General features: G+C 46.4%; 1 protein-coding gene across 1 annotated transcript; it reads left to right on the top strand.

Moving 5' to 3' along the window:
* Positions 1-44,197: 44,197 nt before the first annotated feature.
* On the top strand, positions 44,198-47,136 carry TCL1A (TCL1 family AKT coactivator A). The gene is made up of 3 exons (XM_030320242.1): positions 44,198-44,317; positions 46,495-46,665; positions 47,080-47,136. The coding sequence occupies exons 1-3, from the start codon at positions 44,198-44,200 to the stop codon at positions 47,134-47,136; spliced, it is 348 nt and encodes a 115-aa protein (XP_030176102.1).
* Positions 47,137-71,813: the final 24,677 nt, after the last annotated feature.

Genomic DNA, 71,813 nt, shown 5'->3' with positions numbered 1-71,813 from the left:
GAGGCAGCCACCATGTTAGGATTTGGAGGCCAATGACCTGGATTCTGGGCTTGACCTGGCTCCTTCCCGGCTGTGGGCTCTTGAACGAATCAATAACCCTGGGTCTGTGACTGTCAGCCCTACCCATAGAAGTGAGTGGCAGAGGGTTCAAGGTACTCCTGGCATGAAATGTTTGGCAAACTGTGACATGCCGCATGCACAGGAAGGGTGTTCATTACTGACACCAAGGTTCCTCTGGAAGTGGTTGTTTATTTCAGTTACACCCCAGGATCTGGACCCTCCTGTTGGGGCTGTAGGATCGCAGGTGTGGGACGGGTTTCTCCTGTGTCCACGCTTGCATAGAGAGAGGCTGTCCCACGTGGTGACGACTCCAGTGTGGCTTCCAGCATTTACAGAGCTGTAAGGACTTGGCTACTTCTGTTCTGATTCATATATTGCTTAATTAGGGTTTTTACCCTGTACCAGATGGCTGTCTTCATTAAATCATGATCCATTCACTCTGACTGGAAGCAGCTGGTTTGGGGGGTTGATGGCAATTTATTTCCTGCATGTCAAAATGAGCCACGAGGAAGGGAATTCAGATGGAAATAATGCAATTTGTTCCATTTAATTTTATCTGTAAAATTAGGGTTTTTCCCCCCTTGAGCCTTTTAAATGTCCCCACTATGATCCTTACAAACCTTAAGCAATTGGGGAGGCTGGAACAGGGTCACCTCTTGAGAAATTGGGAGGGAACTGGCAGGTGCAGCCACTGCCTGGGTTTTCCAGGGTCTGGGTGTGGGACAGTGCCAGCCAGCCAGCACCAGGATAGACCAGTGCTGTCACTTTGGGAGGCAAAGCCATCGCTCTTGGAAAGGAAATGTTTGCCCTTTTCTGTTTTAGTTTGTACTGTTTTATTTCACTGACGGGAGAGTAAGTCCCAGCAAGGGAAGGTCACTTGCCCAAGGACACTGAGTGGGCAGGTCAGGGCCAGTCCATGGTAGCCTGGATTCTCACTGATCATCATAGGGTCCCCAGACCAGCAGCATCAGCATCACCTGGTCGCTCATGAGAGATGTAGAGTCTACACCCCACCCAGACCTACTGAATCAGAATCAGCATTTTATTAAGATCCCTGGAGGATTTGTGTGCTTGTGAAGGTTTAAGCAGCCATGGTGACTCCAATCCTATCCAAAGGAGACATGGGTGACTTGGACACAACTTGCTTGAGGGTTGTCATGTGTGAAGTGTATGCCAGGGGCTAGGAGTTTTACAGCTTTTGCAAGACCCTTTTCTTGTGTTTTATCTCATTTAATTTTCATGGAAGTGTTGAACACAAAGCAGGTACTTTATTCCCATTTTGCTGATGGAGAAACTGAGGTCCTGAGAAGTCGAGTGTACTTGCCCAAAGCCACACAACTAGTAGATGCGATTCAAGCCCAAGTCTGGCTAATGGTCAAGCTGGAGCTTTCAACTGTTGTAGCCAACGTTATCTCTAGTGCCAGTGACTTTTTTTAAAATTTAAATTCAAGTTAGTTAACATACAGTGTAGTCTTGCCTTCAGGAGTCAAACTCTTCATCTCTTAACATATGACACCCAGTGGTCATCCTGAAAAGTGCCTTCCTTAATGCCCGTCACCCATCTAACCCATTGCACCACCCACCGCCCCTCCAACAACCCTCAGTTTGTTCTCAGTATTTAAGATCTCTAATGGTTGGCCTCCCTCTCTATTTTTGTCTTATTTTCCTTCCCTTTCCCCTATGTTCATCTGTTATGTTTCCCAAATTCCACATGAGTGAAGTCATATGATATCTGTCCTTCTCTGACTTGCTTCGCTTAGCATAATACACTTTAGTTCCATCCACACTGTTGCAAATGGCAAGATTTCATTCTTTTTTATCGCTGAATAGTATTCCATTGTGTGTGTATGTGTGTATATATGCATACCACATCTTCTTTATTCATTTGTCAGTCAATGATGCAAGTGACTTTTTAATCATTGTTAGAGCTAAAGATGTCTTCTACATCCTTCTAAAGGTGTTACATTCATCCCTGCCATCTGAAATTAAGTGGCTGAAAAATAATGTTATTTTTTCAAAATGATAAATTTCATAATGAATATCTAGTATTTCAGAATAAGGGTCTTGAGACCCATAGATCCTAATAAAGTATGCAGAGTTGTTTGTCCTTTCACTGAGAGAAACTGGTCCACTGTATTCTTTAAATAAGGTCTTAATTTTATTTTAGAAAAGTTTTAGATTTATAGAAAAACTGTGTGATAGTATAGGGAGTTCTCATACACCCCATGCCTGGTTTCCCCCGTCATTACCTTATTACATTACTATGATACATTTGTCGTCATTAATGAACAAAACTTTGTTCAGATTTCCTTAGTTTCCAACACAGCATTCTTCTTCTGTCCCAAGACCCCACCCAGGGCACCATATCCCATTCAGTCATCATGTCTCCTAAGGCTCCTCTGGGCTGTGATGGATCTCAGATTCTCCTTGATTCTGATGACCTTGACAGTTTTGGTGAGTCAGGTACTTTGTAGGATGTCCCTCAGTTGGGATTGGTCTGGTGTTTTTCTCATTATTAGGCTGGGCTTACGGGTTTGGGGCAGGAAGACCAGACAGATCATCATAAGATAGCAAGGAAGGGTACACACTAGCATCATGACTTCTCACTGCTGTCCTCAGTCCTGATCACCCGACTGAGGCCATGCTTCTTATGTTTATCCCCTGTAAAGTTACTCATTTCCCCTCATTTCCCCTCCCCACTTTCCCATACTTTACTCTTTGGAGGGGAAGAGCACAGTAGTGTCCCCTACTGTGTAGGCGAGGAGGACTTCTATCCATCTTAGGGTCATTGTCTGGATCTCTGTGACAGGCTGACAACAGACAGATTAGTATGAGAAAAACAAAGAAGAGCATTGACACATGCATTGTAGGTGGGAGCACTCGGTGATGAGTAACTCAAAAAAGTGGTTAAAACACAGGCTTAGAGAGCATCTGAACAAAACAAAATTACATACTGAACAGAAGTGACAAGACCGAGGCAAAGGACTTTGAGTTTCTGGGGAAGGCAAATATATGGGGGAATGGATAGAAGGTAAGAGCTAGTTAGTATAATCTGTCATGTAGATTCCTCAAATGCTATCTCTGGGCTAAGATTCCTACAGTTGTCTCATTGATTAACTCTGTCCTTCCTGGCAGAGAAGGACGGGGGAGACACCTTTATAAGTGTATGCATTTGCTTTTGGGAAGTAGAGGGAGGTGAGAGTCTTTTCCTTATATCTGCTTATTCTCAATTGCCTTCAGCTCAATATAATCTTTATGCCAAAATGGCATAGTTTGGGGTGGCCTATTCTGCCATCCTTCAGAAGTCACCATGCAGAGCCCACACTTGGAGAATGGGAAGTTGTGCTCCTCCTACTTGAGGGTGGTGGATTTACATAAATTATTTGGAATTCTTGTGCATGTGAGATTTGTCTATTCTCCCTCACTTATTTATTCTATCACGTATGTATGTCACTGTGGATGTGTGGGTATTTATTTTATACTTCAGGTTTTAATCTGGTACAACTCAATTTATTTTGTGATTCAAATTGTTGCAGCTCTGGTCATTGGGAGCCCCTTTGGTTGGCTCCTGTATCCCTTTGGCATACTCCCATCATTGTGGATTTTCTTGGTTGTACTTCCTGACTTTCCAGTGCTCCAAGACACTCCAGGTTCATCTTGTGTATTCCCTTCCCCAGCCCTAGAAAGAGCCATTTCCCCAAGGATCACTTTATGTTTTGAGTGCATATGCTTTGTGTAGTTCATTAGTTTCCCCCCTGACATCAGCCCAAGCATTACCACTCCTAGCATTACCACCAACTATTAGGCCAGCTCTTGGTGTCTTTTCTCCTTCCTGGTTTATTGCTTCTAATTGGCTGCTGGCTGGAAAACCAAGTCCCCATGTATCAGAACATGCCTAAAGTATCTTCCTATCTCAGCACCAGGAACAAGTTAAGTGTCTTCCTTGCTTCATAATGCCTATTCCAGACCATTTTCCCTCCTCAATTCTCGATGTTCATTCCACCCAGCTGTACCTCCCCTTATTCTGATCAGTTACTTATCTCTGTTATTCCTCTCATTCACTGCTAACTTGAACTCTCGGTTCACCATCTCTTCCATCCAAAACCTCATTCTCAATGACTACAACATATGTGTAGATAACTCAGCTCCTTGGCCCATCAGTCCCTGACCTTTCTACATCCAAAACCTTCTTCATCCCAACAAAATTACCTACTTGCATTGTCACACCCCAGACATTGTCACCACCAGTGATCATATCACCTTGCAAACCTCAGCTGCAAGAATTCCACAGGTCACTCACTCCAGCCCCCCTGCCATCATTCCTCCATCTGACCACATTCTCCATTCCAAGGGCTGACACTTTCCCAGTGCACAACCCCTTCTAACTTTAGATTCTTTGGTCCACCCTTAAAGTCAATTTTCTTGCAGAATGCACCACATTGTTGTCTCTCTCCTCCCATTTCTCTTACTTGGCCAGGTACCACCATGATTGAGCTCAATGACCCTCTTCAACTACCTTCTTTAGGTGCTGGCATTGCTGGAGAGAACATCACATGTGGGATAACTGGTTTCATATAAATATTTAGGACTGCAAGCCTCATGTGGACACAGCTGAAGTAGCTGCCATACCCATCCCTCCCTGTTCCCTTCCATCCTTTCTGAGACCCTCGCTTGTGCCTGGTGTGTGGTGAGGCACCAGAGACTCAGGGATGAGCAGGATGAACAGGATCACCTCCTGGTCCTGCCCTTCCAGGTGGCGCAGTCCAGCTGTCAGTTTCCTCTCCATCTTCAAGTCAGCAGAAGCTGGATTTCTGCATGAACCCCTTTAAGAACACTCTCTGGCCTTTCCTGCCTCACTTATAGTTTCATGTACCTGGCCTTGTGTATCACCATAGCAATGACTTTAGTGGTAGTAATACAATAACCAATGTTCAGAACCCTCTTTAAATCCCACCAACTGCGCCCTAACATCATCTCCTCTGGTCCCCATGGCAACCCTTGAGACAGGTAGATTGGGGTTACATATCTCCTTTACACAGTGCCATCCAGCACACAATGCCCAAAAAAAAGCCTACTGAATGAATGAATGAATTAACAAACAAGAAACACTGGCTCAGAGGGCTCAAGGTCTCTCAGCTGGTGCGTGTGGATCTGGGGCACATCCCAGTGCCAGACTTTTTGCTCCAAGCTTGTTTTCCTCTGTGGGGAGATGGGAAAGAAGGGCTTCCAGAACTCATGATCAAGCCATGGTTCTGATATCTCCATGAGAGCCCCTACAGTGTTGAATGGGAGAAAGTGGGGGAGAGAATGTCAGTGATTCTGAGTCTTCTACTATTTCAATATTATTGTTATTATTATTATTATTATTAGCAATAGTTGTCATTCATTGAGTGGCTTCTATGTTAAGTGGTTTACACACATCATCTGCCCAACAGATCTCGGACATAGGAAACGTTATCCCTCCTTCACAGGCATGGATGAGAAAGGAGAGGCGACCTGCCAGGCGAGTGAGGGTTGGAGCCAGTATTTGAGTCAATATCCACTTACTCCAAAACCTTCACACTTCTACTGACAAGTCATAGTACAAACTGGGGTGATCCCTCGGGGCTCTAAATCTGAGGGGTCCAAGAGGACCCAAAGAGAAGAAGAAGGGAAAATGAACGCTGAGTAGAGTCGTCAAGAGGTAAGGAGGAGCTGGGGCACCACTAGGCTGAGATGCCTATGTCTGCAGAGCACACGGTCTCCCCATCCTTCTGGTCCACCACTCAAACCACCTGTCACAACTTCTAGGTATCTCTTCCCCCTAGCTCTCCTTCCACAGAGTGCTAGAATTCTGGTTCTAGAAGACACCTGACAATCAACTCCCCTCCTTTGACAGGTGAGACAATCGAAGGTCAGAGAAAGCCTGCTCAAGGGTGAACAGCAATTTCATGTCAGAGCTGACACTTGGATCTGGGTTCTCTGATTCCTAAGCCATTGCCCCCCAAGGGTCTTATTCTAATCCTAGTGACCTGCTCCCACCTGGGGCCAGGGATGTGGGCGTTGCCATGGGGAAGGGCATAAGTCATCCCCCATTCCATCTCTCTTCTGTGTCCTGGGCCAGCAGAGCACTTCCTCTGAAGATGGGGAGAAAACTCCCTGCCATCCTCGCCTAAGGACTCTCTCTCACCCTCGCAATTAGGCAAAAGATTCTTTATTGAGATTCACTCTGAACCCTTCTCCTGCACTGCTCTTTCACACACCCCAAATCCCAGCCAGACCCCAGAGGGGTCTTGGCTCTGGAGCCTGAGTTCCAAATTACTGTTGGAGAAGACTCTCCAGTTCATCAGCGTCCGACACCCAGCATTCGGTGGCAACGGAACCTACAAGATGATGGGTAGTCCGGACGGATTTCTAGCCTGATGGCAGTGGAACCTTCCACCTTGCCATTAAGAGAGCCAGGCTTGGCAAGAGGGACGCAGGCAAACAGAGTTGGATATTTTCATGATCCAACTCTGAGTGAATTCACTAGAGGACCTGTTTAGCTTCAGGGCAAGCAGGAAGAGATTAAATAAGTTAATGGAGGCAATAGCACTTTTTAAACTGTAAAATGGTTGTGAAAGCACTTTCTCCCTGTAAAGTGTTATGTAAATGCAGGATGAGATGGGCGTGAGCTGCCCTGAGAGGATGTTAGGGGAGTGTGGGGAGCATCACCCCAGAGCTGAAGAAAGCAATGTTTCCAGCTACTTTCCAGCTCCAGGGTTTCCAGCTACTTTATGAATTTGGGATTATCAATTTTGCTATCGAGCAAATATTTTTCTCCCCTTTTGAGGGACTTTGCTTTGCATCAGACTGTGCTGTCCCTCATACATGGCTTCACTGTAAAAGTACATGCTGCGTGCAAAGGAAGTTTTTAATTGTTCCCTTCCTTAGTCAAAAATGTAATTCTATATGAAATTGGTTAGATGTGGTAAGTTCTAGAGAACAAAGAATGATCCCTTGAAGATTTATAAAAGGCATAAACTGCTGTATAAGGAATTAGGTATTTTTCTAACTAATAACTATTACCAGTGATTACATGGCTATTTACCTCTGTCAAAACCCGTAAAATTATATACTTAAAGCTGGCAAATTTTATAGTATGTAAACTATACCTCAATAAAACTGATTTCTTAAAAAAGCATAAACACCTGGGAACAGTATGGTATTTTTCAAACAATTATTATTAGTTAAATTTAACTGAATATATTCCTAGGCATAGAATGTTTCTTTCTACATTATTTAAAATTTTATCTCTGGGACACACATCTAAGGCTGAAATAGAGTTCTAATACTTTGGATAAGCTTTCCATCAAAACCCCTAAGAATTTTCTCATATTTTGTAGCTGTGTATTTCAAATTAAAATGCCATTATTTTTCATAATCATGCTAATTTCAGGTGTAGAGGCCAAGAAAAGGCCACCCCAAGGTAGGCCACTTTGGTTTGAAGATTATTTTGAGTTGAAAAGCAATCGGGGGTGCCTGGTGGCTCAGTTGGTGGAGCGTGCAACTCTTGATCTCAGGGTTGTGAGTTCAAGCCCCACATGGCATGTGAGGCCTACTTAAAAAAAATAATTTAGGGGCGCCTGGGTGGCGCAGTCGGTTAAGCATCCGACTTCAGCCAGGTCACGATCTCGCGGTCTGTGAGTTCGAGCCCCGCGTCGGGCTCTGGGCTGATGGCTCAGAGCCTGGAGCCTGTTTCCGATTCTGTGTCTCCCTCTCTCTCTGCCCCTCCCCCGTTCATGCTCTGTCTCTCTCTGTCCCCCCAAAAATAAATAAACGTTGAAAAAAAAATTTAAAAAAAAATAATAATTAAAAAAAAGAAAAAGCAATCAAAACCCAGAAAATTCAGGAAGCGCTCTTTACTTCCCCCCAAACTGCCTAAAAATAATTTAGATAGAGGACCTGCTCCAGGAAGAGAGCTATCTCCATAGATTACTACATTATGATATGAACTAGGGATGGTGGTGAGAGAGGAACCTAGCACGACCTGTTTGATTTTCAGCCCTCTATGCCTCATTGTTTCTGACTGGCCCAGCAAACATTTATTTACCAAACATCCATTTTCCCCCCATTTTCCTACGAAGTGTATTTCTTCCTTTTGAAGTTCCAGACCCCTAACCCCTTCTCCTTAGCTCAGGATGACATACATATCTCACTGTGCCTGACTGCCTTTGGAGTTTCCACGTCTGTGTGGATTCCCCATATGTACACTACTCAATTTGATTTTTTCTCCTGTTACTCTGTCTCATTTTGAGTCTTGGTCCAGCGAAAAGGACCTTGAAGGAGACAGGATATTCTTGCTCCAGGACACAGGAAGGCCTTTGTTTTAACTTTCTGACACGTTTAATCAGGTAGAAGACTTCACCTGACTGCCACATTCTTCACTGGCAAGATGCTCAGAAAAGAAACGTAAAGATTGTTCTCAACAGCACTGAAAGGAAAGCGTGTTCCTTTACCAGCTGTATTCTAATGAAATTTCCTAGCAAGGCATACCTTTCAAGTCAGGCATCACATACCTTTTCTTGACAACAATCTGGCATAGACAGTGGGTCCAGTATTTTCAGTGATTCTTCTTGTTACGAGGGGAAAGTTGTTTTCCTTCCTCTTGATATTTCCATTGTTAAGGAAGGAACATGATTAATGGAACTTGTTATGTTTCCTATCTCTTTCCACATGGAAGGAACTTTGTTAGTGGCCTCTCTCTACTCCCTTCCCTCAATTTCATCAGGGGCTGAAGTGACTTATCTATCTAATCGGCAAGTATGGAAAAATAAATCAGGCAGGTTACTTCCTCCAGTCTTCATCTTGAGAGTGAGTGTTCCCACCAAAGCATGAGTTCTCTGCTATTCCACATCCTAGGGCTAACCTCTGTGGACCTCTTCCCACATGGACAGTCCCACTCCAGCTGCTTGGACTAAGTGGGTAAGTCAGTTTAATACTAGGGTTTAATTTTGCTAAGCCCACTTACCCAAGGATATAAGCCATGTTCTCCAACCTTAATGTTCCATCCACTTTCTCTTTTGGACAGGGAAGGAGGAGTGTCATTAACGAACGATCCTCAAAGACCCCAACACTTATAAGACAAAGCAATGGACATGCACTGAATTTCCAAATCTATCACCAAGCTAGGATGTGACCATGCTTCCGTTACCTAACATTTTCTGAGCCCCGTCTGTAAAACAGTACCAGCATTGTAGGATAGGTGTGAGTAGCAAACGAGATATAACAGAGGAGAGCTTGGTAAACTGTGACAACCTCTGTACCTATGAGCTGTACCCAAAAAACATTTGCTATAGACTAAATATTTGTGTTCCCACCTAAGTTCCTGTGTTTGTTTGTTATTCTCATGTTAGCTAACATACTTGACTTCAAGAGTAGATTCCAGCGATTTATTACTTGTATAGAACACCCAGTGCTCATCCCAACAAGTGCTCTCCTTAATGCCCATCACCCATTTCCCCCATCCCCTCAACCCTCAGTTTGTTCTCTGTATTTAAGAGCCTCTTTGAATGGATTAAAAATATGTGGTATATATATACAATGGAATATTATTTGGTGACAAAAAAGAATGAATCTTGCTATTTGCAACAACATAGTTGGAATTGGAGGGTATTATGCTAAGCAAAATAAGTCAGTCAAAGGCAGATATCATATGATTTCACTCATATGTGGAATTTGAGAAACTTAGCAGATGATCACAGGGGAAGGGTAGGAAAAATAAGATAAAAACAAAGAGGGAGGCAAAACTAAGTTCCTATGTTGAAATGTAATCCCCAATATGATGGTATAAGAAGATGGGGTCCCTGGGAGGTGATTAGGTCATGAGAGTGGAGCCCTTCTGAATGGGATTAGTGTCCTTATGAAAAAGTCTCCAGAGAGCTCCCTTGTCTCTTCTGCCATGTGAGGACCCAGCAAGAAGATGGGAAGTAGGTCCTCACCAGGAACTGAATCTGCTGACATCTTGATCTTGGATGTTGTCCAGCCTTCGGAGAAGAAATACATTTTCATTGTTGATAAGCCACCCAGTCTATGGTATTCGGTTAGAGCAGCCCAAATGGAGTAAGAGAATGTCGTAACCAGCTTTGGTAAACACACGCACACATGCACAAAGAGATCCAAGCTATTTCCATGACATCTGTTCTCTTAGCATTGCATAGGTCATTGTCCGCTTTATAGTCTCGGCTCCGGAATTAGCCCTGAGCAAGACTTTGTAGCAGGTGAAGGCACCATTTGTTGGGTGTCATGTGAATGCAGTGAGGTGGCTGAGAGCATAAGCCCTGGGGCCCGACAGAAGGGGTTTTGCTCCCAGCTCCACCACTCACTAGCTGGGTCTCTGTGGGTGAATTACTTCACCCCTTTGTTTGCAAAATGAGAATGATGACAAATGAGGGTAATAGTGGGAACTGCTCTGTAGGGTTACCATGAGGAGTAAATGAAGTAAGGAATGGGACAAACTCAAGTCCTGTCACATCACAAGCATGCATTACATGTCAACAAAGCACTGTAATGTCTATCCACCACCTCTACATGGCACTCTTGATGTCCACAACTCCCAGGCTAGCCAGGGTCTTCACCAAAGCTCCCCATCTGGGCCTGGCCCCCTTCTCATCCTTTGTAGCCCACTCAGCTAAGCACCACTCATGCTCTCAACTGCCCTAACCAACCAACTCATACTCATTTGCCCCAAGCTCCTTGCAGATGAACGGGAGTTAGGCTCATTTGTTCATACAATCATTCATTCACCTAGTGCATACTGAGCCCCTACCCAATGGCAAACCCTGGGCTGGGAGTTGGGGCTACAGAGACAAATCAGTCTTCTTCTTCCATCCCTGAGGAGCTCACCCAAGTGGGTAGCAGACACAAATGGCTCCACTCCACAGCTGGCTTTGAAGAGCCATCTCCAGAGGGACGGGCAGTGTTTGGGGAGCACGGGACATGACTCCTTCCAAGGAGATCATGTTTAACTAAAATTCTGAAGGCAGGAAATGTTGAGGAAAAGCCCCTTGAGCTAAGAAAAGGGTGAGGAAAGGGTACAAGGTAAACAAAGGTAAAGAAGTAGGAAGCTTTGAGGACGGTGGCCAGAAAGGCTATAGAGATCTGGAGCCTAGAATCACCAAGAAGAACTCTGTAACCAGAGATGAGGTCAGGCAAGTGAACCCAAGTTCAGCTTTGTGGAGCCCTGAATTCCATGCCAAGGGCTTCTGGGTGGTATAGGAGTCTGGTACAGACTCCTGCTTGAACCAGGGCCATGCGGTAACGAGGGCAGCTCCTTGGAATGATGAATAGAACAAGTTGAAAATGACAGATCGTGACAGGGTAAAGGGGCCCAGATGCCTCCCGAAAACAAGTGGGCAGTTACTAGTGATCTTCAGGCCCTTTTCACTCATTCACCTGAGAAATGGTTATTGACTTTCCCATGTCAGGCAGCAGCTGTGCGTCTTTGAATGGGGCACTTGAACCTTCCTGGGCCTCAGCTTCTTCATCTATGAAATAAGGGTGTTAGCATCCAGGGGTGGAGGTTGTGCTATCTGGATCTGGGTCTTGGGCTTGAGTTGATTCTGTTGCTGTCTGCTTTCTTCTGTAGAATCTCCCTCTGCCCAACCAACAATACTGGACTGGAGGACTTAAGTAACTCATCAGCCTTTCCTGAGCTCCACTAGACTTTCACTGCCCTGAGAGTAAGGGGCAGATATTTCCATATCATCTGGGGCACACGTGGTTGGTCCTTGCTCAGAAACTGAATGTCGTATGAATGTCAACATCATCTGAAAGGGCATCTTCTACAGACAGATGAAAAATTACAGATGCAAAGGGGGGATTTTCATCACCTGACCCTTTGCATCATGCACGTATACTGTGGTGGGGAACTTTGATGGCCTTCACTTAACCCCTGAATATCCTGGGAAGAAGATATTTGTATTCTCATGTTCCCCAGGACCATGCTGAGGACCAAAGAGACAAAACAAGGCATTTGCCTGACGTGACAAAACAAGGACACAGCAGAGCTGGGACCTAGTGCAGCTGGGGCTGGCTCGACAGCCTGTGTTCTTTCTGCTACACCACCTTTTGGGATCATGCTGGCCTGCTCTCCTGTCCACCACCTCTCATCCTCTGGGATTTGGGGGTGACCCCTGCATATCTCAAGACCCCTGGCATGATGGCTGACCCCGCCTGGACATCACGCTGTAACGACAAGATCCGGGGAGGAAACACCACATTAATGCATCCCATCCATCACCCACTCCAGCAGGAAAGACAAATGATTAAACATGCCTTGTGTGCCCTTCCAAACCCTGGTGAGAACAACAATTAAAACTTCTCATTTCAGGAGCCGCCCGGGAGACAGATGAAAGGAAATTGAATGTGGAGTGGGGGGATCCCGTGGGGGATCCAAGTAACTTCGGGATTGTTCAGAGAGATGATCATTTTACATTTTACAGGCTTAGCTAGCAGTCTTTGGGTGGAAACTCTCAAGAGCAAGCCCAGAAAATTTCCAGAGAGGTCAGTGAAAAATAGCATGAGTCAATATGAATATGTTATACACGCACATTTACTGATAACAATGCTTTCTAACTTAAAAAAAAATGAAATGCTCATTACAATTTTTTTTGCAAGAAAGCAAAGCAGAAGGGGAGGAGAAATCCCGTTGGTCCTACACCCTTGCCCAAGAAATGGGTCCCCTTGGGAGTAGAGTCATGAGTAGCATGTGACTTCACTTGTTCTACTTCTGTTTGCACATATTCAAAGCTACAATTTGGAGGGAAGAGGAAGCTTTATTTAACATCTACAATCTGCCAGGCAAATGTTCATTGCTTTGCTTTTGTTGCCTCACTTAATTCTCACAGTGCTACCATGAGGTCAATTTCATTATCCCTGTTTTAGTGAGGAGGAACTTGAAGCTCAGAGAGGTTCAGAAACTTACCCAAGTCACACAGCGTTCAAGCAGAGACTGGACTCCCACTTGACTCTAATAGCCTCCAAAGTTCCACTTATGCACAGGTACCTTGGAGCGAAGAGCATGGAATATGATGAAGACTTGGCCCTTACTCCAACTGCTTACAGGGCAACAGGTTTGCTCAGGTATGCATGGCATCGACCAGAAACCCCCCAAAATGCAAACAGCGAGAGGTTTAATTCAAACATGCTACTTTCAGGTGAAGGGAAGCAAAGGGGGACCAGAGGAATGGAAGGGGTGACATTTGATCTGGTTCTTGAAAAGGGGGTGGGACTTTGAAACACCATATTGGGCAAGATGGAAAGCATCCCGGGCAGAGCGAACAGCCTGAAGAAAGAAAGAGAGGTAGAACACTCCAGAACCAAGGACAGGAGATCAATATGTTTGCCTGGAACTTAGAGATGTATGAGTAGAAGATACAGAAAATGATGCTGGAAATGAGGGTAGAGACAGACATCAAATGGCCTTTAGTGGTGCCTGAGTGGCTCAGTCATTTAGTGTCCAACTCTTGATTTCAGCTCCAATCACAATCTCACAGTCATGAGATGGAGCCCCATGTTGGGTTCCATGCTAGGTGTGGAGCCTGTTTAAGATTCTCTCTCTCTCTCTCTCTCTCTCTCTCTCTCTCTCTGCTCCTCCCCAACTCACACACTCTCTCTCTCAAAAATAAATAAATAAATAAACAAATAAATAAATAATAAATAAGTAAAAATTTGAAAAGGTGGGGCTTGAATACTAAGACTCTTGGTTAAGAGTATGAACTTTTGTTATTGAGGAGAGGAATGAGATACTCTGAGTAGCAGTTTAAGAAAATCATTCTAATAGGACCTCAAAGGCTAAATTAGAGCTGGAGGGATAATTGTAGGTAGGCTGCCATTCTTGTCAGAGAGAAAGGTTGTTGATAACAATAATGGGGAGGATGAGAGAAGGAAATTACTGGAATATGAGATATGTCAGAGAGATAAAGGTTTCTGGCCTGAGTTACTAGGTAGATGGTGGGGCCATCAGTTGAGAGAGGGAACTAAGGAAGAGAAAAGAGAAGACCATTTGGGGGGAAATCACAATGAGATTGGCTTTTGTGCAGTTGAGTCTGAGGTAGCTGTAGGGTACCCATCCAGGTGGGAAGTCCAATAGGCAGGTGGTTGTGTGTGTCAAACCTGGGAGATGTCGGTCTACCATGCTTTAACACATCCTACTGCAGATCCAGTGGAGGTCTATTCCAGCCTCAGCACCCCTGCCACAGACCCAGCAACACCTCAGCCTCCAATTCTTGACCCTCTTAATGCCACTGACTTTCTAACACCCCCCCCCCCTGCAGGGCCACTTCCTTGGGATCTTCCTCCTTTTGAAGTCATAACAGCTAGTGTTCCCCAGTGTGGTCTAACCTTCCCATTTCTCATGCCTTCAATTCCATATGGAGGCCTCATCGGCATGCTTCCTACCCCAGATGCTACATTTTCTCCTGGTCTTGGGCTCCCTCACACCCATTTTCCATCCCTACCCAGCCTTTATCCCATGGTGGATTGTCTAAGCCATTCTCCCATCAACATCCCTGAGTCCATCATACCTCCATGCCTGCACCACATGCTGGCAAAACTCCATCACTCCACCAATGCAGAACTCTGTCTCCCTCTCTGCCCCTGGGCTGGATCACTGAGCGGCCAAACAACCAGGCAGCTGCATTGATTAGCTCTGCTAAAAATTCACAGACCTTTCTTAAATCAGGCCATCCGTGTCATCGTTAAAACCTTTACGTGTCCTTTTTCAGTGTTCTTTCCCATTCCATGTTGTCTCTCCTTCCTCTACAAACGGTCCCCTCTTGTTCTGCACCTGTAACTTCCTCTTCTCAGCTGCATGCATGCTGACGTCTCCTCAGCTCTGCTATCATGCAACCTCTTGGCCTGGTTTTCTCTTCCCATTATATCAAAGGAGTTGTCTTTAAGGCCATTCATTGACTGTCTTTCATTTCTCAGCCCATTAAAACTGGCCTTTATCTCTACCACCCTTCTGGAACCACTCCCAAGAACCAATGGCAATATGGTTCTTCCATGCCTCATCTCACTGTGCCTGCCTCCTAGATTTGACTCTACTATCACTGGGTTTTTCTTGACTCTCCCATTTCCATGTCTTCCATGGCAATTCAGCTTCTGGTTTATCTCATATCACTTTTATTCTTTCCCAGGATTCCCCATGGGCCTCTCCTCCTCTTTCTATCACTTAAATGGGGGCTCTTGTTTAGTGCCATTTTTCAAATTACCAACAAAATACCCACAACTCCAAAGACTGTATCATCAACCAGAAACTTCTTCCAGTGAGCCAGACTCATACTTATCTGCATACAAGATCTTTCCACCTTGACACATCACTGGCTCCTCAAACTCAACATGTCCTAAAGTGTTCTCTGTCTCTTAGTTGGTAGCATGACCATCTGTCTGGTTAAACTTGAAAATCATCCTTGACTCCTTCTCCCCATTACCCATTACAACCAATAGATCTCCAGGTTATGGTTATTTTCCCTCCTCAATATCTCTTAAATCATTTCCTTTTTTTAATATCTCCCATTGTTTTATATTATAACCTTAACATCTCTCCCTAAATTCCCATAACCATCTCCTCACTAGTCTCCTACAGCTTTGTTTCCTTTAATTCAACCCTCCCCAGTTAAAGGTACATCCTACATGTTCTTGCAATCCACTTGGAATCCAATCCCAATCCAATTGGCTGATTTCTCACATCTGAGCATAGTTTTCACCTCCTCTAAGAAGCCTGGATCATGGAATATACACAACATGCGCATCGGGTCTGCAGAAGAGACACTTAACCAGCTAAAGGAGAATTGGGACCAAGTCACACCCAGTCCATCACAGAGGGGCCAAGAAAGCTTCCACTGAGTCACTTCCATGAACAGTCACAAGACTGCTCTGGGCCCCATCCAGGTTGGCTTGTCCCATGGGGAACAGGAGCAGGAGAGAAGATCCACTCTCTGTAGTCTACATGTGCCAAGAGAGAGAACCAAGAGAGTCCAAGAGAGCCAAGAGAGCCCAAGGGAGTCCATGCTCAGTCCCTTTACCCACCTTGTCAGTCCAATAAGCCCTTCTTCCTACTTCTAGGCGCAGTAAATTCAGAAGAGCTAACGGGTAGAAAGACTAATGGGTAGAAATTGCCAACATTTTCAAAAGAACAAAAGTTCCTAGTTTATGGACCAAGGTAGAAAACCTGGTCAAGAGAGAAAAAGAGTTCTCCTCTACATGAAACATTGCTCAGTCTTAATAGCACCAGGGAAACAGGCCATTTAAGTGCATCGAAAGAGTTACACAGAAGCTGTGGCCTGCTGATCTAATTAATGCAGTCCTGAATGCCCTCTGAAGTTCTCCTTGTGGTTCTGAGAAGAGGGACACAACGGAGCCTAGAAACAGAAAGTGAAGAAGGATCCAAATGGTCTCCTTTTCTGGGTGTTCCAAGGACCAGTTTCAAAAGTCTTTGATGAACTTTACCATGGTCTGAGCTACAAAAAGTCACGGCCCCTCCCCATTGGTCTCATTTTCTCTGAGATCCTTCTGGTTATTCTAGCGAGGAAGGTGCTTGGGCCAACATATTCAGCTTCTATTTCTTCTTCTCAAATGTATTCTGGCTGGCCACCATTCCACTCCCTGAGGGTCACTCCCTCCTTCCAACTGCCAGCTTCCTTTCCATGTTGCCTCCGCCCTTCCCTTATTTCCTGTCGATCCAATTAGTCTCCCCAACCTTGGAGTTCTCACAATGGGAGAAGTGCGAAATGTTGAATGCAAAACATTGTGAAGCTGTTTCCCCATTGAAAGTATCAGCAACCCGTCCCCCTCAGCAAACTCTCCTTTAGCCCAGACCCACTTGCCTCTCCTTTAGCCCAGACCCACTTGGTTCTGACAGAGGTTGAGACACAGCATCGTGTCCATAAAGCTCTTCCAGGAAACAGCTGCTTAAGTTTAAGCCACAGAACTAGTCTAGGCTCAATTTCCCCATCTGTCAAGTGGGGATAATAATATACAAGGCATACAATTTGTGATAATCAAATGAAAGGACCTCATGCACCAAAAACTCCGTAAATATATTAGTTCGGTGGAGACAGACTGAGGGACTCAGACCTTTCTGGAGAATGTTTCCTCATCATTAGGTTGTTGTGGGGGCTAAACAGGAATAAAAATTAAAAATGTGGGGATTAAACAGGAATAAAAATGAAGGCGATGCCAGTGGCTCGGTTCCAAGCTGGTAGGAGCTGCCTTCTAGCCCTCATTCTCCTGTGTCATCCCCACGTGCCAGTGTCCTGTCCCTCCTGAACTTCCGGGGCCACCTGACAGATGTGGGTGACCCCCCAGCCTCCCTTTGAACCGGACCCCCACCCTCCACGCCCTCCGTTTACCTTGTCATGTTCCCAGCTTCCTGAACCCTACTTGCCTGTCTCATTAAAATTTGCTAAACTAATGAATACTAATTACTTTGAAAAAAAAAAGGGAAAAAGCATCCTCTAAAGGACAGCATACTCCAACGCGTCTGAGATAATAGACGGGGGGCCGAACCACATAGCGGGGACTTGTCTTCTCTCCAGGATTAGTGAACTCTTCCCAGATTTTAATTACATTTCTCCAAAACAAAAACAAACCTATTCTGTGAGGGACTCACCCCCACTTATGGAGAGCCAGCTGTACTGAGTGGCAGAAAAACAAAACGGGCAAGGGACAATCGAGGCTCAGGGGAAGTGAGCATGACAGTCACAGGCCACTGTGCTGATGGCTCCGTGCATCGGCTTCACAAGCCTGATGGGCTTGTGACTATTATTGTTCTGCATGTGGGGAAACTGAGACTCACGCGGGGTTAAGGCATTTGCTGAAGCCTTGGTCCTGGTGGAGCCGGAATGTGAAAGTAGCCATCTGATTCCAGAGCCCAAGCCCCTACCCCCAGGGCGTCCTACCTAAGGAAGGGAGGGAGAAGGAGACGGATGCACGTCCTGTGTAAGCCTGTGTGCCCCGGAGCTCATCATGGCAAACTCCTTCCTAGCTTTGCCTTTGAAGCTGCAGCCACGCAAGAGGAGAAACGGCCCTCGATTCCAAACTCGATGGACCCTCCTTTGAGATTTGAATGATGTGAGGTTCGAGTCTTTGTTGGCAAAGTCGCTCGACCTCCCTCGGCCTCAGTTTCCTCATCTGTAAAGTGGGGCTAGGGCTCTTCCCTCCTCTACGGTTGTTGCAGACCTAAAACCAGAAAGGAGAAGCCAGATGTAAAGAGTCATGACACGGTCACTCCTGGACCGACTGTGTTCTTTCAGGTTGGGGAACCACACTGAGCAAAGCGCCCTTCGCTTCGAGTTAGGGCAGTGGGTGCAGAGAGCTGAGTGTGGCCCCTCCGGCAGCTGCTGTGACCGAGGCTTCTGGGCCTCCCGGTGCCGGGGGTTCTCTCTGTGAGCATCTGGAGCTGACCAAGGCCATTGGGAAAGCAACCCCCCCCCCCCCGCTGTGGACGCCCCCGCATGACACGTCATCTGGAACAATCTTGCCGGAACAGCCCCTTCGAGGCAGCCTGGGCCACGAGGCCCTTCCCTCCAGCCCCACCGTCTGCTGGGGGGAAAGGTGACTGCTCAGAGTTTGCAGCCCCATTTCCCTTAAACGTTACTGAGGTGTCTGCAGATCCTTGTCAGAAACAATAACACCCTGTGATTCGTGTACTGCTCCTTACACAGGGGGCAAGAGAAAACGAGGAGAGGGGGCCCTCACATCCACACTTTTCATCAGGAACTCTCTAGGTCTGTTGTCTCTCTCTCTTTTTCAAAAACTCGCACCAGGGGCATCTGGTTGGCTCAGTCAGTAGAGTAAGAGACTTTTTTTTTTTTTAGTACTTATTTATTCTTTGAGAGAGAGACAGAGACAGAGCACAAACAGGGGAGGGGCAGAGAGAGAGAGAGAGAGAGAGAGAGAAGGAGACACACAATCGGAAGCAGGCTCCAGGCTGAGCTGTCAGCACAGAGCCGGAACGTGGGGCTCGAACTCATGGACTGTGTGATCATGACGAGCCAAAGTCAGACGCTTAACCGACGGAGCCACCCAGACGCCCCTCTAGATCCGTTCTCAGCCTGAGTGACTTTTGTCCCCATTGCATTTGGCAATGTCTAGAGACATTTTAAGTTGTCACAGCTGGGGAAGGGGGGGTATGGGTGGAAGCCTGGGACGTTACCCAGTACCCCCCAGTGATGCCCAAGGCAGCCCCCACGACGAAGAACGACGCAGCCCCAGATGTCAGGAGTGCTGAGGAATCCTGGCATCATATTCCAGGGCTTCCTTTAACACCTGGCAGCTGCTGTTCTCCTCAGTAGCCCTCCCACCATCTTTCCTTAATGGCAAATGGCGGTTGGAGGGGGCAATGCTGGCCAACCACGTTCCCAATAGCGAGCGTCATTGACAAAGAAAACGCTGTCTCTTTTGCAGAGAATGATGATGTTTGCCACCCTGCTGTCCACTGGGTTTATGACACTCATGCGGGAGGAGCAGACAGGCTAGTTTGATGCATCCCGTGTACTGCCATCCCTCGAGTGACAGTGCTCAGGCTTGATTTAATGGCCGGGACAGGCAGGTTAGCAAGGCATAAAGGTTCTTCACATTCCAAGCATTGATTTTCTTTTCCAAACGAGAACTCCTCCTACACACGAGAAAGCATTGCATGTGCGGTGAGTTAGAACTCTTCATGTACACAGAATCATGGCGTGAGGTCAAAATTACGTTGAATTCAAATCAGATCTGACTCAAGTCCCCTTTTATGCGCTTATCAGTCTTCCAACAGAGACGTGCAGAGCCCCTCTTATGCCCAAGGCTTTCTGTTCCCTCATGAAGCCGCTTCACGCTCTGATGGGAACACATACCTGCAGAGGAACAGTTACAGGGAAACAAGGTGCATTGGGTGTGGAGACAACGTGGAGGACCAACCAGCTCCAAACCTGCGTCCTTCCCTCTTATCTACACAGCCAGACTCCATTTCCCAGCTTTCTCTGCAGCTGGGTGTCTCTGCATCCTGGGCTGTGAGCCCCAAGTGGGAAGAGTCGCTCACCCCACCCTGTAAGAACCTCTCAGGGTTGGCCTCTCTCCTTTCCCCCGCCTCCTAGCCGGAGACCGAGGATGGAGCGGAGGGCTCTGAGGTCCTAGGGGACAGCACAACGACACTATGAGGGGATGCAGGTCTCTGAACGGCCTGGGGCAAGATCACCCCTGAGCGAGAACGCCCACGCTGGATTAAGACAGCAATCTATACCGTGTTGCACCACTGAAATTTGGGGCGTTATTCCCTACAGCTAGTGTTGCCTGTCCTGACAAATATCAGATGTGAAAATCACCTCCAGGTCACTGGAAGACTGGTCAGAGGCGTCGTTTCCAACTGCAAAGGTGGGGTCGGCCCTACCATCCCCTCCGGAGAAGCCAATTCTTCCTTGCGTCCCCATTATGCTTTCTAAAGACCCTTATCCCAACACCTGCAGTAACATATTTACCTCTTTGTGTCTCTACAGCGGTTGCCACAGGCTTTCTGGATAGCGGGGGGCTTACGGGTAGCGATCTGATGGAAGGATGGGGTTAGGAGACTTGTCCTCAAGCTGAAATGGCACCGTTTGACTCCCGGTCTAAAACAAGAATCTCTAAAGGTGTGTCCAGACACGTCATAGGAGAGTGAGAAATGTCCACTGTCCATTTCAAAGGAAGGGTACGGTCTCAGCCAGCACTGCGGTGGTTTAAAGGCTCTAGAATACACACAGCTTGACCTCGGCTCTGCCATTTGCTGTTGGTGACATTAAACAATTAATCAAGCTCAGCCTGCTTCTTCCTCTATCAAATGGGGATACCACGAGCACCTGCCTCAGAGGATTAAATGGGATGATGCACGAAGGTCCTTATCCCAGGGCCTGGTACCTGATTTCGGCATCATCATCATTATCTGCAAACCCCCAGCATCCAGCACGGTGCCTAAAAGCACGGTGTTTGTTGAAAGAAGGAATACCCAAATTTAGAAAAAAGAACTATGCAAGTCAGAGGAACACAGGAGAAAGATATTGCTTATTCAACGTTGAGTCAGTGATCATAGTGAATTTGAGAGACACATTTTGTTGGCATTCTTTTTCAGGAAGGATTCTCCCCAGATTTAATTAAGTAGGCAAAAGTCAACCTCCTACCAGGGTACTTCTCCTTTTTTTATCGTCCTCTTAAAAAACAAACCAAAAAAGCCTGCGGCGCTATTCTGTCTGGCACGGCAAAATATATCACCCTGGGTCCTCACTGTGGCAATGCGTGTTGTATAGAAGAATCGGCTGGCTGTGCTACCTGCTTTTGGAAAAAGACCAGGGTCAGCCCCTGGGATCTAAAAGCCACTGGAAGGAAGAAGACAGTCTTTGGGCTCAGGGGCTATTAAGTAAGAAAGACCTTAGGGAGGATCTCAAGTTCTAGCTGGGGAAGCTGAAGCCCTGGAAGGGATAAAATTGCCCAAGGTCATCAGGAGGAAACAATAGGTGTGACCCTAAAAGCTTCATTCTTTAGTCGCTCTGAATCTAGGTGAAAAGCATTAAGATTCTTCCTAAGGATTCTCTCTACCCTCCGTCCCAGGATCTAATGCAAGCAGAGTAATTCATTCTGGCTCCTCCAGAGGCAGGTGTGGGTGTCTAGGGATTCTGACCCCAGTCTGAAGCCCTGATGTCATGGTAGGAGATGACTTGGCCAAGGAGCTGAGTAACTCTCATGACAGATGCTTCCAGGGAAAAATCACCTCCAGGTCACTGGAAGGCCCCTGAAAGACCAGTCAAAGGTGTCCCTTCCAACTACAAAGTGGGAGTGTGTGCAGAGCAAAGGGGTCAAACTGCCTGCAGAATAACTCGGGGGACGGGGTGGTGGGGGGGGGGGTCAGCACAAGAGAAGCCTTGCTCAGTGAGCTGGAGCTGGGCCTCTTGTCCGATTCATCCGTCTTCCATCCACATCCAGAGGTCGGAACCCTGACTCTGAGCCAGACTGCCAGCATCCCTGTGAGGCTGTGGGCAAGTCACTTAGCATCTGCTTGACTCAGTTTCCTTCTCCACAACATGGAGACCCTAATAGTACCCGCTTCATGGGGCTGCTGAGAGGATCACACGGAGCCTGAGAACACATGCACGTGTGTGTGTACACATGCACTACATATACTATGCCGTGTGTAGCAACACATATATTTCTACATATATATGAGTATATGTAAATGTACAGCATGAGAGTCCTATGCATGTATATGTGTATGTTTATGTATTTGTGTATTTACTTATCATTATTATTCCTTGGCCATGTCTGCTGGCCCTGACACTCATCTCAGGACCTCAGGGAACACAAACATGAATGGCACTTGGTCTCTGATCTCAAGGAGTTCCGCTGAGCTAAAAAACTACGATGAACATCAGAAGACCCCATAGCTAGGGTCCCCGGGGAGCTCACACTAAGCATGATGGTCAATGGAGGGCAGTGTACGTGGTGGTCAGGAGCCAGGACGGGGAGCTCATGCCTTGGCACCGGGAGAAGGATGGGTGGTGGCGAGTGTGGGAGGCCAAAGGAAGTGAGTGGAGATCCTGGGCAGTGGGGAGTACGGCTTACAGACCACTGCCAGAGTCTCTCTGGAGGGCAGGTTTAAAAAAAAAAAAAAAAAAAAAGTTTATTTATTTATTTTGAGAGAGCGAGAGAGAGAGAGAGAGACAGTGCGGGTGGGGCAGAGAGAATGGGAGAGAATCCCAAGCATGCTCGGTGCTCTCAGTGCAGAGCCTGATGCAGGGATCAATCCCGTGAACCATGAGATCATGACCTGAGTGGAAATCAAGAGTCCATCGGACACTTCACCGACTTGGCCACCCAGGCGGCCTTGGAGGGAAGGTTTTAAAGGAAGAAGGTGCCAGGCCCCTGCTCAGCACCTTGCCAGCGTTAACCCATCTAATCCCCCCAACTGCCCCTTTATCACGTCCTCTCAACAGACAAGTTGACTAAGCAAGGGGAGGGTAGATCATCTGCCTAAGCTCGCTCAGCTGGTCCAGAATTCATGCTCACGCAGAGCTAGCTCAATAATCCTTGCCCTCCACTGTTAAGCTGGTGGGAGCACTGCAGCTCAGAGCCGGGAGGTGGGTCCCCGGGGCTGTGCAGTGAGCAGGTGGAAGAGGCGGAACTAGCACACAGGTCCTCAGAGGCAGGTCAGCGGCCTCATCCCTACTGGCTCTGACGGTAAGAACTTCGCACTTGCCTGTTTCCTGGCCACCTGCCCTCAGAACACGCAGTATCCTGGCGCTGTTGTTTTTTTTTTTTTTAATCCAACCAAAGGGTGTGCAAATGTCCTCTGCTACCTGAAGTGTGGCTGCTGCCGTATGCTTCGTGGCCCACGGCCCGTGGCTGGATTTCTGGGAGAAAGACCCCAGAGATGTGGTCTGCAGAAGAATTTCCCTCTTCGTGCAGAATCAGCAGGCACTGTTACAGGTGACATTTGTTTTCAGCGTTGAGGAATCCATTCTTTTCTGTAGCCCAAATTCTTTATGGAGGGAGGAAATTACCACAGATAAAACTGAGTCTGTTTCGCGGTGCCTGACTCACTTGGGGACAGCCCTGGAACGGTGATGGACCCGGGTCGTGCTGGTCAGTCCCGTCCTGGAGCAGGGTCCCCACTCTCTGGGCAGAGGTGGCCCAAATCCTGCAGTGGCCCCACTGAGAATCCTCTGTGTGACCAGGGGAAAGACCACCCCCCCCAACTCGCCCCGTTGTCTCCTGTTTCCACTTGAGCAAAATGAAGATAATAATGGCAAATTCTGCCCTGCATCCCCACTACTGATTAGACCATGGATGTGAGCGCCTTTGCAAAACTACAAAGGGGAACTGTTCCCACCAGGTGATGGCAGATCTGTCCCCTCCTCCCCGTTGGACTCAGCACCTACTTCCTTTGAGACTTCCACGGGGGTTCAAAGGCTGGCCATCTTGGTTCTACCATTTCCCAGCTTATGACTTTGGACAACGCCTCACCATTTTCTTGTCTGTGGGAAGGGGATAGTAGGAGGATGCCGTGAGAGGTAAATGAGCAGATTCATGGGAAAGCACTTAATTTAGAGCAGCCAAGAGGCATCACCACCAACTAGCAGTAGGAGCACACTTGCTGTACGACTTGGCTGTTTGTTGCTCCCGTGAGACCGTGGGCTCCCAAGGACGGGGACGTGCCTTTCTTATTTTGCTATATTCACCTTGAACTGGGAATGAGTTCTTCCTGCGCACCTCCTCACGCCCTCATTCCTGCTCTCTGGCATTACATTTGTAGATGAACAACCCCACGACCAGCCTTTCTCTTGGGTTCTGTTTCTGCAGGGGGGAAGGGGGGCAGGCGAAGACGCCTGGCTCTTCTACCTGTGTTCCCCCTCATAGCGAATGGCAACCCCATCCACACCGGTCCCAGGAAAGAACCAGGGAAGGCACTCTCCACTCCTCCTTGCCCTTCTTCACTCTTCCCGCCTCACCCAGACACCCAACCAGATGGTTTTCTTTCTGTTGATTCTGCTTTATTATCTGATGGTTTGACTTGACTTCCTGTTGGCTCTACTTCCGGTTGCTTCTACCTTACTTCCTGTGGACTCTACTTCCTTAATAGCTTTTTCAACAGCTCGTGTCTCACCAGCCAGCTCCCTGTGCCCTGCCACCGTCACCACTGCCCCCCCCACCCGCCCCCCGCACACTCCATCATCCTTGTGGTCTCCCTGAAGGGTCTCCAGTGCTCAGCAAGGCCAGATCCAAGAATCGTGTACAGTCTGCTCTGAGCCTGACCCTCACCCCGACAGCAGGCATGAGGAGGAGAGTCTGGAGATCATTTAGGAGGCTGCCACGAGAGGCTCAGGCAAGAGGTGGTAAATCCCAAGAAGCAGCGGACTTGGCAATAGACATTTGAGTTCACCCTCCGTCTCTTGTTTCCCGGGAGTCCTGAAGCTCCTGACATGGCACCCCCAGGATTTCAGTGGGAGGGAGCAGCCTCGAAGCGTCTGACAAACCAAAGCACATTTGGCACCAGGGGACTTGAGAACCCACTGTGAGCTGGCTTCTTGTCCTCAGATGAAAGTGCTGCTTCATCTCCAGGCAGGGCATATGGAACAGCCAAAGGGAATTAAATTCATAAACTGCATAACGAGCCCAGACCCACTCCAGTCGTCTCTGTGAATCATCCTGGCACCAAGGCCCTCGGCCGCTCTGTGGGTTAACAGCAGTTCCAACCTGGGGGGCAGGAAGGCCGGAGTCCGCTGTTTATGTGTTTATCATTGTCACCCGCAGATACTTGGGGAGCATCTGGGGGAGGAGGTCCAGAAAAGGGTCAAACCCAAAATACAATACACTATCTAGAGACCAATAAAGGCCAAGTAAGGCTCATCTTTTTTTTTTTTTTTAAGCTAACATTTTTGTGCCAACCATCATATTTAACTCCCACAGTCCCCGGAGGGGGACATTATTTTCTCCATTCTACAGATGAAGAAACTGAGACTGAGAGAAGCAAAGTAACTTCAGTAGGATCTTATAGTTATGTCCGCCTTCCTCCATACCCACTACTCCATGCTAAAATTTGCAGTGAGTCTTTTCCTTCAAGAATTGTGCTAGGCCAGGGGCTCCTGGGTGGCCCAGTCAGTTAAGCATCTGACTCTTCATTTCGGCTCAGGTCATCTCACAGTTCGTGAGATAGAGCCCCATGTTGGGCTCTGTGCTTACAGCATGGAGCCTGCTTGGGATTCTCTCTCTCTCTCTCTCTCTCTCTCTCTCTGTTCCTCTCTGCTCTCTCTCTTTCTTTCTCTCTCTCTCTCAAAATAAATAAACATAAAAAAAAGAGAATTGTGCTAAGCTGGTCAGAAGGACTTCTCTGGATAGAAAAAATAAGCTATAATCATTGACCTACTTTTCAAAGGTATTTTATTTTATTTTATTTTATTTTATTTTACTTTACTTTACTTTATTTTATTTTATTTTACTTTACTTTACTTTACTTTACTTTACTTTATTTTATTTTATTTTATTTTATTTTTATATTTTGGTCTGGAGCCAAAGAACCTTTTCCTTTTTATCCAAATCCTGTCTGCTGCTTGAGACCACTCCAGCACCCCTTCCCCCAGGAAGACCCCCGGGGACTACTTCTTACCTCTGAGCTCTTACAGCACCTAAGCCTGTGCCAGTCCTTTGGTGCTTAATTGTCAGCATTTAATTAACTTCTCTTCCCTGATTATTTAACACTTGGTTTTAACAATAGAACCTTTCAACTCAAATATACATAGAGCAAAAGGCAAGTATTGGGAATGAGAGCATGTTGAATGTACACAAACTGAATACGCCTGTGCAAATAGCACCCACGTCAAAAAGGAGAACATGACCAGACCCCCAGGATCTCCCCAAATGCCCCCTTCCAGCCACCACCCCACCCCACCGAGGGTCACCACCCTCCTGACTTCTAAAACTGTAGAGTAGCTTTGCCTCTTTTTGTACCTTTCATAAATGCAATTGTAAGTTGCGTCGTGGGGTAGGTACCCCATTGCGTCTGACTTCTTTTGCCACATAATGTCTGTGAGTTCATTATGTGTTGATTTTTCCCCCTCAGCCCTACACTTGTGAGATTCACCCATTTCGTTATGTACAACAGAAGTTCACTTGTTCTCATCGCCGAGTTGCGTGGATCTTTGCCACCACTGGTGGGCTTTTGAGTCGTTTCCAGCTTGCGCTTGTTGTGAACAGTGCTGCAGTGAACATTCTAGTTCGTGTCTTCTGGTGGACGTATGTGCACATTTCTGTGGGGTAGGTATAAGAATGGAATCATTGGGTGAGGGGGTATACATGCTTTCAGTTTTAGTAGAATTGTCAGACAGCTTTCCAAAGTGAGTTTACTATTCTTCCAACAGGGTAGGAAGATACAGTTGTTCACAACCATACTAGCACGTGATATTTCCTGTCTTTTTCCTTTTATCCATTCTGGTAAGTATACAGTGATGGCTCATTTGCATTTCCCTGATGCCTCTTGAAGGCGAGTTTCTTTTCTTTTGTTTTAAGTTTTCTTTATTTTGAGAGAGAGAGAGAGACAGAGAGAGAGAGAGAGAGAGAGAACCAGCAGGGGAGGGACAGAGAAAGGGAGAGAGAGAGAGAGAGAGAGAGCGAGAGTGAGGCAGAGAGAGAGAGAGAATCCCAAGCAGGTTCCACGCTGTCAGCACAGAGTCTGGCGTGGGGCTTGAGCCCACGAACCATGAGATCATGACCTGAGTCAAGATCAAAGTCAGATGCTTAACCAACTGAGCCACCCAGGCACCCCAAAGATGAGCTTATTTCCATATGTCCACTGGCCATTTGGATAACTAGTTTTCAGTGAGGTCCCTGTTCCAGTATTTTGCCCGTTTATCTATTGGGTTACCTCTTTTTCATATTGATTTGTAGAAGTTCTTTATATACACTATATTAGAGTCCTTTTTCAGGTACTTGTACTGAAAATATCTGTTCCCACTTTGTGAGTTGTTTTTTTTTTAATTAAAATTTTTTTAATGTTTATTTATTTTTGAGACAGAGACAGAGAGACAGAGCATGAGTTGGGGAGGGGCAGAGAGAGATGGAGACATAGAATCTGAAGCAGGCTCCAGGCTCTGAGCTGTCAGCACAGAGCCTGAGGTGGGGCTCAAACTCATGAACCATGAGATCATGACCCAAGCTGAAGTCACATGTTTAACCGACTGAGCCACCCAGGCACCCCTGTGAGTTGCCTTTTTACTCTCTTGATAGTGTCTCATGATGAATACATGTCTTTAATTTTTATATAGTCAGATTTATTACTGTCTCCTTTATGATTAGTGATTTTATATTCCACTTAAGAAACTGCCTACTTCAGGTTCCCAAAGATGTTCTGTGACATTTTCCTCTAAAAGCTTTATTGTTCTACCTTTCTCATTTAAATCCGCGATCCATCTGGAAATAATTTTGTATACTGAATGAAGTAATAATTGAGATTCATATTGGCTCAACATGTCTATCCACTTCACCCAGCACCACCGGTTGAGAAGAACATTCTACTCCCCTTGGCTGAACTATCCTTTTTGTGGATAAGTTTCTGGACTATCTATGCTCATTCTTGAGTTTGTCAATCCTTGACTCTATCACTCTGTCTTAATTATTGTAGCTTTCTATCTGGCAACATAACAGGCGCCTGAGTGGCTCAGTCGGTTGAGCCACCGACTTTGGCTCAGGTCATGATCTCATGGTTTGTGAGTTCAAACCCCGCATCGGGGTCTGTGCTGACAGCTCGGAGCCCAGAGCCTGCTTCGGATTCTGTGTCTCCCTCTGCTCCGTTCTTCTTCAAGATGGCCTTGGCTGCTGTTGGTCTTTCTGGCTCCACATGAATTTTAAAATCCATTTGTCAATTTCTGCCAAAAAAAAAAAAAAAAAAGAAAAACTTGTTGGGATCTTGATTGGAATTGCTTTGAATGACACCTTCATGATGTCGAGTGTTCTCATCCATGATATACACTCGCATTCAATTTATTTAGGTGTTCTTTGATTTCTTTCTGTAATATTTTGCAGATTTAAATCTGAAGTGCTCAGAATACAAAGAAACTAGATTGAAATCTCTGCCCTTATGGAGCTTACATTCAAGTGGGGAAGTTTTAAAGAAAAGAATAAGTCTGAAATCTTCAATATGAGTAATGAAATAAGCCAACAAGATGGCTGAGTGCTGGGATCAGACATGATGAATGTATTAAATCAGAAAGATGCTATGACTTTCTCTAGCAGCACTAGAAGAGATAAAACCGACAGCAGAGGGCTGTAAATTAGAATGAGGGAAAAACAGTAACTCCTTGACTTGATATTCCAGAAATACATTCCAGTCTCCAAAGGTGATTGCCCTAACTGGTTTGCCTGGCTTTAACAAAACAGAGCAATGCCCAGATAATCCAGTGACCGCATTTTTGGCACAAACACCAGCCAGGAAATGAAAAAGATCTTAGTGAGGCCACTAAGCTTTAAGACAAATGGCTGTTACAAGCCGCTGCCATCCTTACCCAAATAACATCATGCAAAACGAGACAAAAGATTAGGAAAATGAATACATAGGGGCCATCAGGAAAAAGTGGCTCACAGGGAAAAAAAAAGCAAAAGCAAATAAATGCTTGGGAAGTAAATAGAACTAAAAAGGAACAGGGGTGAGGGGAATGCAGTGTTTAACTATTAGGGGAGGGGCGCCTGGGTGGCTCAGTCGGTTGAGCGGCCGACTTCAGCTCAGGTCATGATCTCACGGTTTGTGACTTCAAGCCCCGCATCAGGCTCTGTGCCGACAGCTCGGAGCCTGGAGTCTGCTTCGGGTTCTGTGTCTCCCTCTCCCTCTGCCCCTCCCCCACTCATGCTGTGTCTCTCTCTGTTTCAGAAATAAATAAACATTAAAAAAAATGTAAAACTATTAGGGGGGATCAGCCTGGGCACAAGACTCCTTGTGAGCATTTCCAAATGATGATAAGGTCAATCACGCAACCTGATAAAGTCAGTAAGAGGAGGTTTGTTTACATTTACTTTCTTTGCAAACACAAGAACAGATGTCATACTCCAGAGGGAGATATTTTTCCCCCAAAATGATTTTTCTAAGTTGTCATAGAGCAGAGGGAAAATATTAGCCATCAAAAAAAAAAAAATTAAATCACATTATTGGTAATTTTTAGAGCTTTGGACAGTCTCCCTAAAAGAAAGTCATGTATTCCCATATAAACACAACTTTGCATACAATTCCAGCACCCTGATGCCTAACTTTGAACTTTGGGTTGCAATCTTTGACTCATTTCCCAGCAATGCGAATAAATAATGTTGCTATTTTTGTTCCGCTTTGCCGAAGTTAATGAACCTTCCAGGAAGTCCTCTCTGCAGTTCTACTCTTTAATAATAACATGCTTAAAATCCATGTTTATGACTCTAGCGTCATCTTGGCTCACCTTCCCCAGCTCCATTTCATTGCAAAGTAATCTGCACAGAGCTCGTATTCACTCGTCTATTCAGTGCACCCCCGGGTGGCTTCACCTCCTGGAAACATCCGGCTCCGTCTCACCTTCCATCCTTGCAGGTTTGTGTTTCCAGATCCCAGCATGCCTGCTGCCCAGCTGCACCTGAGTGTTGAACCCTTGCCTCCCACTCCCACCTCACAGCATCGCTTCTGGGTTAGCCAAGGTTCCAGAGAGACAGAACCAATAGGAGATGATACATACATACATAGATGCATCGATAGATACATAGGTGCACGGATAGAGGCATAGAGGCGAAAAGACATAAGTCCATGGGCCGCAATTTGCAAGCTGGAGACCCAGGAAAGACAGTGACATAGTTTGAAGGTTTGAGAGCCAAAGAGCCAATGGTGTAGATTCTAGTCCCGCTCTGAGGACCTGAGAACTAGAAGTGCTGGGGGCAGCAGATCAGTGTCTCAGCTCGAGCTGTCAGGCAGAGAGCGAATTCAACCTCCATCCACCTTTTTGATCCTTTCACATCAGCACTGGGTTGAATGACACCCACCCACTGCTTTATGCATCTGACCAATTCAAATGCTAATCTCTCCAGGGAACATCCTCAAGACACCCTCAGAAATAATGTTTCAAGGGGCGCCTGGGTGGCTCATTCAGTTAAGCATCCGAGTTCAGGTCATGATCTTGCAGTTTGTGGGTTTGAGCCCCGCGTTGGGCTCTGTGCTGACACCTCGGAGCCTGGAGCCTGCTTCTGATTCTGTGTCTCCCTCCCCTGCTCATGCTCTGTCTCTCAAAAATGAAATAAATGTTAAAAAAAAATTTTTTTAAAGAAATAATGTTTCAATAGCTCTCTGGGCATCCCTTGTCCCAGGCAAGTTGACACATCAAATTAACCAACACACCAACCCGGCCCCACACTTAACTCTTTCCAGCATTCATCCCAGGTCCTGAGTAGAGTCAAAGGAGCACCAGGGGCCCCTGGCATTCCTTCCAGGTGACTGTCCGAGCTACTTTCTCTTAATTAATCTAAGACACAGCTGATTGGATAGGTCACCCTCCTATGGCTGGAAAGAAAGTTTTCCTAACTTGACCAAATGGTGTTTTGATGGGTTGAAGGACTCTTTTAGTTTGGTTTTTCTTTGTTTGCAATGGGTGGAGTGTTTGACTGGAAGCACAAGTGACAGAAGAAAGGCAAAATGGGAAAATAAAGTAAAAACAAAAACAAGAAGGTAGAAGAGGAATACAACCTGTACTACTCGTGAGGCAGTAAGCGTGGTTAGTACCCAAGTTCCCCTCTACCTATCCTGATTGCAGCTTCTTAATTAAATGTACAAATAATGTCCTTTTTTTTTTAATGGAGAGGGACTGTCACATCCCCCCCTGCCCAGGCTTACTTGAGCAGCAGCCTCAATTATCCAGAAGATTTCCCAGAACTGGAGAGTCCGTCGGTGGAAAGCATTCTGCACAGTTTCTGGATAATGTAATGCCTACATATGGCAGCTCATGTTTTTGCTCTTAGGGAAGCCTCTCAGGCCCTGCTCAGGGCCCATCAGCTTGCATATCACACACACAGAGCCCTAAGAAATTCACGACTCTCTGTTGACACAGATTAAAAGCAAACATTTGCGAAGAGCAATGAAGGAAACTGGCATATTTGTGGGGCAAGGGTGCCACTGCCTTCTGTGTGTGTGTGTGTGTGTGTGTGTGCGCACACACACATGCACCTGTGTATATTTAGTCTTTGAAATCCACTGTGTTTTTTACATCATAGCACATCTCGGTAAAGACTAGCCACACTTCAAGTGCTCCATAACCACATGTGAATAGTGGCTGCATCGTGGACAGCACATCCATGGAAAGCTTACCCTACCAAGGACTCCATAAAAGTGTTCTTAGAGGAATCGCTCCTACAAGGAAGTGAAACCAGGAAGGAGAAAAAGATATAAGAAGCAAGAGTAAATACATATTTGTGAAGTGTATTGCTGTCTAAGAAAAGTCCAAAAGTAAATGGAAAGCTCAAGGTTGCCAAGTTTTAGCATATGTCCCCAGGGTGAGAACTGCTTCGGTCGTCCATTACTTCTTCGGGTTTCTGCTCTCACTTGCTTTGGCCTCTGATTTATTATTTTCTTGTCAGCTCAGTGACACATTTAAGAAGACTTTTAAGACATTTTTTATCTAGAATTTTCATTGTTTTCAGCTAAAATATTATTCAGACTCTATATCTTACTTTTCCAAAAATCGATAGCTCTTCACATCCTGTGTTTAACTTTCTATTGGTTGCCCTTAACTTACATTTAAAGACATTATTTCATCTGAAGTTAATCAGTTTATTCATTCTCCCCTTAAAGAAGAGAACCTTGGGGGGCATCTAGCTGGCTTAGTTAGTGGAGCGTGCAACTGTTGATCTCAGGGTCGGGAGTTGGAGCTCCACGCTGGGGGCAGAGATTACTTAATATTTTTTTTAAGTTAAAAAAAAGAAGAAACAGAAAAGAATCTTGGGATTTACTTATATCTCCACTCCATGTTGGTGTCTGGCATTTTATTTCCATATTTTAAGAAAAATAATTTAAACTTACTTTTAGAAAATGTTGTTTTTGTTAATGACGATAATATTCCATTGTGGCTTGTATCTCATTTATTTCTTTTGGAGTTCTTTCTCTTCCTACTAAAGAGCTGTCTCTATGTGCTGGATAGGGTCTAGGGAGTGAGGGTTGCTCACATGTCATCTTTACATTTGAATGATAGTTTAGCTGGATATATAATTCTGGTCCAAATGTATTGTGGAGACTTTTATAATGCAGCCAGTGAGAAATCTGTGTGCATTTAATTCTCTGATCTGGTTTCTTTTCTCTTGTTGACAAGGGTTTTTAAAACTTTTATCCTTTCTATTTTATTATGGTGTGTTTAGACCTTTTCCCTTATTGATTCTGTTCTTATAACACCAATCTTCTTTAGTTCTGGGGATTTCTCAGTTTTTCATTCAAATATCTCTTCCCTTTTATTCTATTTTCTCTGATTCTTGAATTCTTATGACACAGATCCTGGTAGGTGTAGATGGGATGCTATCATCCCATCTCACAAACAGCACACAAGAGGTGACTGACTTGCCCAAGGTCACGGACCTGGGAAAAGGTCGTGGAACCGGGAAATGGTCACATACCTGGTAAATGGTCATGGACCTTGTAAATGGTTGTTGGAAGGTAGGCGCAGGCAACCTGTTTCCTACAGCACTGCATCTCCGGGAGATGATTATTTAAAAATAACCACCTATACTTGTGTCATTGCCATCAGACATTATCTTGCTTTCTGTGGGCATATCAGTTATGCTTGTTTTTTTTTTTTAACGTTTATTCATTTTTGAGAGACAAAGAGAGACAGAGCATGAGTGGGGAAGGGGCAGAGAGAGAGGCAGACACAGAATCAGAAGCAGGCTCCAGGCTCTGAGATATCAGCACAGAGCCCGATGTGGGGCTCGAACTCACAAACCGTGAGATCATGACCTGAGCCGAAGTCAGATGCCCAACTGACGGAGCCACCCGGGAGCCCCAGTTACGCGTGTTTTAAATTCTTGTTCTGGCTGCTCTGATAGCTCTATTCTCTCAAATTTAAGTCCTTCCAGTTGTTGCCTCTCTTTCGTGCTTTGTGTCTTCTTCCACCTTCCTGTGATTCCTTTCTGTGAGTTCATCTAGGCAGCAGAGCTCCCCTAAAACAGTGTCAGCTGTCCTGGCTTTGGAACTCTATCTAGGGGATGGGCAGAACTTCTATTAAGCGAATTTGTCCTCCTTTCCAGGGATAATTTTTCTCGGTGTCCAGTGGCTGGAAGTCCTCTGCTTATCCACGGACTCCCTGCTTCTCCCTCTACTGCTATCCCTCCAGGGCACTGCCCCCAACTCCTATCCTGATTACCATTCTCCCAGAGGTTAGATGTCACGCTTGCCTTACCCAGGGGTGGTGGGTCTTGGGATAGTGGGAAGCTCTTCACATCAGCTGGACTGAATCCTCATGCTATAAAACTCTGGCTAATTCTTTTGTTGGTGACCATTCCCACTCTCCTCTCCCACTAGGTATAACCATCTCTGGGCATGGGAATCCCCATCTTGTTACTCCCGTGTCATTTAGATGGTGCTGCCTTGCAAGCATGCTGCACTGCTCTTTGTACTTCGATTGAGAAAAAATAAAACATAAACACACACACACACACACACACACACACAAGCAAAGAAAATAAAGAGAATGAAAAACAATATTTGAAGAAATAATAGCTGAGAACTTTCTAGATCCAAAACTTAGACCTCATGTGCCACAGCTGAGGCATGTGGACACTCCAAATCAAGAACTGCCTTAGGGCCACCTGGGTGGCTCACTCGGTTAAGCTTCCGACTTTGGCTCAGGTCATGATCTCACGGTTCATGGGTTGGAGCCCTTCATTGGGTTGGAGCCCCTTGTTGGGCTCTGTGCTGACAGCTCAGAGCCTGGAGCCTGCTTCGGATTCTGTGTCTCCCTCCCTCTCTGCCCCTCCCCTGCTCTCTCTCTCTCTCTCTCTCTGAAAAATGAACATAAAAAAATTTTTAAAAAGCTTAAAAAAAATAACTGCCTTAGAGAAATCAAGATTTATCCATCAGCTGGGTCACCCTTATTCCCAGTTACATAATGAGGCTGGAGGTAGAGTCCCCCAAAAGTGAGGGTTCCACATCAAGGAAGAAGAGGGAGGTGAGTGCTGGTGGGCAACATAGAAGATGGGCTCCACCCAGGTGTAAATCATTTCAATAGAAATGACACCCAACACCATTCAACACAAATGGTCAAAAAATTTAAGAACCAAGAATGGTAGGACATTTTTTAACAGATAAAGTCTATCCACCAAAACTTTCATCTAACATCCTGCTTACTGGTTAAACTTTAGAAGGATTTTTATTAAAGACAGGAACAAGAAAAGAATGCCTGCCATCACCCATTCCTGTTGTTTAACATATTTTAACAAACGCTAAAAGCTAATGAGACAGAGAGAATGACAGAGAGAATGAGAGATAGAGGGACAGACACACAGAGGGAAGTATAAGTATTGTAAAGGAAGAGTGGAAAAAAAAAAACACCTATCATTTGCAGATAAACCAACCATTAAAACTAACAAGAAGGGTGCCTGGGTGGCTCAGCTGGTTAAGTGTCTGACTGTTGGTTTCAGCTCAGGTCATGATCTCACATGGTTTGTGAGTTCGAACCTCACATAGGCTTCCGTGCTAACAGTGCAGAGCCTGCTGAGGGTCTCTCTCCCTCTCTCTCTGCCCCTCCCTCGCACTCCCTTTCTCTGACTCTCTTTCAAAAATAAATACACTTTAAAAAATTTAAAAAATAAGAGAGTTTAGCAAGGATGCTACATACAAAGTCAACACCAAAATGTTATGCCAGAAAACGTAATTAAAACATACCATTCGCCAAAGCAACAAAGATATAAAATATCTAGAAGTGAGATAAGCAAAATATGTAACACTTTTATGGGGGATATTATGAAATGTTATTAAAGAATATAAGAGGCTTTCCTCAACTATACAAATGCAATGAAATGCCAATAAAAATCCCAAAAGTATTAAGAAAAAATACAGAGATGCAAAAGTACAACTTTGAAAAAGAACAAAGAGGGATGACCTATTCCACCAAGTATTTCGAGTTCAAATTCAAAACTTTTTGAAGTGTGGTTTTACCATAGCAACAGACGAATGAAACAGAACAGAGCCCAGAATGGGAAATTGGTATTCAATATTGCTAGTGTCAGAAATCTTGTGTGGAAGGATAAATTATTCAGTAGTGTTTGGCAAATTGGCTAAATATTTGGAAAATTTAACATAGAAGTAGATTATGACCTAGTATATAAAATATACATATTAGTATATGCTATGTAATATTTGCATACCTCAAAAAATTAGTTCCACATGACATTGACTAGAATCCCTTTTAAAATATCCTAAAATTGGGGCACCTTGGTGGCTCAGCCGGTTAGGTATCTAACTCTTTATTTCGGCCTAGGTCATGATCTCACAGTTGTGAGATCTAGTCCTGCATCGATCTCTGTGCTGAGCACGGAGCCTTCTCAAGAATCTCTCTCTCCCTCTTCCTCTGCCTCTCCTCCTTCTCTCAAATAAAGTAAAATATCCTAAAATAGATACTAGTAAACTGAATCCAACAACACATTAAAAAAAGCATTCACCAAGATCAAGTGGGATTTATTCCTGGGATACAAGAGTGGTTCAATATTCACAAATCAATTAACGTGCTACACCACATCAACAAGAGAAAGGATAAAACCCATATGATCATTCCAAAAGACGCAGAAAAAGTTTTTGACTAAGTACAACCTCCATTCATGATCAAAACCCTCTACAAAGTAGTTTGAGGGGGAACATACCTCAACATAATAAAGGACATATACAAAAACTGCACAGCTAACATCATACTCAATCAGGAAAAACTGAGAGCTTTTCTTTGAAGGTCAGGAAGAAGACAGGGATGTCCACTCTCACCACCAGTATTCAACATAGTACTGGAAGTCCTAGCCACAGCAATCAGACAACAAAAAGAAATAAAAACCATCCAAATCGGTAAGGAAGAAGTAGAACTTTCACTATTTCACGATTTCACTCAGATCACATGAGACTATATATAGACAAGTCTAAAGACGCTACCAAAAAACCTACTAGATAAATGAATTCAGTAAGGTCGCAGGATAAAAAGTCAATATATAGAAAACCATTGTGTTTCTGCACACGAATAAAGAAGTAGCAGAAAGAGAAATTAAGAAAACAGTCCCAACTTACAATTGCACCAAAAATAATAAAATACCTAGAAATAAACTAAACCAAGGAGGTGAAAGATCTCTACTCTGGAAACTATAAAATACTATGCAATAAATTGAAGATGACACAAACAAATGGGAACGTATTCCATGCTCATGGACTGAGAGAACAAATATTGTTAAAATATCCATACTACCCAAAGCAGTCTACACATTTAATGTAATCCCTATCAAAATACCAAAAGCATTTTTCACAGAACTAGAACAAACAATCCTAAAATTCATGTGGAACCACAGAAGACCAGCAATCCTGAAAAAGGAAAACAAAATTGGAGGTATCACAATCCCAGATTTCAAGATATCCTGCAAAGCTGCAGTAATTGAAACAGTATGGCACTGGCACAAAAATAAACATATGGATCAGTGGAACAGAATGGAGAGCCCAGAAATAAATTCACGATTACATGGTCAACTAATTTTCTATAAAGGAGGCAACAATATCCAATGGGAAAAAGTCTTTTCAATGAAAGGTGTTTATTTTTTGACAGCTACATGCAAAAAAAAAAAAAAAAAGAAACTGGACCACTTTCTTACACCATACACAAAAATAAACTCAAAATGGATTAAAGACCTAAATGTAATTTTTTTTAATGTTTATTTCTTTTTGAGAGAGACAGAGACAGAATGCAAGGGGGTTAGGGGCAGACAGAGAGGGAGACACAGAAGCAGAAGCAGGCTCCAGGCTCTGAGCTGTCAGCACAGAGCCCGACGCGGAGCTCAAACTAATGAGCTGTGAGATCATGACCTGAGCTGAAGTTGGACGTTCAACCAACTGAGCCACTCAGGTGCTCCTAAAGACCTAAATGTAAGACCAGAAACCATAGAAGTCCTAGAAGAGAGCACAGGCAGTAATTTCTCTGACATCAGCCATAGCAACATTTTCTAGATATGTCCCCTCAGGCAAGGGAAACCAAAGCGAAAATACACTCTTGGGATTACATCAAAATAAAAATCTTCTGCACAGCATAGGAAATAATCACTAAAAACCAAAGACAGCCTACTGAATGGGAGAAGAGATTTGCAAATGACATATCCAAATGAAGGGTTAATATCCAAAACATATAAAGAACTTGTACAACTAAACACACACACACACACACACACACAAATAATCCAATTAAAAAATGGGCACAACACATGGACAAACATTTCTCCAAAGACATCCAGATGGCCAACAGACACATGAAAAGATGCTCAACATCACTCATCAGGGAAATGCAAATCAAAACCACAATGAGATATCACCTCACACCTGTCAGAATGGCTAACATCAAAAACACAATGAACAAGTGCTGGCAAGCATGTGGAGAAAAAAGAACCTTCGCGCACTGTTGGTGGGAATGCAAACTGGGACAGCCACTGTGGAAAACAGTAGGGAAGTTCCTCAAAAAACTAAAAATAGAATTGCTTTCGACCCAGTAATTGCACTACTGGGTATTTACCCAAAGAATGGGAAAACACTAATTTGTAAAGATATGTGCACCCCTATGTTTACTGCAGCATTATTTACAATAGCCAAATTACGGAAGCAGCTCAAGTGTCCACCTGTCGATGAATGGATAAGGAATGTGTGGTGTATCATACGATGGATTATTACTCAGCCATAAAAAAGAATGAGATCTTGCCATTTGCAACAACATGGATGGATCTCGAGGGTATGATGCTAAAGGAAATACTCAGTTAGCGAAAGACAAGTACCATACGATTTCACGCCTATGTGGAATTTAAGAAACAAAACCAAGGAACCAAGGAAAAGAGAACCAAGGAAAAAGAAAAAAGCAGACTCTTAACTAGAGAGAACAAACTGATGGTTACCCGAGGGGAGGTGAATGGGGAGATGGGTGAAATAAGAGAAGGGGACCGGGGCGCCTGGGTGGCTTAGTCGGTTGAGCGTCTGACTTCGGCTCAGGTCATGATCTTGTGATTTGTGAGTTCGAGCCCCGCGTCGGGCTCTGTGCTGACAGCTCAGAGCCTGGAGCCTGTTTCAGATTCTGTGTCTCCCTCTCTCTCTGACCCTCCCCCACTCATGCTCTGTCTCTCTGTTAAAAATAAATAAACGTCAAAAAAATTTAAAAAAAAAAAGAGAAGAGGACCAATAGGACACTTATGGTGATGAGCACTGAGTCATGTATGGAAGTGTCGAATCACTCTATTGTCCACCTGAAACCACTATAACACTGTATGTTAACTATACGGAAATTAAAAATATATATAAATCTAAAAAATTAATTAAAAATAATAAAATAAACATTGAAAATACAACCAGCATATGATCCAGCAATCCTAATTGTGGGTATTCATCTGAAGGAAATAAAAATACTTTCTTGGAAAAAAATATATAAGATATCCTACAATTGAAGATCTGGGTCAAGAGATATTGGGTAAGTGGTACAGAGGGGATTTTCAGTGTGGAGGCTGAAAGCAATACGTAGTTAATATATTCCCTCAACTTATATATCTAAGAGGCATGAAGGTGATGAGCCAGTTTTCTGGAAAGAAATATGTGAATTATTTTGCCAAGAAAAAAAAAAAAGAAATCTTTTCCTGAGGTAAAATTAAATCAACCATATTGAAGAATTGGAAGTTGGCATCATGAGAAACAAGTTGATCCACAGCACCGACGATGTTGGGGGCATAATCCCTAGAGGGTGGAATCATCCCAGGGTTGAGAAATACCTCTGATACCGACTTAGGTCAACTCTAACTCACCGCGGCAAATCTAGCTCAAAGCCATCCATTGCAATTCTGCCACCTGCCGCTCCCTCCACCAACCTGTCAGGTTCAACTACTCAGTGCATTCTGAGTCGGGACCGTGGGTGTGTTTTGCATTTGTGTGGTGTGTGCACTGGGTTGGTACAGGGCCTTGCTCCTCAGAGGTGGTTCAGAGACCGTCAGCCTCAGGCTCACCCCGGACCTTGTTGGAAATGCCAAGTCTCCACCCAATCCTGGTGAATCGGAGCCATTTTCCCAACGTCCCCATACACACCTTACAGTTCGAAAAATGTTTAAAACGTAAAGAAAACTCTTAAGTTTGAAGACAGATCATAGCCACGCAGGGGGTAAGGCTATGATCGGTCCCTGAGCTCTACTGGGAATATCCTTGTCCCACGTTCTCCAATAATCTAAAGATGAAATTTCATCCCTTGTGGGTAAAGGCCGTAACATCCCTTTTTACTCTGGGCTCACTTGTTCATCAGCCTTAATTATCTAAAATGTGGCCCAGATGTCCGAACAAACAAACAAAATCCACTCCGGGTGACTTAGCATGGATGTCTCAACATCTACACATCAGGGAATAGGGAAGGAAGTCAAGTGCAGGCTGGGGGTGAGGTTTACAATGAGAATTGATGGTAGAAAGAATAGCTTTAACATTTTCCTCGTTATTTAGTTTTATAAATCTTGTTCACGCCTCAAAAGCAGGAGCTCAAATCTTAGATAAGTGGTTCTCAAGCCTCACCGCACATTAGAATCACCTGAAAAACCCTTTAAAAAAAAAAAAAGAACACCAAAGCCTCAGTCTCAGAGATTCTGGTCCAAACGGGCTCAGACACAGGTAGTTTATGAAAGCTTCTCAGGCGATTCTAATAAGCAGCCAGGGTTTCAATTCACCAGCTTAGTGGTTTGGGGGCCTTCATTGTAGGGCCCGGAGGCCTGGCCACCTAAGTAGCCCTACGTAGTTTCTTTATAGCTTGCTGGTCATTGCTGATGTTTAGGATGCCCTAACCTGATTACTTAATCCTGATTACCAGGATTTTAAGAGGAAAACACTTTATATATTAGAAGTGATTTTGAGGGGCGCCTGGATGGCTCAGTTGGATAAGCGTCTGACTTTGGCTCAAGGTCATGATCTCACAGCTTGTGAGTTCAGCCCCGCAATGGGCTCTGTGCTGACAGCTCAGAGCCAGGAGCCTGATCCGGGTTCTTTCTCTCCCCCTCTCTTTGCCCCTCCTCCGCTCATGCCCTCTCTTTCTCTCTCTCTCTCTCTCTCTCTCTCAGATAAATAAAACATTAAAAATCTTTTAAACAACAACAAAAAAAAGAAGTGATTTTGACAGAAACTCAGAGAGCCTAGGACTAAATGATACAGAGACACATATCCGAGGTTTTGTGTCACAGTTAAAGAAAATCTAGAGGGAAATGGTAGAATGAGGCAGACACCCACCATCTGTCCCTTTTAATCCTCCCCGTATAGACCAATGCTTAACGTGCGCCCAACAATCCTTGTTACAATGCAGTTTCTGACCCAGCTGGTCTGGGGAAGGCTTGAGGCATAGCTGGTCCAGGGGCCACACTTACCATAGCAAGGTGCTAGATCCTACTGATGGTCAGGACTCACTCTCAGGGCCCTTTTTTGGGACCCAAACAAGAAAATGGCTTCCTCACTCCTGCAGAATGAATTCCATTGTGGTCCTTCATATCCAGAACCACTCTGCTCAAAATCATTCTTTTTTTTTTTTTTTAAACAAACTTCCGTTGTTTAATGTTTATTTTGCAGACAGAGAGAGACAGAGCATGAACGGGGGAGGGTCAGAGAGAGAGGGAGACACAGCATCCGAAACAGGCTCCAGGCTCCGAGCTGTCAGCACAGAGCCCCACGCGGGGCTCGAACTCACGGACCGCGAGATCATGACCTGAGCCGAAGTCGGCCGCTTAACCGACTGAGCCACCCAGGCGCTCCTCAAAATCATTCTTAATCTCCCACTGGACAACTTTATCAGAGGATCAGGGACTATTGAGTTAGAATGGGCTTCAAGGGCACCTAGCTTGGCCCACTGATTACCCAAGTGTGGCAATGAAACCAAGATGCAAAGGATCTGCCAAATTCACAGGCGATAGAGGCTAAGTCAAAACTGGATCCAAAGCCAGACCATGAAAGCAGCAGTTAAGGATTCTACATAAAAAAAAAAAAAAAAAAAAAAAAAAAAAAAAAAAAAAAAAGTCAATTTTTTTTTAAGTTTATTTATTTTGAGAGAGAGAGACACACACAGCTTACTTATTTTGAGAGAGAGAGAGGGAGAGACACAGCACAGATTGGGGGAAGGGCAGAGAGAGAAGGAGAGAGAGAGAGTCCCAAGCAGGCTCCACACTGTCAGCACAGAGCCTGAATCGGGGCTCGAACTCATGAACCGAGAGATCATGGCCTGAGCCTGAAATCAAGAGGGGACGCTTAATCGAATGAGCCACTCAGGCGCCCCTCTTTGTGTTATTTTCTAAATGACACACCACTTGATTATACTCAGGGAGTTTGCAGACGAATAAAGCAAGGTCAGAAAGAAATATACAACCATAAAGCTGGACCCACTGGCCTTCCGGCCCTAAGATGGGGCAGATAACGTGCTGGAGAGGCTTGCCTGTCCCTGGGACCACACAGGAGCATTGTTTCCTTTCCGGTGGGATTTCCATAAAGAAGTCTCAAGACCCCCACAGAAGCTGCCCCATGTCACTTTCGTTTTCTGAAACCCCTTCTCAAATGATTTTCTAAGCCCCACAGAAGAATGACATCCACTTTTGGATATAATATCTTGTTCAATATTAAGAAACCCTCATGTGAAACTGAAGACCTACACTGTTCTTTCAAAGGGGATTGCGGGTGTAAGGATCATATTGCCAGAACGTTGAGAAACATACCCAGCCAAGTGAGTCTGATTCTTGGTCCATTATTTGTTCCTTTTGTGGCTCCTTCAAAAAAAACGGAACAAGTGCCAACGAAATCGGCAGACCCGGTGGCATTCTGAGTCCTGGGGCCATTGATGCCGCTGGGTCGGTGACCACACCGGCTCCTAGGTGTCCCCTTTTTTGCCACACTGTGTAAGCTGGACTCTATCATTTTTGCCCTCAAAGCTCAGGACTAGGATGAGACTGCCCCAGCAGACAGATTACCATATTATCACGCTCCCACTAGCTATCTGAGTCTGGAATTAAGAACCATCCACAGGGAAATCAGCCTGAATGCCACAAGTCTGAATGTTAAATACAAGCACCACAGGGGCTTCCCGGGGAGGGAGGTCTGCTGGGCTCGCGTCTGCCCTCTCCACTCCCAACTTCGCTTGGCTTTTGTCTTCTATTTCGTGTTCCTGGTAAATCCAATTCTGTCTCTATTACCATAGGCCACCTCAGCGCTTTCTTGGGAATTAGGTTGTCTGGACAGTCAGGGAAGCAAATACATACCTCTGGTGTCAAGGGATCAGGGTTAAGCTCATTTTCACTTTTGTGATATTTCAAAAGATCACAAATTGTTTTCTTAGGGCCTAGTCAGAGAGACAGGAAAGAGCTGGAGGGTGAGACACCAAACTGCGGCCAGTGGTGATGTTTGAGCAATGAGCCCGGAGCTGCTTTTACATGTTTCTCATTGTACTTTATTTTTCTTAATTGCCTTAATGGGCATGTGGTGCGCTGCAAAGCGAAGTGAAATTGTTTTCCTTAGTTGCTGTAATTTACAGAGAGACAGTTTGATCATATAACCCAGGGACTTTTCAATTCCATTGATCTTGGGGTAGAGGGAGAGGATTCTTTTTAAGTGAACGATGTGTTCACTAACGAATTCAAAGCCTATAAAGGGAAAAACCCATGTTTCTTCACCGCCCTGTTTCACAATAGCTATTAGATGACCACACCATCATCAAAGCGGTGGAAAATGTCCGTGGGAGGGGGACCGGGGCTTCAAGAGTTGCACTTGGCCAAGGCAATTGATTCCGACACCCCATCCACAGGCTGAAGGTGATGCCGTGAACCTGGGAAAGTCCAGGCCTGGTTCTGGCTGCCATGGGTCTGTTCCGATCCCAGAAGATGTGGAGGGGGTCCTGGCTCTGGGTTGCCTGGCGTCGACTGTGAGTTCCCAGCAGAAGCCTGGCGTCTCTGTCTGAGTATGACTTGACCAGCCACACACAGAGCCCGACTCGGACAGCAGGGTCTGGGCGTCCCGGGGAGCGGAGGACGCCCGCACCTCCTGACAGAGAAAAGGCCAAAGGCCACAGGCAGGGGTGCCTCCCCAGCAGTGGGGAGTGGGGGCTGGCTGGCTGGGGGCCTGGAGAAAGCCCCGCGTCCACCAAGCTGGGTCTGCCCTCCTAGACGGTGCCAGGGTCCCAGGGTGCAGGGCCAGCTTCCTAGCATTTCCTGCCAGTCGCCCCGCCTACCCCGCCTCGCGCTCCGCCCACGCCGCCTCGCCCTCCTCCCTTCCCGCTTCGCACCCTGCTCCGAGCTGCCCGCCCCCGCCCTCCTCCCGCCCCGCCGCTGGGGGGCGCCCGCGCGCCGCCCCCGCTATAAAGCGACGGGCCAGCGTCCCGCGCACCAGCGAGTGGGTTCCAGAGACGCCTAGGACGCCCTGGGAGCCATGGGCGAGCTCCCGTTCTTCAGGGCGCGCACGGCCTTGCACCCGGACCACCTGTGGATCTGGGAAAGGTCCGTGTACGTGGACGAGAACCAGCGTACCTGGCTGCCCATAATCATCGAGGTACAGCCGCCCTGGGGCAGGCGGGGCTGGGCGTGGGCGGCCGCGTCCACGCGGGTTTCCCCGCGGAGTGCGCTCGGCCACGTGGGGGGCCTGCCTTGGAGTTTGGGGTGTTTCCTGCCTCCTCTGTAGTGGCATTTATTTAGTTTTTTGCCTTTTTTAAAAAAAATGTACCTATATGTACTTTTATTTTAAAAAATTGGGGGGGGGGGACACCTGGGTGGCTCAGTCGGTTAAGTGTCAGACTTGGGCTCTGTGAGTTGGAGCCCCACATCGGACTCTGTGTTGACAGCTCAGAGCCTGGAGCCTGCTTTGGATTTTGCGTCCCTGTCTCTCTCTGCCCCTCCTCTGCTGGTGCTCTGTCTCTCTCTCTCTCTCTCTCTCTCTCAAAAATAAACATAAAAAAATTTTAAAAAATTTTTATGAATATATAGAACTTACCAAACTCAACACTCGAAAAACAAATAATCCAGTGAAGAAATGGGCAGAGGACATGAATAGACACCTATGTGTCCTTTAAAAAATCAAGTTAAATATTTACTTTTTTTAAAGTCAGGTATTTGTAGAATATCCTTTTTTTTTTCAGCCTCTGCTTGGGGAAGATCTTCTTAAACATACCGCCCAAACCACAAACCAGAGTTTTTCACATAATCATTGTAGGTTCTGCATGAAGCATAACCCACTAGCAAACCGTGGGGCAGGGTTTGCTTCCGTGTAATTGAGAGCATTCTTAATATGTAAAGATTTACTTAAATCAATAAGAAACAGATGAAGAAGGAAACTAAAAGTGGTTGAAGGATACAGAAAACTCTATACTAACACAGCAAGAATGGTGATTTCCACTTACATCTTGCAGGATGATCTGAATTATTTCTTAACAATTCTAATTTATTTCATAGATGGAAAATTGTTAAAAATATTTCCACTCTGGAGAGACAGTCATTGAATAAGCATAAGGGCCTGGTTTATATGCCAAGCACGATTCTAGACTGTTGAGGGTTTGCAGTGAATGTGATAAAATCCTACTACTTGTGAAGCTGACACTGGGCTCGGGTGAAGGACAAGGAAGTAATTGAGGCTGGTGGTAAGTTGTGTCGGATGAGAGGCAGTTAACTAGTGGTGTGGGGTCTTCAGGCAAGACCCCGCAAGAGTATTCACTCTCGTTTGCCTGTCATTTTAGTTGAAACCTTTGCAAACCACAGTTTTAGGCCTGCCTGCCTCGTGTGTATTTCAGAGAGTTGGAGTTCCCTGAAATTTGTCCCTCTAGACGTAACATTTGTGCAGAGAGCTATCTAAAAGAAAGAGGACGAGCCCTGTGTCCATCTAGCAGAGAATGTTCCAGGCAGAGGACAACAGGTACAAGAGATTACTGGGGATGTGGCATGTCCCCGAAATAGCGAGGAGGCCTTTGTGGCTGGAACAGGGTGGAGGGTGAGGGGCAAAATGGGAGAGGGGGGAGGCAGGGGCCCAGATAGTGAAGGTTTCAGGTGCTTCTGCCCACGATGTGAAGCCACTGGAGGGCATCGAGCAGGGGAGTGACGTTTTAGATGCACACCCTGGCTGTCGTGCGGGGATCTGGTTGTGGGGCACATGATCAACCAGGCAGCAAGTTAGATTTATTGCAATAGATGGGCAGTGGTGGCGGTGGGGAAAAGTGGTCTATCACCTGATTGTGGGGTCCGGGGATATTTGTCTCTCGATTTCCGCTCAGGTCGTTATCTCACTGTTCGTGAGTTGGAGCCCCGTGTTGGGCTCTGTGCTGACAACACGGATTCTGCTTGGGATTCTCTCTTCTCCCTCTCCCTCTCTCTGTCTCTCTCTCTCTGTGTCACTAACCGCCCACCCCCCCAAATAAATAAATATTAATAAAAAATAAAAGGAGCTCTATGACAAAATAAAAAAAAAACAAACAAAGAAAATCCCAGAGCAGCTGAACTAAGGAAGTTCAAGGACAAACTCTCAGTTTGTTGTGTGGCCCTGTCTCTGTCCAGACACACGTGACTGCTAGTCGGCCTGGCCTGGCCAGAGTCCGCGAGAGGAGCATGCGTGGCTCAAGGGAACAGCGGTCACAGGCAGTTCAGATGCCGGCAAGGCCGCGAGGGTGGCAGGAAGGACTCTGGTCATCTGTGGGCCCGGGAGCCTGGGCCCTGAAGGTGTGCCCGGCCTTCCCTCCTCTTCAGATGGAGAGTAGCCTCCAAGTACTCATGCGGCAGGAAGATGTGCTCCTGGGGGAGGCTGTGTGCCCCGGCCTGCTGGCCCCCGGCCTGCTGCCCTCCATGTGGCAGCTCTACCCTGGAAGACGATACCGAGGCTCAGACTCCAGTTTCTGGCGCATCGTGTACCACATCGAGGCAAGTGTGTCCCTTCTCCCGGGGACCACCGGGTGGCCTTGGGTGGCCCTGCGCCCCCTCCCCCCATGTCTGGCCTCCGCTCCCTCCGGCTCTGCACCAAAAACTAAAAATAACAAGGGCAGGAGCTTACAGCTGCAGCATTTTAAAGGACTGGATGAGAGAGACGTTAGAAGAAGATGAATGACTGGGGCCACCCGCTGAGGTCCAACAGAAGCCCCCTCGGCTGCAGGGGGTCGGGGAGCCTCTCCGGAGGGCAGTCGGGGTGAAGGCTGGTGGGAGGAGGAGCTCCTAGGATCCCCCGCCCCCAAGCAGGTTCCCGCCTCCCGCTCCAAACTGAAGGGAGGCCCGGAGCCAGGAAGAGAAGGATGGAAGGATGCCCAGGGCTCTGGCCATTGGTCCCCTTCTCTCATGCAGTTCAGTGGCACGGAGGAGATGCTCCTTGAGCAGCTGCCGGACCCGGAGTATGAGTGACGAGGTAAGTACCTTTGGGGCGCGAGACCTGTTAGTCTGGAGTGACCAGGTCGGGGAGAAGGAGCAGCCTTCTCACCACGAAGGCAGTGCTGACTTCCACCCCGACCGTACTGCCCTCCGAGGATCGCGGGGGCGGGGGTGGGGGGGGGCTCTCCCCTCTGCCACCTCGGAGACTAATAATTTTGGGGCAGCCCCCTTACTGCACATCTGTACCGCGCCTCACAGGTTACGGGCATTGTGGATTGTCACGCCAACTGCGCCGGGGATCGTTTGACTCGATAGGTCACCAGAATGAGCTTCGAGGAAGTACAGTAACTTCTTAGGTCCCAGAGCCAGGTTCCAAATCCAGGCGTTTGTCGCCAGGCCGCTCGCTGTGGTCAGAGTCTGCCCCTGCGAGGCCTCAGCTCCGGGGATCCGCGCTCACCTCCAGGCTCCCAGTCTAGACCTGCCCCCACCGGCTCTGCCTCTGCCCCCCCACAAAACCTCCCTCCACCCCACCTCCGGCCCGCCCCTCAACTCTACCAGGTCCTGTCCTTTGCCTTTGACTGTGTCTTCTCTCGTCCTTCTCTTGGTCCAGGCCCCACGGCTCCTGTCTCCTCCTGTCCCCAAGTGCTGCAGGCCTGCAGTGGGGACGTTCGTGCTTGCGCTCACCCTCGTGTGCCAGCCCTGTGTGTTCTGTTCTGTGCCCCCCACCCCCCCTCCCCGGCCCGGGAGAGAATGAGAGGCAGGAGATGAGCCTGCCTGCGGCCCCGTCCAGGTGCCCCGGCTGTCCTGCCCTCTGGCTTTCTCCTGGTGGGTTTTGGCCTCTCTCTTCATTCTGCCGCTCTCGGTAACTAGTGTCGTGGGGCTGCGTACCCCGGGCTGCTTCTCACTCTGTTCCCTCAGCTCCGTGTGCCTCTGGCTGCCAGGGAGCGGGGCCGACTCACTCGAGCCCGGGCCAGGCCGTGGGGCCCCTGGACCAGCTGTCTCACATGGTGCCCGTGACCATGCTACAGAAGCTCCCCCCCCCCCCACCGCCCAGCCCAAGCAGGCTGAGGTGCGGTTCCCAGGAAGGCCTGAGAGGAGCCCAGATCTGCACCCAGGACGTCAGCAATCCACATCTCGTGATGTAGCAGGAGGCCAAGCAAGCGAGCACCGTGGACGGGCCTTCAGGCTGCCCATCTGTCCAAGGACGGAGCTTGAAGTTGCCCCTTTTTAATGGTGTGCACACACCTGGGATGTCATGAAGTCGTATGTAGTGTGAACACTTTGTAACGTGGATTACGTGTGAAACAGTTCATCTGCCTCGGTGCTGAACCAGCTCCTATCCCTTCACCTCGATTCTAGGGGAGAGAAGCGAGAACAGGCAGTCACCAAGTAAGTTTTGGAAGGGAAAGAAGACTCATGAATTTAGTGTGTTTCTTTTACGTTGGTGACAAGGCTGGGTTGAACTATTGATTGGCATATACTCCAATTGCTCAAAACCCCAGTGTTCTCGGAGGCCCGCTTTGAGAACCGTTGGGGTAAGTGACCTCAGAAGGTCTTTGTTGGTGTTCCAGACCCCTCTGTCTGGTCCCCTAGCCAGTCATCTCCCCCCCGCCCCGGCTCTGGCACTCACCAGGCTCTGTCCTTACATGTGTACCTCCGGTGCCAGTAGGGGACCCTCCTCCCTGCCTCTAACTGTGCCCAGCCACCCAGGCCTCAGCCACAGTCCCCTCCCTGCCTCTCATGCTCCGTGCTCACAGCCCAGCCCACAGGGTCTCTGTCTCTTGTGATTTTAACCCCGTTGCCCTGCACGGTGCTTGGTGATGTGAGAGCTTGGTGTATTAGAGCTATTACTAGACAAGACTCTGGTCTGTAGGGACAGGGCATCAGGATATCAGGACAGGAGGAATGTCGGAGATCGGCCGGTTGTCTCACTTTTAGGAGCAGGCCCAGGAGGAGGAAAGGTCTCATCTGGGGTTGAATGTTTGTGCCTCCCTCCGTCGCCCAGATTCATGTCGATGCCTTAACCTCCAATGTGTGTATTCAGAGATGGGGCCTTTGGGAGGCAGTTAGGGTAAGATGAGGTCCTGAAGGTGTCGTCCCAGATGGAAATGGTGCCCTTCTAAGAAGAGGAGGACCGAGAAAGAGCTCTCTCCATGCACGCGCGCCAAGGAAAGGCCAAGTGTGGACACGGTGAGAAGACAGCAGTCTGCCAGCCGGGAAGAAGGTTCTCAATAGACAAGGAATCTGCCAGCACCTCTGTGTTGGACATCCCAGCCTACAGAACCTTGAGAAATAAACGTCTGTTATTGAAGCCACCCAGTCTCTGGTATTTTGTTACAATGGCCCAAGCAGACTGACAGTTCTTGTTCAAAATCCTTTTGTTTCTGAAAAGTGTGACCAGCCCTGTGAACTCTGCCGGGTGCTACAGATACAGCCGTGAACAGAACGAAGGCCCCGCTCTCACGCACTGCTCATTCCAGAAAAAGACGGACGAGAAGCTCGGGCTGTGCCCAGTCCTACAAAGAAAATAGAGTAGGATAACCTGACGGTGAGTTGGGTCAGATGGTGAAGAGATGGCCATCTCTGGGGGTGGCCTCTAAGATTGGACCTTGAAGACAAGAGCGAGCTAGGCTCTTAAGCCAGGGAAGAGAGTTCCAGGGAGAGGAAATGGCGAGTCCCATGCAGGTTTCATTTTCTGTGGACATTAGAAATGGCAAGAGGGTTGCTTCTCATTAAAAGAGATGCTGTTTTATAAGAATAAGTGGCCCCAGTGTGTTAACCGTAAACACGGCGCAGAATTGCAGTTATCCACAGCAAGAGTGACTTCGGGCTTTGGCTGAAACAGCTGAGTGGACCGTGGTACTACCACTTGAGGTGCAGATGTGGCCTGGAGATGTGGTTTGGCAAAGGGAGAAAGACCAGGAGAGCTGTCTTAGCCATGCTGAGTTTGAGATGTCTGGGATACCTCCAGTTGGAGTTGTTGCCCGGATCTAGAGCTTACTCGGGACTAACAGCATAAATTGAGGAGTCATTAAAAATATACAAATGACCATTAAAGCCGGGGCCTGACTGGGCTCACTTACGGAGACGTGGCGGCGCCTGTGGAAGCGGGAGAAGATTGTGTTTCAAGAAGGAGTCTACAAGGGGGCGCCTGGGTGGCTCAGTCGGTGAAGTTTCCAACTCTTGATTTCCCCTCAGGTCACGATCTCGTGGTTCGTGAGTTGGAGTCCCTTATCGGGCTCTGCGCTGACAGTGCAGAGCCTGCTTGGGATTCTCTCTCTGCCCCCCACCCCCTGCTCTAAATAAATAAGCTTAAAAAAAAAAAAAGGAGTCTGCAGAACCTGCTGCTTGGGGCTGAGTAGAGTGACCATTGGATTTGGTCACACGGAGTCTGATGGTGACATCAGGGAAGGTTTCAGTGCTGTGACGGGGGTATGGCCCTCTGGAGTGGGTGTGGAGGAAAGGGGAGGGGAGGAGGGTTGACCTTGCTATGAGCTCTGCTGGGGGGTCTTGGAGAAGGTAGCTCCGAGGGTGTGTTAAGCTGGAGCCCAGGAGTCTAGGCCTGTGCACTGACGGAAAGTTTCAGGAGAAGGGGACCGATTGATGAGGCAGAACGGGGAGGGTGCCGTCAAAGGAACAATATTCCAGAAGCTAACAGAGATGAACCCCGGGGAACAGAGGTGTGTCGGCATCTGATGGCAGCTTGCAGCTTCCGCAGTTTTCGAAGCCAGGCCGATCTCGTTTCCTTTCTCCCTCACACAAGATTGGGTTTTTTTTTTTCTTAAGTATTTTAAGGAGCTGATCATTTCACCCACAAGCATTTTATTACATATCCTCACAGACAAGACTTTTATTCCTGATAGCCAGCATACCGTTATCCCACCTAACAAAACCAACTGTAATTCCTTAATATCTTCTCCTGCCCAGTCTGTTTTCAAATGTCCTCCATGATCTCAAATGGCTTCCAACAGGTGGTATAATTCAAGATGCAGACAGCACGTGGCTGATGTGTCTCAAATGTCCTGTAATCTGTAACAGCCCTCTTCCTTCTTTAGAACAGAGCAGGTAGATTGTCCTGTAAGACTTTCTGGATTTGGTCGATGGCATCCCAGACTTGATGAGACTCTGGTTGAATTCTTTGGGCACGGATCCTCCATAGAGGTGGTGCCACGATTGGTGCTCGTTGCATCAGATCAGGAAGTGCGCAGTGTCAGGTGACCCCACTCTGAGTGGTGGTTTAAGATTGATCTGTGGGCTCCGGTGTCCTCCCATCCATCCTGGTGTCCCCTTCTGAACCCGTCCTCTCTGTACCTTTGGCATGTTTATGATGCGTAGTCATCCTATCCAAGATTATTGTCTTGCCTTTTATTTGAGTCTACATTGTCTTTCGGGAATGCTTTATAGTTTTAATCATGAGGGTTTCGCACATTCTCGTGGAAGCTATTCTCAGGCATTTTATTGATTCTTTTTGTTATTATAACGATGTCTTTCCTTTCATCATCTTTAACAGGATGTTGCCCGAAGGGTTGTGTGAGTACGCAAGTATGTGTAACATGAGCTATCGTTTCCTGTAAGCCAGTTTTATAGTCTTCTGTATTACTAAATTATCTCATTATTTATAGCAGTTTTAATTTACTTTTTGGGTATTCCAGATATATAATGATAGTATCTACAAATAGAGTTATTATCTCCTCTTTCTCTCTAATTCTATGGTTATAACTGTCTTCTCTTGTCTAATACCGCCACCGCTATTGTAAGTAACGGACATACTAGGCATTCTTTTATTTTCTTCATTTTATCAGGACAGCCTCTAGAGTTTTCCCCATTAAGTATGATCCTGGCTTAGGAGCTTGGATGTTTGTATTTTAGCATGTTAAAGAAGTGTCTTTCAGTTCCTTTTTTAGAATTTTAACTTGAATGGGTATTGAGTTTTGTTACACGCCTTTTTCATTTCTAAGGAGATGATCCTATGACACTTTTCTTACACTCTAATGATATTGTGTTAATATTAGGTTATGGACTCTTCCTTGCATTGCTGGAATGAACCCCACTTGGTCATGATGTAGAATGTGTTCATGTGCTGGTGGATCTCTTTGCTGATATTTAACATTTTTGCATCATAGCAAAAGAGGTCTAGAATTTTTCTCCACCCCCCTTCCTCTCTCTGTCAAGTTTTGGCATCTAAGTTATATTCACTTTATAAAAATAATTTGGAGACTTTTCTTGTGTTATATCCTATTATAGTATAAGTTACATTAGACTTTTTTTTAAGCTTGGTAGAACCCATTCACACCTGGTGCCTTTTTAGAAGGAGCACTTGTACGATTTTCTATTTCTTCTGTGAAAATTGGTCTAAGTTCTCTCTCTCTCTCTCTCTCTCTCTCTCTCTCTCTCTCTCTCTACTGGAGTTAAGTTAAATAAGTTTTCCTGGGAAAGCATCAATTTCACCTAGGTTTTATATTTTATCTTCACAGCTATTCAAATTAGTCTCAGGACTTTTAATATTCTCTCTGGAGGATTACTGCCCCTTGTCTTTTCCTATTTTGTCTTTTCTGTGTGTTATCCCACTTAGTAAAATTAGGTTTGTCTGTTTCCCAGAGAACCAACTTTTTGATTCATTCATTCTTTTTTGTTTGTTTTCTATCTCACTGGTGTCTGTTTTTATATTTCATTCTTTATTTCTGTACTCCTTTGTTCTCCTTCTCCCATTTTCTAGCTATTTCAATTGGGTGTTTATATCCTTTTTAAAATTTGTAGCCAGATATATAGCAGTTTTATTTAAATGTAATTGACATCCCATACAATTCACATATTCAAAGCGTATAATTCAGTTGTTTTTTTTCATATTCACATAGCTATACAAAAATCACCGTGACCAATTTTAGAACATTTTCATTACCTCAGAAAGACACTGCACAGCCGCTAGCATGGACTCCGTGATACTCCCAAACTTCTCAGCACCAGACAATCGCTGATCTCATTTCTGCCCTATAGATTCACCTATTTTGGAAATTTCATATAAATGGAATCCTACACTATGCGGTCTTCTGTGACTGGATTCTTTAGCATCATATTTTCAAAGGTCACACATGTTCTAGCAAGTTTCAGTATTTCATTCCTTTTTATGACCAAATACTGTTCCATCGTATGACTACTCCACATTTTATAAATTCATGGACATTTGGGTTATTTCCACTTTTTGCCTCTTATAAATAATGCTGCTACAGGTTTTCACATATAAGGTTTTGTGTGGACATATGTTTTTATTTCTCTTGGTTATATGCCTGGGAGTGGAGTTGCTGGGTCATACGGTAACTTGTTTTTGACTTTTTGAGGAATTGCCAGACTGTTTTCCACGGTGGCTGCACGTCCCCACCAGCAGTGTATGCGAGTTCCTATTTCCCCACACCCTTGTCAACACTTCGGATGTGGCTTTCTGATTATAGCCATCTAGTTGGTGTAAAATGGTATCTCATTGTGGTGTTGATTTGCGTTTTCCTGACGGCTGATGATGTTTATACATTTTCATGTGCTTATTGGCCATTTGCATATCTTCTTTGGAGAAATGCCTGTTAAGATCCATTGCCTGTTTTTTTAAGATCGAGGTATAATTGATGTACAGTGTATTAATTTCAGGTGTACGACCTAATGATCCAATATTTGTATGTATTGCCAGGTGATCACCACAGTAAGCCTAGTTAATATCCATCACCATATAGTTATGAAATTTTTCTGTGATGAGAACTTTATTTTATTTATTTATTTATTTATTTATTTAATGTTTATTTATTTTTGAGACAGAGAGAGACAGAGCATGAACGGGGGAGGGTCAGAGAGAGGGAGACACAGAATCTGAAACAGGCTCCAGTCTCTGAGCTGTCAGCATAGAGCCCGACGCAGGGCTCGAACTCACGGACCGCGGAGATCACGACCTGAGCCGAAGTCGGACGCTTAACCGACTGAGCCACCCAGGCGCCCCTGTGATGAGAACTTTAAAGATTACTTCCTTAGCAACTTTCAAATTTACAGTACAGTATTTTTTTTTAATTTTTTTTCCACGTTTATTTATTTTTGGGACAGAGAGAGACAGAGCATGAACGGGGGAGGGGCAGAGAGAGAGGGAGACACAGAATCGGAAACAGGCTCCAGGCTCTGAGCCATCAGCCCAGAGCCCGACGCGGGGCTCGAACTCACGGACCGTGAGATCGTGACCTGGCTGAAGTCGGACGCTTAACCGACTGCGCCACCCAGGCGCCCCTACAGTACAGTATTATTAACTGTAGTTACCATGCTGTATATTACATCTCCATAACTTGTTTATTGCTATTTTTTAAATGGGGTTATTTTCATTTTTGTTACTGAGGTGTAAGACTTCTTTATATATTTGGATTCAACTCCCTTATCAAATATAATTTACAAATATTTTCTCCTAACCTGCACGTTGTCGTGCCACTTGTTTGATGGTCCCCTTAAAAGCACAAAACTTCTTAATTTTGATGAATTCTAACTTATTTTTTCTTTTATTACTTGTGTTTTTATATTATATCTAAGAAAGCTTTGCCTAACTCAAGGTCATGAAGGTTTACTCTACCTTTTCTTCTAAAAGGTTTATGGTTTAAATTCTTACATTAAAGTATATGGTCCATTTTGAGTTAATTTTTATGTATAGTGTGAGGTAGGGATCCATGTGTATAGCTAGTTGCCTCAGTGTCATTTGTTGAAAAGACTATTTTTCCCCCATTGAACTGTCTTAACACGCTTGTCAAAAATCAATTGACTATAAAAGTAAGGGTTGATTTCTGGATTCTCAATTCTGTTCCCTTGATGTGTGTGTGTGTGTGTGTGTGTGTGTGTGTGTGTGTGTGTATACATATACACAGTCTGTTTTTATGTCGGTCCTTATGTCAGTACTACACTGCCTTGATTGCTCTATCTTTGTGATAAATTTTGAAATTGAGAAGTATGAGTCCTCCAGTCTTTTTCAAGATTGTTTTCGTTATTCTGGGGTCCCTGGAATTTCCATATGAATTTCAAGATCAGTTTGTCAATTTCTGCAATGAAGTCAGGGGAGATTTTGATAGAGATTGTGTTGAGTCTGTAGATCAACATGCAGAGAATTCCTATCTGTAATCTGCTCAGGCTGCCATAACCAAATGCCACAGATCAGATGTTTTGTTTCAACGGTTACCTTTATATTAATATCACAGGGTGGCATCCTTCCTCCTTTGTAACACTGTCCAAGGAACGTTCTGTAATGATGGACATGCTCTTTATTTGTGGTCTCCAATGTGGAAGCTACTAGCTGCATGTGGGGGCACGTGGGTGGCTCATTTGGTTAAGTGTCTGACTTCGGCTCAGGTCATGATCTCGCAGTCCACGAGTTCAAGCCCCACGTCGGGCTCTGTGCTGACAACTCAGAGCCTGGAACCGGCTTTGGATTCTGTGTTTCCCTCTCTCTCTTACCTTCTCCTGCTCACACTCTTCTCTCTCTCTCTCCCAAAAATAAATATTTAAAAATATTAAAACAAAAGAAATGAAGTGTGAATTGTGGCCAGTGTAATTGAGAAACTGAACTTAAGATTTTATTTTAATGCTAATGAATTTAAAATTTAAGTTGCCACATACAGTTGGTGGCTACCATGTTGGACAGTGCAGGTCTTTTGGTTCCTTACTATGAACAATATTGAAATTAGTAACCTCTTCTTTCCCCTCTTCTTCTTCTCCCCCAAAGTACTTAAAGTGGTATCTGTTTAGTGCTAAATGGTACCTTTCAGGGCACCAGCAAGCTTACTTTCTATGTAATTTTTCCCTTCTCTCCCCAGTTTTGATAGCTGAATTACATCTTTGTTATCAGAGGATATGACAAATACATAGTGTTCTTCACCCTATGCCTATTAGTCTTTATTCTACAGTTAAATATATTCAGTGCTCCCCAGTAGCTCTTAGGAAAATCTTCTCTAAACATTCCTTGGTTGTCTGAAGCATATTATTTAGTAGATTACTCAAGAAGGGCACACAGTCGCATTATTCCCTGATTCCCTCAACTTTATCACAATTTGTCTATAGCCTTCATACTTGAAGGGCATTTGGGCTGAATTTTTAAAAAATGGCTCAGAGTGCCTGGGTGGCTCAGTTGGTTAAGCATCTGACTTCAGCTCAGGTCATGATCTCATGATTTGTGAGTTTGAGCCCTGCATTGAGCTCTGTGCTGACAATGTGGAGCCTGCCTGGGACTCGCTCGCTCTCTCTCTCTCTCTCTCTCTCTCTCTCTCTCTCTCTCTGGCCCCCTCCCCAGTTGCACTCTATCTCTCTCTCAAAATAAGTAAATAAAAACCTTTTGAAGTAATGACTCACATTTTCTTTCTTGGGTATCTGTACTATGTTACTTAATTTTGTCCATTGTGTTTTAACTTAAAAGTATTGTGCGAAGGTGTAATACCTTGTAAATTACATGGTCATTTTACCTATGCCAAAAGGATTTCTATTCTGTAAATTCTAATAAAATTAACAGACAGTGCCTTGGAATTGACTATTCTGGTCCAAGCACAACACTGTCCTGTTTAAATATACAGGTTCAAGTCAGTTTCTTGGTTTGTTTTCAGGAAAGTTTTCTTTAATAGTGGCTTATATTTGTTCACTTGACTACCTTTTACCTTCTGTCCTTGTGTTGGGGGTGGGGCTGGGGAGGGGCCTATTATGCATATGTTGGATCTTCTTTGCCTCTCTTCTGTCCATCACTTTCTCTTGAATCCTTTGATCTTTTTCTTCGACTGATTTTCTTTTTGTGTTTCCACTTTATACACTGTTTCTTTTTTTCTATCCCCGTTACTCTACTTGTTTTTGTCATTTGAGGAGACTGGAAAACCATGCCACTCTCACCACCTTGCCCTGATCCTTGTTGTACTTTAAAGGTACTTTGTTACTCTTTTTTTTCCTCTCTCACCAAATAAGTTTATTTACAAAGTGGAAATACCTTTAGAAGCATACTAATTCTAAGAGATTCTTCCCCATCTGTCTATACCAGATGAGTCAACATGAACTGGTCCAGTGAAGTCATTGTCAGTGAGTGAATCCTCTTTGTGATAGCAAGTGAATTTCCAATGGCAAGCACCATTTATAAATCTAAGTGTGATATTTTCCAAGAAAATGTTCTTGCAAATACTTTACTATAATGAGCATTCATAGTTTTGAGGTGAAAAATCAACAGCACTTGGAACTATTAAAACTGAACATTTCAATAATATGGGAGAGCTCTTTGCACAAACTCAACTTTGGAACCTGGTCCCGATGATGATGTTGTACTTACACAACAGGTTGGGTTGATTGAGGTGCTGATGACCTGGGCCTCGGGGCTTGGAGGGCCAAAAAAAGCCAGAATCTAGGGAACTTGGCTGGTGTGCTCTGACCTAATGGTGCCTCCCTCCAACACTGGCCTCATCACCCACCAACCAAGGACACCAGGGAGCCGTGTCCACTGCCCTGCCTTTTTGGTTGGATTGTACTGGGTTAAATATCTGCGTGTCTCATTTCTACTGATCCGCTAACCTCGAGGATCATGGATATCCACAGTAAACTTTCGTCTTGGAAGGCACGCGCAAATTTAGCCTATCTTGTGGAAGAAAAATAGACTCTAGCCATAATTTGATAATTCCATCTGGCTCGTCATGAAATCTGCACTCGTTATAGTCTGTACACCAGTCAGGGTACACCGTCCTTGTAGACAAGATTTAATTTAGCCTGGAAGAGTCTAAAGGCAGGTATTCCCTTAAGAGAGCGATTCCAGTAATCCAGACAAAAAGGGAGGAGGGCTGCTGCTATGATCTTCCTACTATCACTTAAATCCCGTTGATGCTTAATTTCCAGCACAGTCCGAAGCACACTGTGATTGGGACAAAGCAAGTAATGATGCACTCGGGTTGATGAGATGAGAAGACTCAGGCCCAGATATTTTTGGTAACGCCTGAATCACACTGCCACAAGTGAGATCAGGTACTGAATGTTATGCCCAGAATTCTTGATCCCCAAAGACCACCAGGGAGCCGAGTCCAATGCAAAAGTAAAAAGCCTTTATTTGAGCTAGCTCAAGCTCAATCCCCTACCTGCACCGACGCAGCGGTGAGATACTGGAGAGAGGGAGCAAGTTTCAAAAGCACAAAGGTTTTATAGGGGTCTAGGGGCAGTTGGTGATGTAATGGCTGTGGCCTCAGCCAATTGGCTGGGGAAGGGTCGTGGCCTTGGCCGATTGGCTGGGGAAGGGTCGGAGTCCTGTTACACAGGTCGCCAGGTGTGTTTTGATTGGGAAGTTTGAACGCGTGAGCGGGAGGTTACTCAAGGGGAGGAGGCGTGGTCAAGGTGGAGGACACAGAACAAGATGGAGTCGGCTGGCATAGGTCTGCCCTTTCATTCCCCCCTTGTCATGTAGCTTGCAGACCCAATCATGGGACTGGCTGCATTTATGGTGATAAGGGGAACAGTTTGGAGGTCTACGCAAAGTTCTGGGAACCAAGTGTCCCTGGGGTGGCTCTGGGAGGTCTGATTAAGTATTCTCCCCGAGCTGGTGTCTGTGATCTGCCAGGTGATGTTTTGGGGGGCGTGGGGACTCCCAGCAGCATGAGCAATGACAAACAGAGTTAACAGAGTTACCAATATTAGGTGGGTCGAATGCGCTATAGCTTGAGCTTGAGCGGGTTGTGTTGGTCCCGAATTGACGGCCCATAGTGTGACGAAGTCCTTCCGGATCAAGGAGGGGTCTGCTGGCTGAATGTGGGTGTGATGGACCCAGGTCACGATGCTGTCTACTTTGAGAGTGGTGGGGGTTGTCAGCACCACGATGTAGGGTCCCTTCCAGTGCGGCTTGAGGGTCTCTCGGTGGTGCCTCTTGACGTAGACCCAGTCTCCCAGCCTGTACTGATGAGGTGTCGGGGTCAGGCCAGCCTCATAGATGGCACAGAGGCGCAGCCAAATGTCCTCGTGCACCCTCTGGAGCCCTCTCAAGGAAAGAAAAAGTTCTTGATCTTTAAACTTAGCAAGAAGTTCAGCTCGAAGGTTGGGAATAATAGGGGGTGGCCTGCCAAACATGATCTCATAGGGAGTAAAACCCAGGGTGTAAGGAGTGTTCCTAACCCAGTAAAGGGCATATGGTAGGAGAGTCACCCCGTCCCCGAAAGTCTCCATGGTTAATTTGGTAAGGGTCTCTTTTAGGGTTCTATTCATTCTTTCTACCTGTCCTGAGCTCTGGGGCCTATAAGCACAATGTAATTTCCAGTTTGCCCCCACCGCCTTGGCTACTGCCTGTGTTACCTGCGAGATAAAAGCTGGTCCATTGTCTGATCCTATCATGGCAGGAAAACCATACCTGGGTAAGATGTCTTCTAGTAGCTTCTTAGACACCATCTGAGCCGTTTCATGCTTGGTTGGGTATGCCTTCACCCAGCCAGAGAAGGTGTCTGTAAATACTAAAAGATACTTATAACCATACTTTCCTGGTTTGACTTCAGTGAAGTCGACTTCCCATTGGGCTCACGGTCTGGTGCCTCTGAGCCTGGTTCCTTTTTTATTTGATGTGGCCCTCGCGTTGGTGAGTTGGCAGGTCTTGCAGGCAGATACAACTTGCTCTATTTTGGTGTCCTGTGTGAATCTTAATTCCGGCATGTCGGATTAAGTCTTTTAATTTTCGGGCCCCCATGTGAGTAGACCGATGCATGTGCTCTAATATTGAGACTCCGAGCTGGTCTGGCAACACGAGCTCCTTGTTAGGTGTATACCACCATCCCTTTATCTCCTGGGCCATGGGGAGTTTCTTGATCTGCTGTACCTCTTCCTTGGGAGTATTTGGGCTGGTCTGGTAAAACCGGGTCTCCGGGTCCGGTAGTTGTATGGTCATGGTGGGGACTGAAGTAAGGGCTACTGCCTTGGCTGCCTGGTCAGCCTTTTGATTACCTCTAGCTACTGGGTTATCAGCTTTTTGGTGCCCTTGGCAGTGGATAATGGCTAGCTTGGCAGGAAGCCATAAGGCCGTAAGCAGGTTAAGTATCTCCTGCTTATTTTTTATAGTCCGTCCTTAAGCCACTGGGCGGTTCCAGGGGCCTAAGGCTTGAGTTAGAACCCCTTTTGCTATTCCCTTATGTTCGTCTACAAAGAGGTGGAAGGGCTTCATAATGTCTGGTAGGCCCAGGGCTGGGACACTTAGGAGGGCCTTTTGTAACTGATTCTTTTTCAGCCCATTTAAATGTTTTCCCCTCTTTGGTAGCTTCATATAGGGGCCTGGTGATCTCAGCAAAACCTGGAACCCAGAGGCGGCAGTAGCCGACTGATCCTAGGAATTCCCTCACTTCTCTTCGGGAGGTGGGAGTAGGGATCTTTAGGACAGTTTCTTTTCTGGCATCTGATAACCGCCGCTGTCTGCCCTCCAGGATATATCCCAGGTAACTTACCCTCTCCCTGCATATCTGAGCCTTCTTCGCGGATGCCTGGTACCCTAAGGCCACCAGGGTAGCCAGCAGGTCCTGGGTCCCTCGCTCACAGTCTTTGGCTGTGTCGGCAGCAATCAGGATGTCATCTACGTACTGTAGGAGGGTGAGGCCAGGGTGCTCCCTTCTGTACTCACCCAGGTCCTCGTGTAGTGCCTCGTCGAAGATGGTGGGCGAATTTTTGAATCCCTGAGGTAGCCGTGTCCAGGTGAGTTGCCCACTGTAGCCCTCCTCCGGATCATGCCACTCGAAGGCGAACAAGGGTTGGCTTTGGGGTGCCAGCGGCAGACGGAAGAAGGCGTCCTTTCAATCTAGTACAGTATACCAGACCTTGGAGGGCGCCAAGGAGCTCAAGAGAGTATATGGGTTGGGAACAGTTGGGTGTATATCCGTGACCCTCTTATTTACTTCCTGGAGGTCTTGTACCGGTCGGTAGTCATTTGTGTGAGGCTTTTTGACCGGCAGTAGGGGGGTGTTCCAGGGAGACTGGCAAGGAACTAGTACCCCTAGGCTTCGTAGTCTCCGGATGTGTGGCTGGATCCCCTTCCGGGCCTTCCTGAGACATGGGGTATTGTTTGACCCTTACCGGACTTTCTCCTGGCTTCAGCTCTACCAGGACCGGGGTCCTGTGAGTGGCTAGTCCTATCCCCCCTGTCTCTGCCCAAACCGAGGGGAATTCTTGTAGCCATCTGTCTATATTATCTTCTCTCGGGAGCGCCTCCTGGTGGAGGCGGTATTCATCCTCCAGTTTCATGGTCAGGACCTGGATGGGGTGGCCCTTGCCATCGGTGACCTGAGGCCCCTCTTGTCTGAAAGTTATCTGAGCTCCAATCTTGGTCAGTAAGTCCTGTCCTAACAGCGGGTAGGGGCATTCCGGTATTACCATAAAGGAGTGGGATACCCGGCCCGTCCCCAAATCTACCGTTCTTCAGGTAGTCCATGAATACTGGCTCATACCAGTTGCCCCTTGTACCCAGGACTTCTTGCTGGCTAGTTTTCCTTGTGGGGTGCGGAGGACCGAATGTTGTGCTCCGGTGTCGACAAGGAAGTCAACAGGGGTCCCCTCCACTTTAAGAGTTACCCTGGGTTCGGGGAGAGGGTCCGAACCCTGACTCCCCTAATCACTCAGTTCATCTAGCTCTAGGACTTTTACTCAATCAGTCTTGCTTCCCTTCCTGCCGGCCTTTTTCTGGACAATCTCAGGCCCAATGCCCTATCTCCTTGCAGTATGCGCACTGATCCTTCTGCGGCCTCTGCTTCCCCTCCTTGGTGGTTCCTTTACCTTTTCTTGCGGTGTCTGCCAGCTGCCGGAGACGGCGGTCTCGTTCCTCGGGGGAGTCAGCAGTGGCAGCTAGTAGTATTCTGGCCAGGTCTCGAGTCTGCTTACTGCTGGCAGCTGCCATGGCGCGAGCCTGCTTGTCCTCAGGAGGCTCCCGGTTATTATATACCTTTTCGGCTACCACCAGTAAGTCCTGCAGACTTTTTTCTCCTAGTCTATCTATTTTCTGTAATTTTCTCCTAATGTCTATGGCCGATTGGTTTACAAAGGCCATGATGACAGCTGCCTTGCTTTCCGGAGCCTCTGGATCCATGGGGGTATAGGTACGGAATGCCTCCATGATCCGTTCTAAAAAGGCAGCCGGAGATTCATCTTTTCCCTGTTGTACATTTCCTACCTTGGCCAAATTGGTTGGCTTTCTAGCAGCCATTCGGAGACCCCCCATTAGAGTCTGGCGGTAGACCCGGAGCCTCTCCTTACCTTCTGCCGTGTTGAAATCCCACTGGGGCCGAGTTAAGGGGAAGGAGGCATCTATCTGGGCCTGGTTGGTGGTGGGATTCCCATGTGCGCCCGAACTAGTTTTCGGGCCCCATTGAGGATTCTTTCTCTTTCCTGTTCAGTCGTGAACAGGACCTGCATAAGCTGCTGGCAATCGTCCCACATGGGCTGATGGGTAAAAAGAACAGAGTCTAATAAATCAATAAGCCCTGCCGGTTTCTCAGAAAACTTAGGATTCTGAGCTTTCCAATTGTAGAGGTCACTAGTGGCGAAAGGCCAATAGTGATGGGGCTGATTCCCCTCTGCCTCTGGGGGTCCGGTGGCTCGCAGGGGCAGAACAGTGGAGTCGGCGGTGGAGGCGGATTGCTCCCTCTGAGCCCTTTGTCTGGTAAAGGGCGGGCTTCCCACTGGAGGGTTTCCGCCTCCCGCTCTCGGAACAGCGTCTGCCTCCCCCGGAGGGGGAGGATGGTGTTCTTCCGGCATCCTAGGGGGGTTATACGGGGGAGGAAAAATTAATTCTTCTTCAGTCCCCCCTTGTAGGACAGGGTAGAGGGGTGCTGAAGGCTGAGTAAGGCTTTTCTTGTTTTCCTTCTTCTTGGTCCCCTGCAAAGCAAGAATGGGTTTTGGCTCCGGAGGGTGTGGGGCTAGGAAGGGCCTAAGCCAAGAGGGTGGGTAGAGGGGTAGTCTGAGTCTGTCTCATAACATCCGTCCAGTAAGTCCACAGAACAAAACAGAGAAACAGACAAACAGACAAGCAGAGGGCCCTTAGAAACAGTCTTCCAACTCCATGGAAGCAAAACTGAAAGCTAGCTCAGACCTTTGAGGGGCTTCCACGTCCCTCCAAAACCGATGAGGGGCTTCCACGTCCCTCCAAAACCGATGAGGGGCTTCCACGTCCCTCCAAAACCGATGAGGGGCTTCCACGTCCCTCCAAAACCGATGAGGGGCTTCCACGTCCCTCCAAAAGGGAGGATCGGAACGTCTTCCGAAACTCCTGGCCCGTGGTCCTCCAGTGCGTCCACTTAGACAGTGTCAGGCACTATCAGAATTTCAGAAATGAGCTCACACAGAAAAGACGGAACGAACAGACACTAACCGTGGCCAGTCAGGCTCTCTGGGTCGGGGGTCCCTTGGGGGTCTTGGGGATCCCGGACGAGCCCCCAAATGTTATGCCCAGAATTCTTGATCCCCAAAGACCACCAGGGAGCCGAGTCCGATGCAAAAGCAAAGAGCCTTTATTCAAGCTTGCTCGAGCTCAATCCCCTACCTGCACCGACGCAGCGGTGAGATACCGGAGGGAGGGAGCGAGTTTCAAAAGCACAAAGGTTTTATAGGGGTCTAGGGGCAGTTGGTGAGGTAATGGCTGTGGCCTCAGCCGATTGGCTAGGGAAGGGTCGGAGTCCTGTTACGCAGGTCGCTGGGCATGTTTTGATCGGGAAGTTTGAACGGGTGAGCGGGAGGTTACTCAAGGAGAGGAGGTGTGGTCAAGGTGGAGGACACAGAACAAGATGGAGTTGGCCGGTGTGGGTCCACCCTTTCATTGAATACACATCTGTTTTTACCCCCAAGGCCAAGCTTTGTCCACTCTACACACTGTGACGTAAATTAACATTTCTTGTGATATGGTTAAGATCTCAGCGGGGCAGGAGGGCGTGCACTTGGAGATGCTTGGCTCCTCCAACATAAAATGGCATACTTAAGAGGTCAAGATTAGGCCACCTCCAGGACCACCTGTCATGCTAGGTCAAAGCCCCCTATTATCCTGCTGAACTACCGTCAACACAATTGTATGATTCTGTAGACCGTAGAGTTTTTTCCTTGTGACTCACAAAACATCAACAGACCCGTTTTCTATAGTTAAAAAAAAAAAAAAAAGATTGAACTTAGCCTGACTCTGCCATCTCCATGTCACCCTTCACTGTCACTCCAGTAGGGCCTCACACTCCTCCCCATCATCACCCCTTACTTCAGAGCGCCAGCACCCGCTGATTTCGTCTGGCTTCTGGATGCTATGCCAGGCGTCTCGTTCTTGTTCCAGACACATCACTCCATCCCACACTGGGCACCGCTCGGATTCCTTCACCACTGTAGGTGACAGACTTTGGGGGCTTGTTTGGAGTTAAGTTTGAGGGTTTGGGGAGGTTTGTGGGTTAACATTCAGACGATACCTTACAGTGGGATATTAGACCCTTGTTTTGCAAAACTCTCTTAGCCACTGCTACATTATCACCCCTCCCCTCCCCTTCCCTCCCCTACCCCATTAAGCCCAACACTTCTTTTTGGGCTCCTCCCTCCCTCCCAGACCCTTCCTTCTATAGCTAATCCTTGAAAAGCTAACATTCTTACTTTAGTGTGCAGAACAACTCGTTCTGTTTGCCTCGGGGCTAGCTCATCAGTGATTCAATGCCCCATCACTGTGTTCTGGTAAATAAAAGACAATCCCAAAAAGAAACTATGTCTCTCTCTCCTAGGAGCCAGGGCTGCTGTGGCCAATTGTGGGTTCTTTATTTTCTTTCTCTTTCTGTCTCCTTTCTTGCTAGTGTACCTACTCAGAGTGTTTGAGCTGAGAAGGAAGAAGGGCGGGAGAGTTTGCAGGGACAGAACCCATGGAGGAACGCTTACTGGAAATCAGGTGGGAGGCGGTCCGCTGCAGGGAGTCCTTGGGTGCTCCTGGTGGGCAGAGGCCAGGAGAGGGGACTGAGCCAGGCCTAGGATTGAGAGCAGGCCCGCTGGGCTAAGAAAGTGCCATTCTAAGAACCTCCCCCTCGGGGAGGTATGGTTCTAATGATGCCTCTTTCATGCACATGAAAATAGGATCTTTGATTACCCACTTTGCTCAAAGTTAACAGAGTTGGTAAGTAGCAGGCTTGGAGTAAAGCGGGCTCCTGGCCCTGGGCCACGCTCTTGGTCATGGTGCTATTATTGTGCACTCTAGGAAGACAAGCACACTTAGATGGAATGCCAGTCAACCTCCTTACTCAGACCCCCGGTGAAGTGTTTGACCTCTCAGAGGCACCGTTTCCACACCTATAATAAGATAGGTGCGTTGAAACCTATCTCGTAATGTTAAGATCAAATCAATGTGAAGTCTACCGTCAAGTAGGTTCGATAAAAATCAGTATTCCTTCTTTATGACATTTTCTTTTTTTTTTTTTAATTTTTTTTTTCAACGTTTATTTATTTTTGGGACAGAGAGAGACAGAGCATGAACGGGGGAGGGGCAGAGAGAGAGGGAGACACAGAATCGGAAACAGGCTCCAGGCTCCGAGCCATCAGCCCAGAGCCCGACGCGGGGCTCGAACTCACGGACCGCGAGATCGTGACCTGGCTGAAGTCGGACGCTTAACCGACTGCGCCACCCAGGCGCCCCTCTTTATGACATTTTCTGTATTTTGTGAAAAGGATCATTAACAGCATCTTTAAGGTTGCTTTAAGGTTGATTGAAGCATCTTTAATCCGTTTCTAAGATTGTTTTACTTTGTAAAAAAGTCATAAGCATTGAGGGACAAACCCAGTGCCTGTTCCTTGATTTTAATACAATTTAAACAGGAGGGAACGAATGACTATTGGTTTGTAGCTAGAGATGAAAAAATGTTGCAAGAATGATCCAATTTGATCTGTAAAAAAAAAAAAAAAAAAATCACACAGTTGGCAGATTGAAGGGCTCGCCTTTAAAACTACTACACATAATCAGGTCGATTTTTGCTCTGTGTTACAACTGCCTTTTCCCCAACATTTCTGCTTTCCTTGGAGACTGTTTAACAGGGTGGCAAGTACCCTCAGCCCTGTTTCCTCCAGGCTGCCTAAAATGAATTTATCCAGGTGTTAATGCCACAGAAGGAGAAGGTAAACTTGAAATAACACTGTATTATTAGCTTTGTAGCTACTTAAAACAAAGGTCTTTGCATATATAAAGAAAAGAATGAAACTTGTATATTATGCATTTTTATTCTCACATTTCTGCATAATCCTTTTCTTAAAGACAGATTTGTAAATACCATACCCTGAATTTCATTCATTAATCCCAGTTTTTAAAAATTCTTTTAATGTTTATTTTTGAGAGACAGAGAGGGACAGAGCACAAGTGGGGAAGGAGCAGAGAGAGAAGGAGACACAGAATCCAAAGCAGGCTCCGGGCTCTGAGCTGTCAGCACAGAGCCCGACGTGGGGCTCGAACTCAGGGACCGCGAGATCATGACCTGAGCCGAACTCTGCGCTTAGCTGACTGAGCCACCCAGGTGCCCCAGTTTTTAGTTTTCAAATGAACTCAACTCCTTCGGTTCCGAGAGGCTCCAGGTAATCCGCCCACTGGTTGGCCCGGCCAGGTGAAGGTGTGGGAAGCAGTGGAGTCTGGAGGCTGCATTTTAGTCCCAACCACTGACTGATCTGCTGTAGGAACGAGTCCTACCAGCCCCTCTCCGCACTTTAGTCACCTCCTCCGTCAAGAAAAGGAGTTAGGCTAAAACGAAACGACAATGTACGAATTACTGTGGTATGTAATTAATATAGATTCTCTTTTAGCCTTTTAAAGAAGTACTTTCATTGCCCCCAGTTTCCTGGTGAAGAAACAGCCTCAGAGACAGTTAGCTGTCCAAGGTCAGTATGTGGTGTGGCCCAGATGTTCCCAGAATCGGCCCTATTTCTGGCCTCCAGTATTCATATGTTTAATGCAGTCTTTGGCCCTGAGCTAAGTGCACAAATACGGAGCTCTCTGGGGCGCACTTTCCAGCACAGAAGGAAGCACCATGATGGGGTAAATGGAAGGCAGGGATCAGGAATACAGGAAGGTCCGGCTGTGGAAGGGCCGACCAAGCAAGCAAGCCCCTCTCAGGAGGGGTCACTCCAGCTGAACCCAGAGCCTTAAGAAGGTACCGGGGAAACCAATTAAGTTAAGGAGTCAGAGGTCAGCGAACTTTTCCTGTCAAGGGCCAAATAGTAAATATCTCGGCTTTATGAGCCATAAAAGTCTCTGTTGTGGCTACTTGGCCATTGTATGGGAGGCACCCCCACATAATGCATAAATGATGAGCACGGCTCTCTTCTAACAAAACTTTATTTATAAAAACAGGTGACTGGCCAGATTTGGCCTATGGGCTGTAGTTCGCTAGCCGCTGTTTTAGATGGTAAATACTAAGTTATAAGGTACCGGCAGTGAAGGTATTTAGGTAAGTGGGGAGAGAACCATTTGTAATTACTTGTTTGGTTTTTTTTCTCAATTTTTTATTTTTATTTATTTTTTTGAATTACATTTATTTTATTTTTTATAATTTACATCCAAATTAGTTAGCATCTAGTGCAACAATGATTTCAGGAGTAGATTCCTTAGTGCCCCTTCCCCATTTAGCCCATCCCCCCCCACACACCTCCTTTAGTAACCCTCTGTTTGTTCTCCGTATTTCAGTCTCTTCTGTCTTGTCCCCCTCCCTGTTTACATATTGTTTTTGTTTCCCTTCCCTTATGTTCATCTGTTTTGTCTCTTAAAGTCCTCATATGAGTGAAGTCATGTGATATTTGTCTTTCTCTGACTAATTTCACTTAGCATAATACCCTCCAGTTCCATCCACTTAGTTGCAAATGGCATGATTTCATTCTTTTTGATTGCCAAGTAATATTCCATTGTGTGTGTGTACATATATAAATATATATGTATATACCACATCTTTGTCCATTCATCCATCGATGGACATTTGGGCTCTTTCCATACTTTGGCTATTGTTGATAGTGCTGCTATAAACATGGGGTGCATGTGTCCCTTCGAAACAGCACCCCTGTATCCCTTGGATATATACCTAGTAGTGCCATTGCTGGGTCGTAGGGTAGTTCTATTTTCAGTTTTTTGAGGAACCTCCATACTGTTTTCCAGAGTGGCTGTACCAGCTTGCATTCCCATTCAATTTTTTAAATGTTTACTTACTTTTGAGAAAAAAAAAGAGACAGAGGCATGAGCAGGGAAGGGGCAGAGAGAGGGAGACCCAGAATCCAAAGCAGGCTCCAGGCTCTGAGCTGTCAGCACAGAGCCTGATGCGGGGCTCAGACTCATGAACTGCGAGATCATGACCTGAGCCGAAGTCAGTCGCTCAACCGACTGAGCCCCCCAGGCGCCCCTGTAATTACTTGCTTTTTGGTGGGGCGTGTTTATCTTTCAGCTCATCAATACCAACTTTAACTGCACAAGTGAGCCGTAAGTACATTTTCCTCCTAAGAAAATAAAACATTATAAATCAAAGCCCTTTGAGCACGCCCCAAACCTGGAGCCCGTCACAGGAGTATTTTTTAGTTTTGAGTGTATCACTTTATAGGTTTTGTTTTCAATATAGCACTTATATTTATCAATATCTGATGAGCTGTGTCATACAATTTTAGTTTTTGCTGGCGGGTGAGGGATGTAAGCAGCAGCCTAAGTACAGGAGGGGTCGCACCTCCTGCCTCCCCTTGGCCCTCATCTCCTGCCACTAAGGAGAGGAAGCACTTGATAGGTTTCCCTGGCTTTTGAAGGTCAATCAGGTCATCAGTCAGGCTCATCAGGTAAATAGCATGAAGTCTTCGAAATGGTGGACCCAGCATCATGCCCCGTGAAACGCCAAGGCTCAAGGTCCGGAAGGGTTCATATACCCTGGGGCAAGACAATGAACGTGTGCTGCTTCCCTTCCCAGTAAAGGCAGACTGTTTCTAGCCTCTCTGATGGAGATTGCTGACCTGCAACAATCCATCTTGGAGAGCCTGGGTGGCTCGGTTAAGCATCCGACTCTTGGTTTCGGCTCAGGTCATGACCTCACGGTTTGTGGGTTTTGAGCTCCGTGTTGGGCTCTGCCCTGACAGTGCGGAGCCTGCTTGGGATTCTCTCTCCCCCTTCTCTCTCTGTCTCTGCCCCTCCCCTGCTCATGCTCTCTCAAAATAAATAAATTCAAAAAATAAATAATCCACCCCAGACCCGGTGAAAACAGATGTAGCAGAGAAGCTTCACAGAATTGCCCAGGACGTCTCTGGCCTTCTGAGGTTTGCAGTCAGGAACTGAAAGTTGAAACAACTATCAGCCCGTTGTATGAACATGATTTGGTCTAGCGGTAGTTTTCTGTTGGGTTCAGAAAGTAAGAAGGCAACCTGGGCTCAACCGACTTTGGCATTTTACCTGGCAGATAATTCAGAAGGAGAGGAGTCCTGATTTGCGAAGGAGCGTTTGCAACATGGAATCTAAGCTGGTGAGGGATCAGCAAAGAAGAAACCGTTACACGGGATCTTTATATATTCAGAAAATAAGTCCTTTGCCAAATTTCCTCTACATGCTTGTTTTTTTTTTTTAATGTTTGTTTTTTTGTTTGTTTGTTTGTTTGTTTGTTTATTTATTTAGAGAGAACGTGAGCAGAGAACATGGGCAGAGAGAGAGAGGGAGACACAAAATCCAAAGCAGGCTCCGGGCTCGAACCCACGAACGGTGAGATCGTGACCTGAGCCGAAGTCGGACACTGTAACCGAGTGAGCCACCCGGGTGCCCCCATATAGGTGTTTTCAATGTGACCCTTCATTATTTTTTTCTGACTCATACCTGCGTACAAGAAAACAGGTCTTGTGCGTTAAATATATAACCACTTGCCTTCTTGAATCGTCTTATCGGTTCAGATATATTCGGGTGGTAAATGTTTTGCTTACGATGATTTGGACAGTCTGTACGGTACGTTTGGAGGTTTATGTAATCAGTGGCTCGGTTTGTTATTCACCAGCCTCTCAGCCCCCCACCTTGAACGATGATGTAGTGTATTTGTGCTCCCTCCCACGGCCCGCTCTCGCCCACCACCACCGGTTTTCATTGGTTTAATGAGTCTTAGTTTTTCTGGGAGTTACTTTTCCCCTTTATGTAATAAGTTCCTAACTCTGTTACTTGGCCTTTCCTGAAGCCCTTTCCATGAAGACCCCTATGTACTTACTCTACCCTGCCTTCTCATTCCTCTTCCCAATATTTGGAAGCAAACACTATTACGATTTTCATCTTGCCATACTTTAGAAGCGTAAGGGGTGCCTGGGTGGCTCAGCTCAGGTCATGATCTCACGGTCCGTGAGTTCGAGCCCTGCGTCGGGCTCCGTGCTGACAGCTCAGAGCCTGGAGCCTGCTTCGGATTCTGTCTGTCTGTCTCTCTCTCTCTCTCTCTCCTCTCCTCCACTCATGCTCTGTCTTAAAAATAAATAAACATTAAAAACAAAAGAAGTATAATACTCCACGCTCTAAGCAGAATTCCTAAGAGTGGCTGATTGGGCCCAGATCTTTCTCCAGACCCACACACAGGATGCTGTCCCACATGCATCTGCAACTCAACACCCGAAATCGAACACGTCACTTTATTTACCCTAGATCTCTGCTGCTCGCATGTTCCCAACTCAGGACCAGTGGGCCAAACGAGACTCCGAGGGCATATCCTTGACTCCGCCTCTTGCTACTTCCAACGTCTGCCCATCACCAAGTTCGATCTGTTCTCTCTCCTCAGTCGCTCGTGTGTGTTCATTTCTCTCCATCCTCGCAGCCGCTGCTTGGCTGCGCAGAGGAGGAGAGCGGGGATGGGGACTCAGGGGACTCAGGCTCTGGCCCCGGCTTTGCCACTTCTGATGACAGACCAGGGCACATTGCTGGGGCAACAGATCTGCCTTTCTCCTAGGCTTGCTTTCAGGATCAAAGTTGGAAATCAGACTGTGTGTTTCATTCATAATCTGTAATGGAGAATGCTGTGTAGATGGCAGTGTCATGTAAAGGTGAGGATTCTTCTACCCTGATTCTTCCTCCAGGAAGCCTCCCTGGATCACCCCAGCAGCATGACAACCACCCCCTCATTCTCTTGCCTCACTTTGGCCTCAGTTGCATTCAGTGCTGATGCACAGTCCTTGGCTCTGCGGCGAAACTGAGCCCCGTGAAGGCAGGGACCGACTCCTACTCACTTCTCTTTCCCTAACACTCGGCACAGGGTCTGGCACAAAGCTGAGGTTCCATAAATGTGTGTACGACCTGGCCAGAGGCCCTCCGGAAGCTCCCATACTTGAGAACAAACAACTGCACCAATGAGTGACAAGGCTCGGGCAGAGCTATCACAGAGAGGAGACTCAGAACGTGAAGTCTTTAATGGTTCCCATGGAGGAAGATGTCCAGTGGGTGACACGGCCCGGAAAGAGCCAGGGCTGGGCTCACCCAGGATGCAGACATCCAGGGACAGTGACCACTGTTGCTGTTGGTCAGTGCCCAGGCCACATGGGGAGTGCAGAGTTTCCAACACGGCCCCTGGTTTTGGCCGAGTGGAAGGACACTCACGGCACGTCCTTCATGGTGCCGATTGTGGCCAGTGATTCCGACATACAGGGTGGCCCCGAGGCGCCCATGCAAAGTAATTAAACCACCTGTATATTGCCCATAATTCTTTAAAAAAAGATAAATTTTCCTCATGTTCTTGGACAACGTTTCGTTTGTACATTAAAATCTTTAACAC

The sequence above is a fragment of the Lynx canadensis genome, chromosome B3 (assembly GCF_007474595.2).
Source record: "Lynx canadensis isolate LIC74 chromosome B3, mLynCan4.pri.v2, whole genome shotgun sequence".
In the NCBI taxonomy this organism is placed as follows: domain Eukaryota; kingdom Metazoa; phylum Chordata; class Mammalia; order Carnivora; family Felidae; genus Lynx; species Lynx canadensis.
This window is presented reverse-complemented; position numbering and strand designations above follow the sequence as displayed.

Excerpts from the sequence above, each read along its gene's own strand:
- TCL1A (XM_030320242.1), top strand. The coding sequence starts at position 44,198 with ATGGGCGAGCTCCCGTTCTTCAGGGCGCGCACGGCCTTGCACCCGGAC. Across the intron at positions 44,318-46,494 it reads GGCTGCCCATAATCATCGAG|ATGGAGAGTAGCCTCCAAGT; the intron begins GTACAGCCGCCC and ends CCTCCTCTTCAG. Across the intron at positions 46,666-47,079 it reads GCATCGTGTACCACATCGAG|TTCAGTGGCACGGAGGAGAT; the intron begins GCAAGTGTGTCC and ends TCTCTCATGCAG.